Consider the following 72,089-nt stretch of genomic DNA (forward strand, 5'->3'; position numbering starts at 1 on the left):
TCCAAAGACAGTCTGAAACTCACTTCATAATTCGTACCCTCCTCTGATCAATGCAGCTAATGTAATTTCAAAATCTGTCCAATAAATAAAAATTATACTCCAGTCATACCTAACTATCCACAAGAACCTTCAAGTCAGAGAGTGTCTTATTTATCTTTTCATCCCCGGTATTTAGCACAGTACAAATACAGAAGCTCAATAACTGCTGAATGAGTGACTACATGGAAATCATTTATGTGTGTATATGTGCATGTGTGTATAGTAGATGTAGGACATACTACCAAATGTACATCCTGAGCACTTTTTCAGAATAATTAGCCATTTGAAGTCTATCCACAGCGGAACCTTCATTTCGCATAGGACTTGTGTGAGCATTTATTATAAACCTAAAAGATATTTTAGCGGAACCAAGAATTCTCATTAGTTATATCTGATACACTTAAAGAGAAAGAAACACTAATCATACTGCTTACTCCAGCGTGCGTCAGCGTTTCATGCCTGAATTTCACTCCCTACAAATTGTGTCCAAATATACAGACCTCGGCAGAGGAACTAATACCACCGTAGCCACTGTCTGTGAAGGATTATAACAATACCAACTACCCAGCAGATCAGCTTACAACTCAAGTTTCTCAAAAGTACGAGGACTTCACACTGGAAATTTTAATACTCTCAAGAAGATGAAATGAGTAATGTCAGTGCCAGGCCAGAAAGGCACACGCACACGACTTTTATAATGCTTGCATGCAGTATTTGCTTCATGGAATGCTGCCTCGTATGCTATATATGAATAGAGATGCGGCCCTCACCATGCCCATCTGGAGTGCAAAAGCCCTTTGTCTATAGCGTGGAGCAGGCTAGTTGTATAGATCTGGCTAGCTTTGCATTGGAAGACCTCCCAGGCAAGGCAAGTTGTTTCCCACCGCTCCCCCCCGCCCCGCCCCCAAGCATGGTGCCTTATACCAGTACCACTGGCTACTACATCACCGGATTTAAAGGAGGTGCCCAGCTTTATCCAAAGTTTTGCACACTCAGATGAGACCTCCAGTGTTGAGTGGGAGTGTCAGCCATTCCCACTTGCAGTCTGGCAGTCTAGAGAGCCCGCAGACCCCCTACCCACGAAGGATGGAACCATGAGCTGAAAACCACCCCTCCCCTGCTTTAACTTTTAACTCTACTTTTTTACTTATTTTATTTCTTTTAAATAAATTTATTTTTTTTTCTGAGAGAGAGAGGGCAAGAGAGCAAGCAGGGGAGGGGCAGAGAGAGAGAGGGAGAGAGAGAATCCCAAGCAGGCTCCACGCTGTCAGCACAGAGCCCAGTGCAGGGCTCAAACCCACGAACCATGAGGTCATGACTCGAGTTGAAATCAAGAGTTAAACACTTAACTGACTGAGCCACCCAGGAGCCCCTACTTTTATTTTTAACTTATCAATGCACTGATAAAATTGTATTTATTCAATTCAGTCTCCTAGTTCCTGCTTCCTTCTCTCCTACTTCTCTACCAAAAAAATAAACTGAATAGCTCATTATGTCATAGAAGGAAGATAACAGTTCCCACCTCTCACTTATGAACTAGAACATGTGAGTAGGATGTCCTGTTTTTAAGAGAATGTGGGCAGACAAGAGTCAAGATAATGCATAATCTATAGTCCCTGAGTAGGTAGCACAATCCTTTCATGCAACATTCAGGTTTGCAAAGAAAACATAGTTATTTTATGTGCTTTTATAATTGATTAAATCTTCCTAAGGTCATTGCTTGATGGTAATGATGGAGGTGTAAGGATGAGGTTGGGGGGGGGGTGTCCTTTAACCCAACAGAAACCATTAATTAGAAATACTTTATGTAAATTCGTGATTGTTTTGCTTCATAAGAACTCTTACCGTAATTATTTTTCTATTAAGATATTAAGATTCCATCTCTGCAAGTCTAACTTCCTTTTACTTACTCTTTTAAAGCCTTCATTTATTTCATTTCATAAAAATTGCTTCTTGCAGATGGATATAGACCATGAAAATGTTATATTGATTAAAATTGCAACGCTTTATCTACACCTTACTACAGAAAGGCTACTACTAAAACAAACAAACAAAAAATAAGCTATTCACATTTGTCTAGATTTGAGGGAGGAAAATAAAAGACACAAAATAAAATAAAATACATGAAACTCGTTTTCAAAACAGTGGCCATCAGGCAACAAAATACAATTATCCCCGAAAGATGGGAAAAAGTGAAGTGTGTCCTGTAACAGCCCCAGCTTACTGCCTGTAGTAATTTTCTAGGTCATGGAACAAGGAGGGAGACCCCAGGTAGAACACATTTGTCTCCCTGAGTTGAAGAAATTAAGCTGTGTGTCCAAGGAGACCGAGGTGGCTAGAGTTATAGGACACAACATCAGAGAAGAAAATACTATACAGAGAGAGAATATGGAGATCTGCAAACGGTTCCTCCTCCAGTCTTTAGCTGAGTACTAATCAGCATATGCATGTGAGGACACTATCCAAAGATAGGGAGAGAATTAACCAAAAGGATTAAAAGTAAATGTGCCTGGTACTCAGTGCTAGGAACACTGTCTGATCCCTCCATCCAGCTCTTTCAGCCAGACTGGAAAACCTCATAACTGACTGGGGATTTTGTAGAGTATTCAGGAGGGTTTGCCCTACTAGTGGAGAAAATTACTCCCATGCCAAATACTCTGGCCCCACCTAACAAACCTTAAAAGACCTGATAAAGTCAATCTGCTTAAAAGTAACTTAACCAAGTTCCAGAAAAAAACCTCAAGAATATTTACAGGCATAGAAAAATAGGGGTTCCTGGGTGGCTCAGTCAGTTAAGCTTCCCACTCTTGATTTCGGCTCAGGTCATGATCTCATGGTTGGTGAGATTGAGCCCCATGTTGGGCTCTGTGTTGATGGCAGAGAGCCAGCTTGGGATTCTCTATCTCCCTCTCTCTCTCTCTGTGCCTCCGCTGCTCATACCCTCCCTCTCTCTCTCTCTCTCTCTCTCTCTGAATAAACAAACATTAAAAAAAAATATCTGGCACTTAACAAGGTAAAATTCAGTGTCTAGTATACAATCAAACCTTACTAGATGTGAAAAAATCAGACAAATATGACACCTAGTGAAAAGGAAGGTTAATACAAAATGACTCAGAAATGACACAGGTGATAGAATTAGTAGGCAAGGACACTAAAACAGTTATTATAACATTTATTATGTAAACTAGTTCAGGGAGCTGGAATATGTGGTAGAAGAGATTCCAAAGATAAAAAGATGATTCAAATCAAAATTCTAGTGATGAACCTGTAATGTGAGAGATGAAAGATAAACTGGATGGGATTAACGGAAGATTGCACATTACAGAAGAAAAAATTAGTAAAATTGAAGACATAGCAATAGAAACCATCCAAAATAATAATGATAATAATAATAAGGAATGAATGAAAGAGAAGGAACAGAGCATCACTGAGCTGTGGGAAACCTTCAAGAGGCCTAATATATGTACCTGGAGTTCCGGAAGGAGTAGAAGGGGTAGAGACAGAAAAAATATTTGGCCCCAAATTTTCCAAACTCAATGAAAATGATAAACCCACAAATCCAAGCTCAAAAATCTCTAAGCACAAGCAATGTGAAGAAGCCTACACCAAAGCACAGGTAATCAAACGGCTGGACAGTTGTTTTAGAAATGTGCCTCTCCCCTAAGGAAACTGGCTTCCTACAGCCCATTTCACTGCACCTGGAAGTGGAAAGGTGTCCTTCTTATTCCCCATCATCACTCCTGGACCATTCTCACACTTCCCTTAAAATAGTCTCGCCTTTGGGGTGCCTGGGTGGCACAGTCAGTTAAGCATCCAACTTCAGCTCAAGTCATGATCTCACAGCTTGAGTTCAGGCCCCATGTCAGGCTCTGTGCTGACAGCTCAGAGCCTGGAGCCTGCTTCAATTCTGTGTCTCCCTCTCTCTCTGCCCCTACCCTGCTTGTGCTCTCTGTCTCTCATAAATGAATAAATGTTAAAAAAAAAAAAAAAAAAGAAATAGTCTCACCTTTGAATTTTACATCACCACAGAAATTATCCTCTACCCTTCATTAGTTGTCATCTACTGCCCATGGGTTAGTTACTCCTTGTCATTAATATTTTTAGCTCTTGATTCACTGTCCCTTTCTCCAAGATTGCTATTGTACCATTTCTTGCCAATGTCAGTATATAAATAAATGATCTTTCTAACACTTTGCTAAGTTCCTTGACCACCTCTGTATCATAAAGTATGTCCCCCACTGCTCCAGTGGTCTTGCCTAGAACCTTTCATTACAATAATTCACCCCTTTCATATCTCTATTTTGTGCATCCCATTTCTGGCCTTGCTTCACATTTCACCAAGAAAATTGAAGAAATCTGAATAGATCTTCCACAGATATCCCCCAAATACATCTACCTACCTAGCAGCATCAGAGCCATCTACTCTTCATTCACTAAAAGAAATGAATGAAGCCGTTCCTTATATATCCAAATCCATCTCCTTCTTTTCTTCAGAGACTTACTCTAGTGGTTCTTCTCTCTCTTTCCTGTACCATCGATGGTTCCCTCTCTGCTGGATCATTCCCTTCAACTTGTAAACATGCTATTATTGCACTTACTTGAAGAAACAAACAATAACAACCCTCCCCCCCACATACACATATACCTTCGCCTTTAAAAAATAAGCATTTTCTGTAATTGGAAGTAACTTCTTATTCTCATAATTAGTAATTGAAGGGAAAGAATTAAGCTTTTTGGAGAAAGTATACTTCATTCTCAGTTGATGAGAAAAGCTCTTAAAAAAAAAAGCTAGCTAAAAATGTAGGGGGAAATGATAAATTTGAAAATCACCATCTAAAGTCCTCCAACTAAATAATTGATTTAGGCACTAAATGAAATAGAGAAACAAAATGTCCACATAGTGCCAAACTATCACTACACAGATTGTTGGCAAATTGCAAAAGGGAAATTGTGCCTTTATAAATAGAAATAGCCACTGGACACAACCCTAACCAAATAATAAAAAATAGAAACGTAGAATCACTAGACAACCTGACATTAGTGCCTCCTGACGAAATGCAATACCAAGTGCACAGCATCACCCATGAAAGATTACTGACAAAAGCATTTAACCTAATCTAATCAAGCCTTTAAACTTGGCTGCAGGAAAATTTTATATACTTGACGGGTAATGTTGTCTACTCCATACTGCATTTCATTGGGAGATATATATATACACACATATGTATATATGTGTGTATGTGTGTATATATATATGTGTATGTGTATATATGTATGTACATATACACATATACATGTACATATACACATATATACATGTGTGTATATGTATGTATGTATATGTGTGTGTGTGTATACACACACACACACACACACACACACACACACACACACACTCTTAAAATTAACCAAAAAACTTTCAGAACCCCACCTTCCAGTTTGTTCACTGATCTTTTTTGTAGCAAAACTTGAAGCATCATGTATTAATTGCTGGCGTCAAGTCCTCCCTTCTAGTCCTCCCTTGAACTACTTATCGTCAGACTTTCACACCCCAACATGCCACCAAAACTATTCTTAACATGGTCACCAATGCCCTCCACGTTGCTAAAACCAAGAATCAATTCTCAGTCCACAGCACGCTTGACACAGCACTGATGTCTGACCACACCTTCTCCTTGATGTCCTTTCTTCTGTTGGGCTCAAACATCATAGCTATATTCCCCTCTCACTCATAGGTCATTAGTGGTCTCTTTTTCAGACTTCTTGTCTCTCCTGAACCTGTGATCTGCAATGCTTCAAGCCTCAGACTTTGGATCTTTTTTTATTGTATGCACACACTTCCTTGGTGTTATCATTCTGTCGCCTGGCTTTTTCTACCATCTCTACACGAGATGTCTCCCACGTGCCCTCTCTCTTAAAGGCAAAAATCATCTCTCTCAACTTAATCATAAACTCCAACAATACTGCCTACTTAATGTTATCCCTTTATGTGTCTAATATTCACCTCCGGCCTTACCTTGTCCACAAGTGAACTCTTCATCTTCCTTCTCAAAACCTGTATATTAGAAGGTGGAGGAGGGGTCAGCAATGTATCCTCCAGACTGAGAAGGCACTTTAAGACCAAAACACGAGGCAAGCCACTCCATACCATTTATACACAGCTTTATTCAGGGCAACTTACAGAGGGGGAATTGGGCAAACAATCCTGGGACAATGCAGCTATTCTCTGCCAAGCCCAGATCTTAATGGCCAGCTTTTATAGAGTGAGGGGCCTGATGGTGAGGTCACAGGGTAGTTATCTAAAATGAGGCCTTCTGGGCACCAGTCACCTCTACCAGTTACCTGAAGCGGGGCCTTTGGTGAGTCACTTTAGGGAAGATCAGAACAAACAGTTCTGCATTCTGCTCAGGGTACACGCTAACCTCCACAGGGCCTGGCGCGTGTTGTCGCAAGGGAAGTCATTGCACTGGCATGAATAAGATAAAGACAGAGACAGACAGCTCAAGATGGAGTCAGTGTTGTCAGCCCTCCTACGCCCATTTCATCTATGCATTTTCCCATCTTAGTGGATGGGGATTCCATCCCATTAGTTGTTTCAGCCCAAAAGCTTGGCTTCACCTTTACTCCTCTTTCTTTCACCCTATATCTGCTCAGTCCTGTTGGCTCTACTTTCAGAATGTATCCAACATACAACTATTTCTCACTTTTGTCCAAGCAACCACAGCCTCTGAATCACTGCAAGGAGTCGCTCACAAAATGTCTCCCTGCTTCCACTCTTGCCCAGACCTGCTCTATTACTCTCACGACAGATTTTAAAAGGATCACTCAGAGGCACCTGGGAGGCTCAGTTGGTTGATCCTTCGACTTCGGCTCAGGTCATGATCTCACCATTCCCAAGTTCGAGCCCCGCGTCGGGCTCTGTGCTGACAGCTCAGAGCCTGGAGCCTGCTTCAGATTGTGTGTCTCCCTCTCTCTCTGCCCTTCCCCTGCTTGTGCTTTATCTCTCTCTCAAAAATAAATAAACATTAAAAAAAATTTTTTAATAAAAAAAAAATGGATCACTCCACAGCTAAGTCTGGTCATAACAGAATTCTTATCTTTCCTACAAGACTCAACTAGATCTGATTCTCACTGCAGTAACTCTTTGACCTCAATTCCTAATATTCCTAATATTTCCCCCTACATCGCTCTGTGCAGGTACACGGGCCCTCTTACTGTTCCTTGGTACAGTCCAGAGAATGAGCTAAAACAATGACACCAATGATTCACAGGTTTTTATGTCTATGGCTTCCTTCTGTCGTATCTACAAATACCCTTTGCTCTTCACCATATTCTAACAGAATACTTCTGCCTTGAAATGCACCATGAATTGGTAGAGAGAATTTTCACGTTAAAGAACCGTCCATCAGGCATTCATTCTACAAAGCCTTCACTGGTCACTTTAGTTCAAATCTTTAGTGGGTACAGACAGATGAGACATGGTCCTTCCTTCTAAGTCAAGGGGAGAGAAACACAGAAGACCATTGTAACACAAACTGTTGGATACGGAGAGATTTAGAGGTATTATAAGAACACAGAGGAGGAGTACTTTAATTTGGCTAAGGAGGATCAGGTACGACTTTCCAAAGGCGATTTATCTGAGGAGTTTAAATCTTTTCACCATTGTAACAGAGTGACCTGAGACATGCGGCAGAAAATCCCTGACATCAATCTGCCCATCTATAAATCTGGAACGTTAAACCCCACCTCACATGTTTGTTTTGAGTGTCAATAAAAATGACATATGCTCGTTAAAGTGTCAGGGGAGTGTTCCCTATAGTAATTGTGCTTCTCTGGCCTCCTGCCCACCACTCTCCACACAGAAACAGGTACTTTAGAAAGTGTAGTAGTGTCTGTTCATACAGCTTCAAGCATCTGAAGAAATGAACTTATTAGCTCAGTACCCAAAATTCAATACCTTGAAAAACTTAAGTGCTTCTTATTTTTGTTCTAGCCATATGCATCTTTTTGATATTGTGTGGAGGGCAACGTTATCACGTTCATCTATACAACCCTAGTCAATATGCATTGATTTGTGTTCTAATATTCATGAAACAATGGCTGGGTTCAAAAGCAATCCTCTGTTTTGGGGTCTATTGTATGCCGCAAATGAACAGCTAATAGAGCCATAGTTACTGAAGGCTGCATCAGAAAGGATGCTAATGCAACAGCCTGATAGACTGTTAGGGAATTTGAAAGAAACGCAATTCACACAGAATTCTCTTGGCAATTAATTTTCCCCCTAATATTTTTCTGGAACTCAGTGTTGATAAACTGGGTAACACTGGGAGACAGAATGGAACTCATTGATAAGATTCCTGCACTTTATCATTGAACACAGCACCCACCTCTGGTTTCCCGCCATAAAGCGTCCAATGTTTTCTACCGCTTTTTAAGATAATTAGTAGGGAGAAATCTTTTAGGAAGAAAAAAAAAGCACTATGAATTGGGTGTTGTGGTGGTTTTTAAAAATGATCACAGGGACACCTGGGTGGTTCAGTCGGCTAAGCATTACCCTTCAGCTCAGGTCATGATCTCACGGTTCATGGGTTTGAGCCCCACGTCCGGCTCTGGGCTGGACAGCTCAGAGCCCAGGGAGTGCTTCTGATCTGTGTCTCCCTCTCTCTGCCCCTCTACTGTGCATGCGCGCGCTCTCTCTCTCTCTCTCTCTCTTGCTCCCCCTCTCAAAAATAAATAAACATTAAAAAAAAATTTTTTTAAACGATCACAAACTCTTCGATACTACTCCATCAAGAGATGAGATCTGTATCACCTCTCTTGAGCATCGGCAGACCTGTGACCGCTTGGATCAAACAGAGTAGAAGCGACATTCTGCGATTTCTGAGGGCACCTCGCAAAAGGCCACGCAACTCCACGTGGGTCTCAGAACTCTCACTTTCCTGATGCTCCCTCCTGGGACACTCCCATTCAGCACCCAGCCACCTGGCACTGAGAAGGGCAATCCACATGGAGAGGCCACGTGTATGTGCTCCTGTCAAGAGCTCCAGCTGAGCCCGGCCCTTACATCGTCCCGGCCCACATATCAGACACGCGAGTGAGAAGTGTCCAAATAACTCCAGCCCCCGTTCATTTGAGCCACCACTTAGCCACATGAGTGCTCCCAGCTGAGGCCCCCGTCTGTGTGCTGCAGAGACAAACCATATCCATCACGTATTTGCAATTTCTGACGCACCTTTGTTATTTTACAGTGCTGTGTTTTGGTATACTTTGTTTTGCTACAATAAATGACTGAAAACAGTGGTTCATAAATGCCATAAAGGGCAACAATTAAAATACCTAGCATGAAGGTAACCAAAAGAGGTAAGTGTGTTTTTTTGTGTTTTTTTTTTTTTTTTTTTTTTTTTTTTTTTCAGGCTGGAAGCTATACAGAGCTCATCTGAACAGACAAAAAGATTTCTGGAACTAGAAAGCTGGACTCAAACCTAAAACGTTTTTCAATGACATGCTAGGACAACTCATAGTGAGATTTTTTGGGGGGTTTGCTTTTCTGTTTTGTGGGCATTTGTTTGTTTGGTAAAATAGTTGAATCCTCTGTCAAAACACAAACCAACAGAGTTCGGGGGCAAGGGGAGGCAACACAGTATAGCCCTCATCTTATTTAGAAGAGAGGATCAGGGGGCGCCTGGGTGGCACAGTCGGTTAAGCGTCTGACTTCAGCCAGGTCACGATCTCGCGGTCCGTGAGTTCGAGCCCCGCGTCGGGCTCTGTGCTGACACCTCAGAGCCTGGAGCCTGTTTCCGATTGTGTGTCTCCCTCTCTCTCTGACCCTCCCCCGTTCATGCTCTGTCTCTCTCTGTCCCAAAAATAAATAAACGTTGAAAAAAAATTTAAAAAAAAAAGAAGAGAGGATCAGGGGCACCTGGGTGGCTCAGTTGGTTAAGTATCCAACTTTGGCTCAGGTCACGATCTCACAGTTCGTGGGTTCGAGCCTCACATCAGGCTCTGTGCTGACAGCTTAGAGCCTGGAGCCTGATTCAGATTCTGTGTCTCCCCCCTCTCTGTCCCTCCTCCACTCACACGTGCTCTCTCTCTCTCCTCAAAAATAAACATAAAAAAAAAAGAGGGGATTAAATTTAAAAGCCTCACCCCACTGCTTATCCAGCTGAGAAAAATTCTGACCCTAATACCCATTTATAAATATCTCTTATAATATTAAAAAAAAATTTTTTTTCTAGGGTCCATCTGGCTCTGCTTCTGCACAGAAAGGGTTAGCCTTCCATATTTGACCTCAAGGTCACAGGGTGGGTCTGGTAAAGAGAGGCAGACCGGGAAAGGGGTAGGGGCTGCAAAACAGAGGGACAAACCAACATATCTAAGGCCCTCCAAAACATCCAGAACCAAGTTGGGGGAGGGCGAGTGTTGGAGCCTGAGAAACCAGTGCAGTACCCCACTGTTGTCCCACTGTTGTCTCACTCCTGTCCCCAGTCCCTGATGCTCTGGAGTGACCTGTCCCTTCAGACACCGCTGTGATGTCCCAATATCAGGATTCATCCTTGCGACTCACCAACCACCCAATTTTTAAGGTCTCCTCTAAGAGGGAGCAGCCCGCTCCCCAAATAAGCATGAAGAAAGCTGGAGGTCCTTCCTAGGAGGAAGGTATTCCCAGGGAAGGCCACTTTTGGGGCCCCCGTTCAGCCCCTGACCAGGTAGTAAATGTGGTGCTACCTTGTCCTTAGAAAGCCTTGCCCTTAAAAACCTGGTCCACACTCGAGGCCTTGAGCTTGGACTGGACTTCCCTTGATTTCCTTCAGGCCAGAACCTGGATGTGACTGAAGACCTGTCTGCGGGTTTGGGTTTGGGTCTCCCCTGTTCTCAGCTCGTTGCAGCAGGCAATCAGTTCATTCCCACCACACACCTGGCCTTCACTAGGCAGGATGATTTTCTATCAGCCACACGGCAGGTAGATGGCCAGGGTCTTCTGGAAGCTCTGCTCCATGTCCGGACTCCACACACCTTCTGCATCTGGGTCCCCATCTACCTCAACCCACTTGCCGCCATCAGTGCCCTCCTCACTTCCTGTCCAGCCACTGCCATGTTCCAGGGATGCTGCAGGTTCCCCCATCTGGGCCTCTGGCCTGGGGCTGAGGAGCTGCAGGTGGGTGGGGCACTGCACAACCCAGAGTGTTTTAACTACATTCACTAACTTACCAGTCAAGTTAGAGAAAGAAAAAAAAAAAAGTCATGAGTTTCTATTTTACTGGCTCGTCAGTCTCATTCTCTGGTGATAGGCTTGTTTCTGCTAACTACAGCAACTCTAATGTTACAAAATTAGAAATAGGGGTGCCTGGGTGGCTCAGTTGGTTAAGCACCTGACTTTGGCTCAGGTCATGATTTCACCGTTTGTGGGTTCGAGCCCTGTGTCTGGCTCTGTGCTGACAGCTCAGAGTCTGGAGCCTGCTTCAGATTCTGTCTCTCTCTCTCTCTCTGCACCTCCCCTGCTTGCTCTCTGTCTCTCTCTCAAAAATAGACATTAAAAAATTAAAGAAAAAAAAGAAATAACATCATGGGCTTTTCTCAATGTTGTAGAGAAGAAGATGTAAATACAAAGTTGTGAAATTTCAGACCTTAACACATGTTAAAAGATCATGACTATAAAATATAAAACTAAATAATATTTGTAACTGTCAAAATCTCAGTCTTTTTTAATGTACAAAATATCTTTTAATTGTTAAGACTTCCCCATAACCCCAGTTTAACTCAATATTTTTTTCTAAAAGATTTTTCATTACTAATTAACTTTCAAAAAGCAGAAGGTATCTCCTTTTGCACCAAAGGTTGTAATTTTCCATAGCTTTGACTTTTGTTTAATATACCATAAAGAACATATTTCTGCTGAATTTTAAAATGCTACCATTCTGGGAGGTAAAGAACTAAGTGCTAAGTGAAATGTGAAACCATAGTCTTCCTTAGAAATGTATTTCTTTGAGAAAAAAAAATCAAAATGTGCCAAATGTAGCTCTACAAAGAAAGGAAGGACATTCTTACTGATGTCTACTCCAGGAATAACCTCCCTGGGGAGAATTTTGAAAGGATCTGAGCATTTTAAACATCCTGAACTAAATTAGTTAATTAAAAATGTGGGTGAGCAAAGTCCACTGAGGTTAAAGAGAGAAGAATAGTCAGCAATCATTTATCACAGTGTCCTATTCAAGGATTTCAAGATACCTGATTAACAGTGGCAATTCTCATTTAGATTCCTTATCTGATGGAGCAGAGTTGTTATTGATCTAACAGTTGACCTCACTGCAGGCTTAGGGTGTGACAATAATAATCTCTGCATACAGTGTGCCTGCAGTCATTGACCGTGAGAGTAATGATTAGATGAAACACATGATTAAATAGCTCATTCCAAAAAACTCGCATTCCATTTCTACTGATGTCCCAGCCTTTCCACATGTTTCCATGTCCTTCCTTCTTGACTTCCTCTTTTCCTCTTTTGAAATGATTTATTAAAGTTTTAAAAGAAAGGTTTAGTAGAGTTAAAATTGTTAGGCAGGAAAACTTTTCCTGTACCCTCTTAGATTCAGTGATTAGGGGCATGCAAATCTAACTAACAAAATACCCATCAACTGGAGAAAAAAAAATACAAACGTATTAATATTTTGCATGCATAGAGTTCACAGTAAAGAAGTGAAACTCAAGCAGTTGGACTGTGGGATTTATATACCATTTTAACAAAGGAAAGGGAGTTAGGCTTTGAGGAACAATAAATTGTATGAAAGTAACTAAGAAATGTATGAGGAAAACTAATGGAATGGAAGGGTTACCTTAGTAAGGTTCGTTTTTGCAGACTCATTTCAGTATGACTTCAGTAAAAGAGTTGTTCTCCCTAGTACAAGGGAGGGAGACACCTTCATAAAGAGAAATTTATGCCCTGCTTTTAGCAGATCAGGGGAAGGCAAAAAAACAAAAACAAAAACAAAAACAAAAACCAACCAAACAAACAAACAAAAAAACTCTTCCTGATTTGTGGATTCTCCGTTGCCTTCAGTTCAAAATAATCCTTATGCCAAAGTGGCACATTTTGGGGTGACAAATTCTGGACCTCTTCAAAATTCTTACTTTTATTTCAACATATCTTCATAATAGTGACTAAGAATGTCTCCCACATACACTGTACAAAGTGGTAATTTTACACAAGGGGGCAAAACTTGACCAAATACTAGATTTAAAATGCTATAATTTTCATAAAGAATGAAATAGAGACATAAAATCAATGCTTCCAGAATTTTTTCTACTAAAAATTCATGAAATGTCTGAAAGCAATGGGTTTGAGCTACAGCAACACAATGCTAACACATCTGGAGGAGAAGTGGAAAATACAAGCAATTATCCAGATACCTCGTCTACACAAAATTCAGCCATCCAGATGTTCGCTTTCCCCCCACCAAACATAGATGATTGACAGAATTTCTTTCATTTCTATTTGTGTCTATGAATATCCTTCATCTACTCTTATTTTAACAATGGGCCACATCCTCTGTAGTGGGATTGTTTTCTCACTGTTTCCTCTACCCAACTCCTTTTTTCTTTCAATGTATATGTATATTTAAGTACAAAACAGTAAATTGCCTGTATCTTCTTATTTTAGAGTAAAGTAACTATAGAACAATGGCTGGGTGGTTCGAATTTTCTTTGCAGCATCTAGCACACCAGGTGCACTCAATAAACATTAAGCCATCAAATAAATCAGAATTCCAAAATGTGGTCTGCATTGAAGAATACATTATAGTCAGCTGCTTATGCAGCAGGGTGAATTTCAGAAAAAGACCCAATTGATTGGCTTTTCTCAAACATTAATGTGCATACAAATCTCCTGGGGATGTTGTTAAAATGCAGATTATGAGGGGCGCCTGGGTGGCGCAGTCGGTTAAGCGTCCGACTTCAGCCAGGTCACGATCTCGCGGTCCGTGAGTTCGAGCCCCGCGTCGGACTCTGGGCTGATGGCTCAGAGCCTGGAGCCTGTTTCTGATTCTGTGTCTCCATCTTTCTCTGCCCCTCCCCCGTTCATGCTCTGTCTCTCTCTGTCCCAAAAAAATAAATAAACGTTAAAAAAAAAAAATGCAGATTATGACTCAATAGGTCTGAGGTGGGGCCTAAGACACTGCATTTCTACCAAATTCCCAGGTCACACTAAAGTTGTGGGTCCTTAGCTGAGTAGCTAGCAGATTGATGATTCGCTAGGGGGAAAAGACCAAATCTGCCCCTTCACCCTTTCTAAAGAATATCTTTTTTATTTTTTTATTTTATTAATTTTTCAACGTTTATTTATTATTTAGAGACACAGACAGACACAGCATGAGCATGGGAGGTGCAGAGAGATGAGGAGACACAGAATCCGAAGCAGGCTCCAGGCTCTGAGCTGTCAGCACAGAGCCCGGGGGGGGGGGGCTCAAACTCACGCACCAGGAGATCATGACCCAAGCCAAAGTCAGACGCTCAACCCACTGAGCCACTCAGGCAACCCTAAAGAATATCTTTTTAAAACAATATTCCAAATATATTTAATTATCAAAGGAATTAAAAAAATAATAAAATCACTTCTTTGAGTCTAAAAATTTTTGAATAAATATAAACCATCAAGACATATTTTTAAAAAGCCTTTTAAAATAGAATCTGTAATCTAAAGTTAAAAGGGCTGCTTACCTAGGGAAAAAAAGTGGTTTGCAAACTGCCAAGATCAGAGTTAACAAGAGGAAAGAGAAAAAAACAAAACAAAACAAAAAACAGAACAAAACAAAACCGGTTTAAAGCTAGATGTATAAACACAAACCAGTAGTTACCTTAGTATAGGTCTTGAAACAAAAAAGTCAGTCTTTTAGTACTACCTGAAACAAGAAAAATAAAATTATAATTAAGTTACATCTTCAAGCATAGAATCCGAAACATCATGATTTCAACAGGTTAATACATTGGATGATCTGTTTTGAGAAAATCTTTGTGAATCAGAATTACATCAAGTGCTTTCTTAAAGTGTTTACCATTCGATCTAAATCATCAAGTAGTATTTGAAAGAGAAAAAAGAAGTCATTAATTCAATCAACATTTAACTCACTTTGGAAACATTACTAAGCGGTCTCCTGGGTTGTGGTCTGATCTGACATGATTCTAGCGGGGATTGTGTAGTCTAATTGGGAGAAAATACACATACACAAATAACTAGAGTATGAATTCAAAGTAATTGCCGTGAGAAATATGCAAATAATGGGTTTCAGAAATGCAAAAGAAGCATAAACAGAACTGCAATTGGACAATAACTCCTTCCCAGAGTGTCTTGAAATGAAATATCTGCATAGAGCACTTAATTTTCTGAAAAGACTCCCAGATCCAATTATTTAATGATCGTGAGAATTCTCATTTTGCATATCCTCTTCCAATTCAGACTAAAATGGATCCTCATTTGATGAAAATACCCAGACAACACACAAACAGCACTAACAATTCTCCAATGAATAACCTGCAATACTCAGTCCCAGCTTTCCAAATGTGTCTGCAACCAGGAGTGCTGGTAAATGTTTGACGATCAACTCTGGTAGGGAGGAGAAGCTATGATTTGTAGTGTTTACTGATTTCTTGGTGTAAACACTCTCACCATGGCTGATTTCAGGCCACTAAGGTGAGGTCATTGAAACCCGCACACAGTCAACCACACAAATATCTGTTGACATTTAGTGGTGAAGAAGCACACAAGCTCTGGAGAAAAACTGCCTGGGTGTAAATTCCTGGTTCTGCCGTGAAAACTTGGGTCAGTTTTTCAACCTGTCGGGGCTTCATTTTTTCTTTTGTAAAGAGCAAATACTGATAAAATCTGATTCTTGTAAGGAATAAATAAATTAATATGTGAATAAATTATCATGTGAATATTTCCCACTAAGTGCTAATTATTGCTGTTAACCATAAAAATTCTACCAAAAATTAATCTCCTAGTAACTGTCTAATCACAGTCTACTCACAAGAACTTTCAACAAAGTAGCATTTTCAACATCTTTTTACAAATAACCCTACCAATCATCTCCTCATAGGCACTGTTGAGACTCTGAATCTTAAAATAAGATGGTCTGCATAAGTATGAAAATTCTGGTTCTCTGGACCACTATATGAATATTTTGAGAGATTTAGTGAATATATTCATCCAGTATTGGGTCTAGGAAACCTTCACTTAAACAAGTTTTGGTGAAGATATGGAGAAAAAGGGACCCTCTTGTACTGTTGATGGGAATGCAAACTGGTGCAGCCACTCTAGAAAACAGTATGGAGATTCCTCAAAAAGTTAAAAATAGGACTACCCTATGATCCAATAATCCCACTCCTGAGAATTTTCCCCCAAAATACAAAAACACTAATTCAAAGGGATACATACACCCCTATGTTTATAGCAGCATTATTTACGATAGCCAAATTATGGAAGCAGCCCAGATATTGATCAATAGATAAATGGATAAAGAGGTGATGTGTGTGTGTGTGTGTGTGTGTGTGCGTGTGTGTGTGTAATGATATAATGGGAAAAAACATATATATGTAATAGAATATTATTCAGCCATAAAAAAGAATGAAGTCTTGCCAATTGTAATAACATGGATGGAGCCAGAGGGTATAAAATGCTAAGCAAAATAAGTGTCAGAGACGGATAAATACTATACGATTTCACTCACATGTGGAATTTAAGAAACAAAACAAACAAAGAAAAATGAGGAGACAGACAAACCAAGAAACAGAGACTTAACTATAGAGAACAAACTAATGGTTACCAGAAGAGGTGGGTGGGGGGATGGGGGAAATAGGTGATAAGGCTTAAGGAGTGCACTTGTAATGAGTACTGGGTGATGTATGGAAGTGTTGATTGAATCACTATATTGTACACCTGGAACTAATATAACGCTGTAGGTTAACTATACTGGAATTAAGAATAATAATAATTTGTGGGCTTGTGGGTGGAGCTAAGTGCAGCCATGTTGTCGGCCACTGCGGTGGGGTTTGGAGCTGCTGGGAGTGCCCAAGGCACGCCAGGCCAGGCCAGGCCAAGCCCAAAGGGGCTCCAGTGAAGCGCAGCCAGAAAGCAAAGGCAACACAAGCCCAGAAACACGCAGAACTCAGCCAAGGGAAAGGTGCCCAAGTTGGCATTTGCTGAGTTCCAGAAGCAAGAGGGTCAAGACTACCTCGGAGTAAACCTGAAGTTTATAACCAGTGCGAAAAGCACGGTGGCTGAGTCAGTCACTCAGCAGATTGTGGGCCAGAACTAGGGCTGCAAGGCCTGTGACCAGCCTGTGGCCAAGATGAAGAAGAAGGTAGCTGAGGAAGACTTCTAGGAGTTCCAGCAGGAATGCTTCAGCAGCTAGGCTCTGGAGAAGACACAATGGGAAAGGTACCCAGGTCCCGTCTCCCCCTCTGACTTCACAGCCTCTGCTGGCCCCAGAACCCTGCCAAATGGCTGCCCTAGCACAAGGAAGCCTTGGGGCTAGAGGGGGTAGAACGTGTGCTGGAATGGCGCTGGTGGTCTGGAAGCTCTGGGGAGGATGTGCACTCAGACCAGAGTGAACATCTGCAGGCGTGGGAGGAGCCATATGCCTTCCAGAAAACATTTCTTACTGTTTTGTTTGTTTTGGCCCCCCGTAGAGCCTCTGGGCTGTCTGCTCTGGAGAGGCCAGTTACTAGGCCCTCGGGGCCACATTTCTAGGAGTAGGAGGAGGGCTGCTGGGTGGGCTTCCAAGTTCTAATGAATGTGGACCCAAGAGCAAGAAAGTTAATAATAACAATTTTTAAAAAGAAAGAAAGAAACCTTCACTTGACACAATGCTAACAGATTATACCACTCATTTAGGATTTAAATTTTGTATCTTATCTTGGCCTCTAATTACATGGCATCATAGTAAAATATTAAAACTAGAATGTGACTGGGGCACCTAGGTGGCTCAGTTGGTCAAGTGTCCGACTTCGGCTCAGGTCATGATCCCATGGTTTGTGGGTTCGATCTCATGGTTTGTGCTAACAGCTCAGAGCCTGGAGCCTGTTTCAGATTCTGTGTCTCCCTCTCTCTCTGCCCCTCCCCCACTCTCACTCTGTCTCTCTCTCTCTCTCTCTCTCTCTCTCTCTCTAAGAATAAATAAACATTAAAAAAAAGTTAAAAAAAAAACTAGAATGTGACCTTGAATTGCAGTTCCTTGTGTACAATCTTAATTCCCACGGTTCAGGCTATAAACTACTTTGAGGCAGGTTCTATCCGTCACTGTTTCTACATTGCCTCTTCCAGGGCTTGGCACAGCGTAGTTGATAAATATTTGCTGAATTAAGATGATTTAATACTCTTTCCCAAAATAAGTCCCATTGTCCTATTCCCAGAACAAGCAAAATAAGGGTTCCGAAGCCAAAATCCTAGAAACTACAACCCCTCTCTTTTGAAGAATTGTGAGACACATTAGCATATTAAAGAATCTGCAAAGTTTTGCAGTTAAAACACCTGCTTAAAATTATTTGACCTAAAATTTTCTATTCCAGGAATTCCTATTAATAGGGAAATTGTGATGTTATTATCCACATCTGGACATCTTTGAGAGTGAAATGGGGCATGATTAATAATGATGCCAGGAAACAGGCACAAACTGGGCCTATATGAAGTAAATCGGACAGTCATTCTAGCTGTGAATGGAAATGTGGAAGTTCCCACATCTTCTGTTATATGGATATATAGATCAAAGCTTAGAAAACAATGGTTGGCCTAAATCCCTTATTTTACTGATGAGAAACATGAGGCCACAGAGAAGTTCAGTTACTTCCCATTGGCAAATCCCTGGGAACCCAGTTACAAAGCAGAGCTGTGAATAAATCCAGCCTGTTGGAATGCCATTTCCCAATCAGTTTCTGATTTGTTCGATCCTGAAATTAAAACAGTTAATGATTTGGCTGTGTATTTTCACAAAGAAGAAAAGAAACTAGATTTACATGCTTCTCTCAGAGTATCATTTTGTCACGTAGGAAGGAACAATTTTATGTAGATGCAAATGTCAGTCAGATGTCAGCTGGAGACCCCTCGTCTCTTTGGAGATCTAGGAATAATTGTCTTAAGCTCTGAACAATCCCATGACCTAACAGAAGACCAAAGTTCTGCTCCAGTTTCTGGAACTTCCCATGGCCTATTGCTCATGGCCACCTCTGCCTTCTGGGTTCATGGCTCCTCTGTGACATACTGCATTAACCTACTCATAAAACTAGGTTCAGTTGCCCCAAAACAGAGTATACCCTCACAAATTCTTTTTTTTTTTTTTTTAATTTTTTTTTTTCAACGTTTATTTATTTTTGGGACAGAGAGAGACAGAGCATGAACGGGGGAGGGGCAGAGAGAGAGGGAGACACAGAATCGGAAACAGGCTCCAGGCTCTGAGCCATCAGCCCAGAGCCCGACGCGGGGCTCGAACTCAAGGACCGCGAGATCGTGACCTGGCTGAAGTCGGACGCTTAACCGACTGCGCCACCCAGGCGCCCCTACCCTCACAAATTCTTAAAAGATTTTGAAAACTTTCATAAGAGGAACAAGGAAGAAGGAAGGATTTAGTTCTCGGCAAAGCACATGAGAATGACAATTAAGCTATAGCATTTTATGTCTCTGTAAGCCCTGGAGACATAAGCTATAGCATTTAAAAAAATATTTATTGGCTCTCCATGCTATGAATTTTCACTGGCCTTCATGTTCTTATCTTCTAGTTATTCACTCTTACTCCTCCCTTCTCTTTCTTTTTTTCTATCCTCCTCTGCTCTGCTGAGTGTTTGACCACAAAATTCTTTCCCTTATGCTCATAAAAAAATTACTTTCCTTTTGCCCTACTATATCTTGGTATCACCTAATGTCCTTAACAGTGATATGATTCAAGTTTGGGGACTGTATTTGGGGGGGGGTCCTCTATTCCAATCATTCTTCCAATGAAGACAGAGCATGTTTTATAATGGAAACCAGGTGAAAATAATATTCTGTCTCATTAAGCAATTATATAGCTCAATAAGAAGGTAATTGCATTTACTCTAAAAGAAATGATAGTAACTTGGACTAGGGTGGAAGGCAGTGAAAACAGAAAGAAATGGACAAATATAAGCGAACTTTCAGAGTAAGAAGTCACAGGTATTGGTGGTTGATTGGATAGGTGAGGATGAAGAGGAACAATCAAGTATAACCCCTAGTTCTCTGGCTTGCGTAGCTGGAGAGTAGGGGGTCTGCACTGGGCATGGAAACAGCTTAAGACTCTCTCTCTTTCTCTCTCTCTCTCTCCCCCTCCCTCTCCCCGTGTGCCTCTCCCTCGCTCATGCACACTCTCTCTCTAAAATTAAAAAAAAATGTTAATAAAAAAATTAAGAAACAGACATGGAGAATTTAAGTGGTCTAGCAAATGTCACAGAGATAAGTAATGGGGTTAGATTCAAAATCAGACAACCTGTCACATTCTAAAATGAAATATTAGAGAGGCTTAGAAGGGAATCTACAGATGAGAAGAAAGCATAAGACAGAGTTATGAGGAACACATGATTCCATTATCCTGTTAAGAAATCCTTTTAAATGTAAGCAATCGTCTTTCCCTGCCTTTGCCAAACAGGGCTGGCCAACACCAGCACCTGTTCACAGCACACTGCTCATATCTGACTTAAAGCGCCTGTTCATGTGCCACCATCACACATTTGCTGGTCTTACACAGATGTAAGCCCTACCACTGCAGGAAACTTACTCATCCCCTCACTCATCCAGTGCCCTCAGCAGCCCTTCTATAAACTTTTGCTGAATTAAATAGACAGGAAAGGATTAGGAAAGCAGAGAAGAGAGCCAGACAAAAAGGAGTGGAGAAGGATTAAGGAGGCAGCAGCAAGAGAAACCTTCTTGCCTGGTCTCCTCGCCTGAGCAGGGAAAAACTAGTCATAGAATAGGATGAGAAGTAAAATCCCTTTCCAGATCATTCTGCCACCCAGTAGCTTTTAGAAATCAGGATGGTCTTCAGAGAGGAGGTGATGATGCAGCCAAGTCTGGAAGGAAGAAAAAGAGTTTCCCCTAGCCAATGCAAAGGTGAGCAAAGATGGTGGGTATTACAAGGCACATTTGGGAGCCCCTCTCTATCTCTTGATAAGGGCAATAATAAGGTTAAAGAACTCAACAGGGCCTGTGATGAAGAACCTTCAGGCCATTCACAGGAATTTAGGCTTTGGCTTAGACAGTAAGGGGATCTCACACTCAAAGCCCATGAGCACCAAGACAGATTGAGGGGACCTCCCAGTCAGATTGGGGAGCATTTGCCTTGTCTGTAGAAACAGCCTCCACTCAGCTTCTGCTTTCTGGTGCCATGCTGGAAAGCAGACCCACTGTGCCCAGATGTTCAATTCCCCAAGAGGAACCAGAAATCTACATTTTTGTGCAAAATAACCCCAGTTTCAAGTACTGACAACCTCCTCACAGACAAAGGAAAATCACTGAATGTTTTTTTAAAAAAAATTTTTTTAGATTTATTCATTTTTGAAAGACAGAGAGAAACAGAGCACAAGCAGGGGTGGAGCGGAGAGAGAGCGGGACACAGAATCTGAAGCAGGCTCCAGGCTCTGAGCTGTCAGCACAGAGCCCGACACGAGGCTCGAGCTCACGAACCGTGAGATCATGACCTGAGCCGAAGTCAGACACCCAACCGACTGAGCCACCCAGGAGCCCCTGAATGGTTTTTTTTTTAATGTTTATTTATTTTTAAGAGAGAGACAGAGTGTGAGCAGGGCAGGGGCAGAGAGAGAGGGAGACACAGAATCCAAAGTAGGCTCCAGACTCTGAGCTGTCAGCGCAGAGCCCCATGCGGGGCTTGAACTCACAGACTGTGAAAACATGACCTGAGCCAAAGTTGGATGTTTAACCGACTGAGCCACCCAGCCACCCCATCACTGAATGTTTTTAAGCAGAGAAGTATTGTATCACATTTTCATTTTAGAAAGATTACTTATGCTTCCATAAGGAGGATATCAGTAGGAATGAGTGCTACTGAAGTTGGACTGGTGAGCCTCAAGAAGTCTAAGCCAGTGATGAAGTGGGAAAAAAGAGTTTTTGATTACGAAATATTTAGGCAGTAGAAAATTAGACTTTTCAACTCAATGGAAGCAGTGGATAGCAATGAGATGGAGAAGCTGAGGACTTTTTCTGCCTAAAACTGCATGATGCTGAATGGAAAAGCTGAGTCCACTCAGACATGTTAATTACAATATTCCTATGAAATATCCAAAAGGTAATGAGTAATGCTATTCAAAATAAAATTATGAAAATCATGTAGCAACTTGAAAAAGTGATCATGCATTGCCAAATGAGGAAATGACTACAAATATATATCTATGCCATGATTACAAAAATATCCAGTGGCATACAAATTATATATGCATACAAAATGCTGAATGTAATTGTGAAAAATGAAAATGGTTTAATTTGTTGAAATGACAGAATGTTAGTTTTTTTTCTTTTCATTTATTTTCTTGTGATCTTGTAATAATTGTTTTACAGTAAAAATAACAAAAAGATGGCCAATAGTTCCCGTGGGAATTAAGAGAAGTTTGCCATAAACTAAAGAATGTAGGGAAGGCTTGTTGGAGGAGGTGAGATTTCAACAAAGCCCTGAAAGAGTGGAAAGTAATTATTGCCTGAAGACAAATGTTTCCCTTGCTTCCCCATGGACGACTGTACCACTTCCAGGAACAACAACCAAAAAAATCCCCACAATTCTACTATCTATCATGGCAAAGGATAAACAAAGATAATTGCAACCTCGAAACTAATCCAATTTGCATCTAAAAATCCACTTTGAAATTTCAAAAGATGAACCCATGTTTTGTTTGTTTGTTTGCTGTAAAGATGATGTTATAGAATGACATTTTCAAGGACCTAGAAGTCAAAAAACCTGGATGCAGCACAAATTCATCCGTTAATTAGCTATTACCCCACAGTAAGCCACTCTTTTCCATCTAGGCCTCCATTTTCTTTTGTAAAATGGGGCAGTAGAATTAGTTGATCTCTTACGTTTCTATCCAATAACAAAACATAGTATGTTTCTCTGCTAAGAGTACAGTATTCAGATTCTTCACATAAAGCTTAGTTAGGCTTATAAAATTATCGACACACCCTGTTTTGTGTTATCCTTTTTCTTTTCTTTTCTTTTCTTTTTTCATTTAAGACAGGGAATACTTCATTCAAACCCATCAGAGAAATGAATAGCTTGGATCTGTAACAAAGTGTTGTGTTTTAAAGCATTGATCAATAACTGTATACGAGAGTATACACTGCCACATACAAATTAACTGATCAGAGCACAACTTTTCAATGTTCAAAGCAGAATAAACTTCCCTGTAAAACTGGTCCCTTTGTGATATTTTTAACTTTAGTACTCCTCTCCTTCTTCTTCACCCTCTCCTTCAACAGAATCCACACTAACTTCCTCATAATCCTTCTCAAGGGCAACCATGTCCTCAGAAAACTCTACTTCCTCCATGCCCTCACGCACATACCAGTAAACAAAGGCATGCTTGGCATACATCAGGTCAAACTTGTGGTCCAGAAGAGCCCAGGCCTCAGCAATGGCTGTGGTGTTGCTCAGCATGCACACATCTTGTTGTACCTTGGTGGCCAGGTCTCCACCAGGTACCACAGGGGAAGGCTGGTAATCAAGCCATCTTTGAAGCCAGTGGGGCACCAATTCACAAACTGGATGATACTCTTGGTCCTGATGGTGGCAATGGCAGCATTTACATCTTTGGGAGCCACATCACCATGGTACAACAGGCAATAAGCCATGTGTTTACCATGGCGAAGGTCACATTTCACCATCTGGTTGGCTGGCTCAGAGCATGCATTGGTGATCTCTGCAACAGAAAGCTGTTCATAGTGGGCTTTCTCAGTAGAAATGACAGGGGCATATGTGGCCAGAGGGAAGTAGATGTGGGAATAGGGCCCCAGGGTGATCTGGAATTCTGTCAGATCAACATTCAGGGCTCCATTAAATCTGAGGGAAGCAGTGATGGAGGACACAATCCGACCTATCAACCTATTTAGGTTAGTGTAGGTTGGGTGTTCAATATCGAGGCTCCTACAACAGATGTCATAGATGGCCTCATTGTCTATCATGAAGGTACAATCAGACTGCTGCAGGGTGGTGTGGGTAGTGAGGATGGAGTTGTAGGGCTCAGCTACAGCTGTGGAAACCTGGGGGGGGGGGGGGCAGAAAAATGGAGAACTCCAGCTTTGACTTCTTGCCAAAATCCACAGAGAGAAGTTCCATCAGCAGGGAGGTGAACCCAGAAATAGTTCCCCCTCCAAATCTGCGGAAAACTAAGCAGCTCTTGAAGACCTGCTTACTGGCCAGCCAGTTTCTGAATTCAATCCAAGACAAGGTCAATGATCATCTTGCCAATGGTGTAGTGCCCTTGGTCATAGTTATTGGCAGCATCTTCCTTGCCTGTGATGAGCTGCTCGGGGTGGAAGAGCTGGTGGTAGGTGCCAGTGTGAACTTCATCAGTGACGGTGGATTCCAGCTCTACAAACACTGTCCTGGGCACATGCTTGCCAGAACCTGTCTCACTGAAGAAGGTGTTGAAGGAGTCATCTCCTCCCCCAGTGGTCTTGTCACTTGGCACCTACCCATCAGGCTGAATGCCATGTTCCAGGCAATAGAGCTCCCAGCCGACACTGCCAATCTGAGCACCAGCCTGGCCAACACGGACGGAGATGCGTTCACACACAGTTGTTGCTTTGCAGCTGCCAAGCAGATGGCAGAGAGGAAAAGGAGAGGTTGTTGCTTCCAACAGCGTGACTCTTAAGTAGCCAATGTAAGAGAACCTGTCCGCTTTGTTGTTGATTATAGGGTATATTCTTAAGATCATCCATGCCCTTCTAACAAATGGGTTTATCACTCAGAAGCAGCCATGCAAAAAAAGAAAAAAAATAGCGGAATGATCTGTTAAAGGTTCAGCTAGGGTGCCTGCTTAGGAATAATACACCGAAGGCTTGAGACTCTGACCTCCAGGATGCAGTGTAGATGCTACTCCAATACTTGACATGTGGTACTATGTCTCCAATAACTTGAATACAAAAGTACAAGAACAAAGAGGAATATGAGTGTCCCCTCTTATCATCACACTCTGTAGCCCACTTGTGGCATTTGTGCTTTCAGTTCCATAACCCTAGGTTCCTAGGTTCTAATTCCCAAAAGAGGAACACTTGCCAGGGGATGCAAGGTGGTTCCACTGAACCAGAAGCTGTACCTACCACTTGGATAGCCTGAATTCTCCACGGAAGTGATCACAGAAAGGAGTTAATGTACTGGCTGAGACAATCAACCTTGATTACCATGAGATCTTAGGGTTGCTTCTACACAGTATGTAAAAATACAGACATTCACTAAGACATCTCTTAGTATGTGTTTTGTACAGAAATTGTTTATGTGACTTGTCATGCGTTTTTTTCCCAGAGCCACATATACACAATCAAGGGGGGCGCTTAGTTGACTTGTACTCCATATCTGGCCTGGGGGTCAGAACTGGCCCTTCTGTTCCTGACGCCAAGTGGGATTACCATGCCTCACCAACTTGAGCCAGACCAGGCTGGCCCCGTGGAATGGATTAGGCGGGGAAGAGGAATATGCAGATGCCCAGACTTTTAGAACTGTGAGATATAATAAAAGAAACCAAAAATCCAGCTCACTCAGGACTGCACATAGGCAAACTTAATGACTAACCATAAATCACAATCCGGATTGTCCCCTCAATCGGGACTCCAACCGGGCTGTTCAATGCGGGGCTTCCCCAGTCAGAAGTTTGGATGTTGTTAAGTACTTGATTTGATGTATTAAGCCTTCTTTGTTCTTCTCTGTACTTCTCTCCCTCTATATGTTTACTATATAATTGTTTAATTCCTTATATTCCCTTTCCCTTATAATCAATAAATTCTTCCTCCACAAAACCAGAAGCGTGGTTATCGTGAATACTTACTATTATTCAGAACAGTATCTCTACACCCACTACTAACTGTCATTGGCCAATTAGAACAACTATTATCCAGTAACACAGGACAACAAAGGACTTAAAATCCTCAGTCTGGGGTCTGGGTCACCCCACTAGGCAAGCATACCAGTGAGAGTACTTGCACAAGGTGAGGAACTCTATTCGGGATGGTGGAGGAGAAAAATGAGAAGTATTACAGCCTCAGGACCCAGTGAAGAAGCAGTAATAGCTTTTCACTGACCTTCCTGCCTTATCTCTTCTATCACAACCAACATACTCAGAATTTTTGTTACTTGAGACCAACCAGCCACACTGGAGTCCCCATATTCTCTTGCCTCTTTCTAACTGAGATTCAGATGGAATGCCACACCAAAGAGCATTTGTTCTGGCTTCTAAGAAGCTGCTGAAGATGCTGGACGGTGCACACCAGTAGTGCTGAAGGGCAAACTGTGGTGCAAACCTTGACCAGGAAGAGCAAAGAGATGGAAAAGAACCAGGTAGATAAGTTCTCTTTCCTTTTCTCCCTCCGATGGAACGTTCTCAGTAGTGATTTCACCATGCAGCCTGGCCAAGTGGGTTGACCTGCTAAGTGACTTGCTATCTCTTTCAACTTCCTGTGAAGTAATAGCCTGTATGTTACCTCGCCCTGCTTACCATCCTTCCCTGCCTCACTTCCTTTTCTCTCACTCTTGCTGCCCTGGACTCGTATCTCTCATAAAAAACATCAACACCTAGTCCTTGCCTCAGATTCTATTTTCCAGAGAACCTACGTTAGATAAGTACATTATTCAGACTCCTTTGAAGTCAGATATGCCCGTGCAACTGAATTCTAACCCAGGGAATACAAGGAGAAATTATGTATCCCACTTCCAAAGTTGACAAAAATTTGCTCTTTTCTATACAAACTAGAAAGGAGAAAGAAAAAGAAAACCTGGGAACATTTCAAAGCCTCTCCATGGCAGAGCCTTGGTTAGCCTGTGTCCCTAAATGACAGTAGAGGAGTGCTATGTGCTCACTTGTGAACATTCCCATTACTATTACATTAACAAAAAATAAGCTTCTATTATGTTTGAAACATATTTGAGGTCTACTGGTCACTGCAATCAGCATACCCTGGTTAACAGACTTAAACCAGCAACTATTGAAGTTATTAAACCAGCAACTACAAATAGTGAAGATGAAGAGTCTAAAAAAGATATGATGCAAAAACTAGGAGTCATATTTTCTTTTTTTTTCTTTTTTTGCTGCCAGTTTTCCTGAAACCATATCTTGTTTGTAAATTTGTATAAATGAAGTAAAGCAACAAAGTCACGATTCATTTCTCCAAATTTTACAGTTAACAGGTCTTCTTTACAAGCCATTCCCCCCCAGTCACCCTTCAACCCATCTTCTCACACCTTCAGAAAAAAAAAAAAGCCAAATGATCTGAACTGGCAGGTGTTCATCCATGCAAACATCTTCGTGCAGGTTTTACCAACAAAGGCTACAGTCCTAGGAATGCAAGAGAAACTATGCTAGATGCAATCATTTAAACTAACAGACTTCTTCCTTTCTATCCCTACATGTTACCAACAAATGAGAGCAATTTTTCTCTAAAAAGTAGAAAAATCCCCATGCGAGGAGCACCTCATTTCTGATATTATGAGTAAATGGTGAGTAAATCTGAGTAAATGGTGCCCTCTGATCTTAAAAACTCAGGAGGACAGCGTGGCCCATAACCATGACTCCCATTTGCAATCGCTGCTTAATCTCTTACACAAACCACTCAAATGTCTCCACCCACTTCATTCTCTTTCTCTCTCTTGGTACCCACATCATCCCTCCCTAAAGATAAGCTTGTGGTAGAGTGGAAATGGGAGAGTTCTTGCTTTTCTCTCCCTGCTCTGTATTCAGTAAGAAAGCACAGATGCTGGGTCAGTCATGTGCTAATAAAGGATGGCAGCTGCATACCAGAGAAGCTGTGAAGGAGAGATACAATCCAAACCAAAGACCGGGGAGGAGATGAGTCAGGAGCACAGGATGAAGTCAACATCTGTGGCTTCTGCTGGAGGGAAAGGAATAGTTCATAGATCTTGCTAGATCTCAGCCTCGCTAACATGACATCTTAAATGGAGGAAAAACTGTACATTATCTTTGTTCATTCAACATACACTCACAGGGAAATTACTATGCTTAGAACTTGCAGAACACCAGGGGCAATCACCAGTGCAATGTACAAGATAATTAGATATGTGCTCTGATGGAGCTTGTGGGCTAGTCTAGAAACTCCATACTATACTCTCAACAAGGGATTCATTCCCACCGGCTTTCTTAAGAAAAATAAATTGCAAAAGTGATTATTATCATTATCCTAAACATCACTTATAAAACTTCTAAAAGCATCCTCTCATGGGTAAGATCTAAATCTCAAGACCCCGGCTTCTGAACTAAAAATCAAAACAGAAGTTCTGATAAATTGAAATTCCCTACTATCTCTCCACGTTCTTTCCTCCTCTAAGGTCTTTAAATGCACTCTCTGATTTTTAAAAATGAACCTTTTTGTCATATCAGGGAGAGGTGACACGAAACAGTGCTAGATTAGTGTGCAGATTGAATACATCTTTTTGCTAATTCAAATATCAGGTACGGGCTGAACAAAGGCAAATGCCAGGAAACTTCATTCTTCATAGATGGTGTTTTGCAAATGGAAGACTGCTCGCACACAAGAATGGGTACAATGGCCGGTTCCTCCCTCAGAAAGACAAAGCTGGGGCATAATGGGGCCCAGTATGTACAGCCTGACAGACAAGTGGGATGAGGGGAAAGGAAGGGAATAAGTCCTGGCACGTGTTTAAAGCAACCCTGGATGTGAAAATGGCTCGGTGGTTATATTATTTTTGATATCTTTATCAGTTAGAGACACATCATGACATACTGATGTCTGAAGCAATATGAGTCTAGAGTTTGCTTTAAAATATGTCATTAAAAAGGACCACAAAACATGGATATTTGTTAAAACTAGGTCATGGGCACATGGGTAAAATCTGTCTATTTTGTGTGTTTGAAAATTTTCATTATAAAATATCTTTTGAAGAGCTACCCACTGGGTCAGAAAGTTGTATACAGCTGAGGTACCAAGCTGTGAGCCTCTAACTGTAGCAGCTGTTACAGCACCGATAAATAGAAAATTCATGAACCTTTATTGCTGATCGTCACCGAGACATTGCTGCATAGTGTGAGGAGGTTCCTCATATTTGGGGAGGAGAGTCCTGATGCGGTAAAAAAATTGGATCACAGTCGCTCTTTGTTGTGGCACCTCAGAGGCGGCAGGCTGCTTTGGGAAGAAGCTGAACAACTCTTTTCCAGCTACTGGCTACCAGAAACTCATCAATGTGGATGATGAATGCAAACCCCGTAGCTTTTGTAAGAAGCGAATGGCCACAGAAGTTGCTGCTGATGCTGTGGGTGAAGAACGGAAGGGTTACACGGTCTGACTTAGTGGTGGCAACGACAAACCAGGCTTCTCCATGAGGCAGAGCGTCTTGACCCACGGCCGTGTCCACCTGCTGCTGAGTAAGGGGCATTCCTCATACAGACGAAGGAGGACTGGAGAAAGAAAGCACAAATCTGCCTGGGGTTGCACTGTGAATGCCAATCTCAATGTTCTCAACTTGGTCCTTGCACAAAAGGTGAGAAGGACATTCCTGGACCACTGATACTACGGGGCCTCATCACCTGGGGCCTAAAGAGCCCCTAAAGAGCTCACCTAAAAAAGCTAGCAGAAGCCACAAACTTTTCAGTCCCTCTAAAGAAGACGATGTCCACCAGTATGTTGTGAGAAAGCCCCTAAATAAAGAAGGTAAGAAACCTACCACCAAAGTGCCCAAGATTCAGCATCTTGTTACTCCGTGTGTAATCTACCTAAATGGCGCATTTCTCTGAAGAAACAGCATATGAAGTAAAATAAGGAAGACACTACAGAATATGCTAAATTTCTGGCCAAGAGAATAAAGAAGGCCAAAGAAAAATGCCAGGGACAGATTGCCAAGAGACAGGGGCTGTCCTCCCTGAGAGCTTCTACCTTTCAGTCTGAGTCCAGTCAAAAACGAGACTTTTCAAGGTGCCTGGGTGGCTCAGCCGGTTGAGAGTCCGACTTCAGCTCAGGTCATGATCTCATGGTTCATGAGTTTGAGCCCCAAATAGGGCTCTTTGCTGTTAGCACAGACCCTGGTTCAGATCCTTTCTCTCCTTCTCTCTCTGCCTCTGCCTCTCTCTTTCTCTCTCAAAAATAAATAAACATTTTCTAAAAACTTAAAAAAAACCCAAAATTTTCTAAGAGTAACAAATAAGATCAGACATAAAAAAAAAAAGATCACGGTCTTTGTTCTCTACACAAACACATCCCAGATGCCACCTGTCTCCTTCTCCATATGGTTGAGAACCAACTCATGTTTACCTAATTCTACTATTTCCATATATTTCATCCCGATCCAAAAACATGCGCATGGCTGCCTCTACTATGATATATTTCCCGTGCCCATTACTTAACCTAACAGTAATTATTTTTCCATATCATGAATCTCTCCCAATCAGTAATAATGACGCTCCCACCAGCTATTGTTTATTTTTTCCTAAAAAAATGAACCCACATCTGTATTGAATGAACCCTTCTCTCCAGCCAGTGTTCCCTCACTTCCCAACCCCCACAAGGACCCAGCCCGGGGCTGGGCTGACTTCAGGCAAATAGTCTTCAGCTTCACTTATAGAGCTACTAACTAAATACTGGGATTTAAGCATGAACAGTTCATTCATTGATCCAATAGACAATTGTTAAGCACTTATTATGTGCCATGTGTTACAGCTACAAAAATAAATCAATGAGATATTAACCTCGAAGAAGGTGAAAATCTAGCATGTGCGATAAATGCAAAAACAATTGCAATAGGTTGTAGGAAAAAATGCAGTTAGATACGTATGCTAGGTAGAGCGGCAACCTCAGTGAATATACTCACTTCAACTTTTTGGAATTAGGAGGTACGGCTATGAGGACTGGGCTTCCAAAGATGAAAAAAATTCCTGATTTTGCCTCTGGAAGGTAGAGCAGTGGTTTGTCAGGCATGTGTAAGAAAGCTTAGACATGAATTATAAAAATTCCATGAAGCTAGAACTAATAAAGGGAAGTCATAAGAGATAAGGTTGGAGGAAAAGAATATGAAGCTTCTTAATGCTATAAACCTTGTGATATAGTCCACAGAAAATAAAAAGTCACTGAAAGCTTTTAAGCAGGGCTGTCAAACAATAATACTTGCATTTTAGAAAAAACTTCCCTGTGGTAGAGTAGGGGACGGCTCTGAAGGCTCAGGGCAAGGCCACAGGATGGTTGTAGCTGTCCAGAGGACAGAAGACATACACCTGAATAAAGGCAATGACAGAGAAAGAGGACTCAGATGGCCCATAAATGTATTTACCGGCCTTGTATAAACCTTTATTTCTCCCCCAAAAGAGTCTATTTCCTCTAATAAGTCACCCTGAGAGACTATTGGGGAAAATCGGGGAGCAAGAATATTTGCCTGCTGTGCCCTATTATTCATTCCCTACAGATTTTCTCTCTTTCTCTCCCTCCCCATAAAGCCCTCAGCAAGTCCCAGTTCCTCCAAGCCATTTCTTGGCTCCTTTCTTCCTACTTTTTAAATTTGATTTTTAAGTAATCTCTACACCTAACACGGGGCATGAACTCACGACCCCAAGATCAAGAGTCGCGTGCTCTACCAACTGAGTCAGCCAGGTGCCTCTCTTTCTAATTCTGAGCTCTGATCTGTACACTCTTCAGCTGTTTGGTTTATACTGTAAAGGCTCCTTGTTCTAGAATTGTGGCTACGTGGACCAAAGGCATCTGCCTGAGTGGACAAGAATATGACAATGACACGTAGCCACCGCAATACACCGAAGTCGAGACTGATTTTGACAAGAACAAAAGCTTTCTGCCTGCTGCCCCATCTTATGGGATTTTTAGGGTTTGGAGAAATAGCCATTGTCTGTCTTAAAAATCCTGAATGCCCATGTGAGACTGAATGCCATTTAGATAAATGAGCCATTTATAGTGATGGTTCCTGTAACAGAATTATTCAGTTGGTTGCTCCGGAATTTGTTCCTTTTATTTTTAAAGTTCAGTGGAAGTTAGTTTTGTCAAAGTACTCTGCAAACGTTGTTGAGAAATTAAGTTCCAGGGGGTAAGATCCTAGACAAGTGTCAGCTGGCACAGCAAAGGTGTCAGGAACGTTATATGTTTAATTAAGTGTTCACTGATCAATAACATAGGTATACTTTATCCCAAGATAAACACTGATATATACATATCATTGAGAGAGTTCATTTTTTGAGAGAAACAAGCCAGGTAATTCTTCAAGGCAGACAATTCCAGGACCATGACCTACACGTTACTTGGTGACATGCTAAGCGGGATTCCTGCTACCATTTCTGCGTGGTCAACATCCGTTTTGGCCACTGCATCCTTTTCTTTCTGGGGCCTTGACCACTTCTCCTCTCCCTGCCTCTGTTCCCCAAACTCCAAGAGCTAAGACCCTGTTTGCAGCTTTCCGAAGCATCCCGCTTCGGCATTTTCCCCTGGTCAGCCCCCTTTCCAAACTATCTCCTCCTCCAAACGAGCCCACTAACTATTTCATCTCCTCAGCTAGGTGTTAGAGGAGAGGCAATGAAAATGCCTGGTTAAAACCAATTCACACTGGTGGTAGGAGTCTTAACTTGCATTGCAGTTTTCAGCAGAACCTGTTATTCCAAATGAATCTCTGATTGGTGGGATGCACGAGGGAATTATTTTTGAGGTGTGGGGAGCTAGAGTTCTTCCTCGCTGATTCATACTGACCAGAGCCTCTATATCCAATTTTCCTCCCTCATAGAGACTCCTACAGAGTCTACATAAACACATGCTGCAGCCCCAGCCCTCCAGATTACACCTAAAAAAACCTCAGCAGGAAACGTGGTTTGGCTTCCCAGTCCTTACAGTCTGTAGTTGAGTTTCCTCCCCCGGAGTCACGGGCGCACATTTGGACTTTTTCTACATAGGCTTCTGTGGCTCCTAGCAAAGATAAAAGTTATACTGATTATCTCTTGCACTGTTGTCTTCTCCAAATAGCAAAATATCTAGCTTGAAAGTTAATATAAACAGTGACCACAATGCAGACCCTCCTAAGAGAGGAAGTTAATATGGAAATCAAATAAAGAAGTAAGGTGCATCTTTATAACACTGCATTTTTAAAAAAAAATTTTTTTTTCAACGTTTTTTATTTATTTTTGGGACAGAGAGAGACAGAGCATGAACGGGGGAGGGGCAGAGAGAGAGGGAGACACAGAATCGGAAACAGGCTCCAGGCTCCGAGCCATCAGCCCAGGGCCTGACGCGGGGCTCGAACTCACGGACCGCGAGATCGTGACCTGGCTGAAGTCGGACGCTTAACCGACTGCGCCACCCAGGCGCCCCTATAACACTGCATTTTAACATCAGCTCATTATGCACAGACAAACCTTCCCTTTATATATCCCAAACATTACCCATAAAATAGGGAACAAGTAGGAAGCCCCCGTGAGCACACACACTTCTCACTAATGCCCTTACGGTCAATTCTGCAGCCAGCTCAGATCGCTGTCTCTTCATTGCACACCACATGAAATGTGGCCTGCATTCAGGGGCCACATTTTAAGAAAAAACATGGTTCTTTTAATACTGAACACACTTGGCTTTGACCATAAACAGTGGAATTTCCTCCAACTAAACACCTAGACAAAGGGAGTCCACCGATCATTTGGCTTTCTTTCAAAGAGCTCAAATTCTATCTTCACAGTATCTCCAAGCTAAGGTATAAATAAACTAAACAGACTCTCTCGTGTGCACTATGACAGAACTCAGCTTCCCGACTAGATGTGCTAAGTCCCAAACCAGAGCTTCATCCCTGCTACAAAACCTAAAAAGCAAGCCTAAAATTCACAACAGGCCCCTAGAAAATCAAACCTTGGATATAAGGCCAAGTTCCACTACCTTATCATTCAACAAATCCATGATGAGTTTCCTCTCTGTGCCAGGTATTAGCTAGGCTCAGGTGATACAAAGATGAACGATAAAAGAGAGTCCCTTCCTTTTTTAGCGGGGCTCACGGTTTAATGACATAAGCAGGCAGTTACAATATAGTGTAACTGTTGTGACAGGCCACAGGTCAAGGGCACACAGGGCGGAAGCATCTACACCACTTAAGAGCCAGGGCAGGTGAACATCAGAAAAATTTCTTAGTGAAGAAGGCATCTAAGATGAGGGATTTTATTTTTATTTATGGGTTTTTTTTTTATTTTGTACTTTCATATGGTTTCAGGCTTACAAAAAAAGTTGCATGAATGGCACAAAGGATTCTCATACACCCTTTCTCCAGATGTGCTAAATGTTCTAACAAATATGGTCTCTCATATATGATACATATATATGATATATATATATATATATATATATATCATATATATGTGTGTATATATATGTATATATACATACATACATTTTTAAAGTCATTTAAGAGCAATTTACAGAAATTATGCCCCCTTTACTCTTAGATACTCCAGTGTGTATTTCCTAAAAGCAAGGACATTCTCTTCCATAGTTTACAATTAGCAAAATTGTGAAATTAATACTATCTCATACTACTGTCTTAACTACAGACCTTATTCAAATTTCACCAATTGCCCCAACATATACTTTATAGCAAAATAAGTTCCCAGCTCATGCACTGCATTCAGTTGTCCATTTAGGACCCTACAGTCTGGAACTGTTCCTTTGTCTTTCCTGACCTTGTCATTTTTGAAGCACACAATCTAGTTATTTGGTAGAACGTCCCTCAATTTGGTTTTGTCTGATATTTTCTCATTATTAGATTTAGCATAAGCATTTTTGGCAGAAAATGCCACGGAGCTGGTTTTGTGTTTTTGTGATGAGTTTTGGAAAATGAAGAGAAGTCAGCATGCATAACCTATTGCTACACGAATTTGCTTTTACATTCAGACTTGGGAGGAAGGGAGAGCAAAGGGAAAGGCTATACTATTATTAGCTAATATCGATCAAGTACTTAAGAGCCAGGCATTGTTCCAACTGCATTACATAAGTCAGCTCAATCATCCTCAGGACGAATGCTCTTTTCCCATATTTCAGATAAGAAAGACTGAGGTACATAGAGATGACAAAGCTGACAAAGGCAGCCACCGGGTTTCAAATCCAGACATACTGACTCTACTGCCTATACTGTCAGCAGAAGAGATTCAGTGACGGCAAAAAATCTTTCAAAAAGAAAGGCTTGCACTGAGTTCAGAACCAGCTGGCTTCCAGAACGGCGCGCAATACCTGGTCCAAGCAACTTCCGTAGAGATTGTGGCTTATGGCTGTGGCGCTCCCGCCCCCTGCTGGCTGCAGTCGCATATTGCATGCTCTTCGTTGCTTTCTGCTCAATTGGCAGGAGCACCTCTGTGCAGAACAATGATCACTGAAATTTCTGCAGAACAGAATTATGCCTGACCTATGAACATGCATCAGGAAGAATTTGGCACCCCTTCCATTCTTCTTCTCTGAGCCTCTCAGCCCCCTGCCACATTCTAAACGTTGCTCAGCAGAATAAATCCTAAGCCCTGTTCTCACCAACTTCTTTCATGAAACTTCCCCAGAGAATTTTTTTTTTAAACCATGACAAATTTGGAATCCACTGAAGCAGTAAGGAAGCTAAAAGTTAAATTAATCAGAATACAATCCCCAGACAAGACAATCATTGCAGCCGAGGAAACCTGTAGGGAGGGTGTTTGTCCTTGGAAAATATTTGAAAAGGATCCAGTGCAGCTGAAGCAAATCATCTCACAGTGGGCTCTGAAGAGCCACATAGGATCAAATCACTAGGCAAATAAGATGATGGAGAGGAAAAATTCCCCTGAATGAATCATAAGCAGCCTCTATTTTCAATCTAATTCCCCTGCTCTTCAGAGGTAAAAGCTTGTCCCTCTCAGATTCAAAAGCCCCTGGGGCTTTCACAAAATTCCATTGTTTTCTATAGTAAGGGGAAGAAGCAGAACTAAAAGCCAGAAGACAATTCAATGGCAGTCTTTAAAGGAGAGCACACTGATGGATTCCATATATATCTGAAATAGGCCTGGCAATTAAAAAAAAAAAAAAAAAAAAGAATATGTATTTAAATTCCCCAAATACATCCTATTGGAAAATTTGCTCATTCTGCCTTGATGGCAAAGACAGATAAGTCCATGGCCATTATTAAACCACTTCTAAGCTCCTTGCTAGAGAATACTGACACCAGGAGGTCCCGTGTGAGTATTAAGTTGATAACTTCTAGACACCTGTGTATCTGTCAGATTTGGAGGGACACAAATATATTTGCATACTGATATTACCAAACAGAGGGCTGAAACCTTTGCCCCCAGGTCAAATCAACTCAGTTAGACAAATGCCTCCTGGGGGTGGGGGGTGATTGGGCTAAGCAAGCCTGTTACTTCAAGGTCTTCTTATTTATTTTAACAAAGCATCGAGGGTTCCTTGAAGAATTACTCAGAACTCTCCACTTTCAGTCTATCTGGAAACTTGTGCCTCCATATCAGTTATCTCTTGCCACAATAGTGCTGCATAACAACCTCTACACCTCAATAGCATCCAGGATTAAGCATTTATTGCTCTCGTGTCTGGGGTTGTCAACCAGAATGGCCTTGCTGATGGTATTGCCTAGACTCTCTCATATGTCTGGGGCCGATGAGACATGTCCACACCACCCATCAGGCTGGGCCAGTATTGTTCTCATGGCAGTGTGCTCAGCAAGTGAACATATGAGAAACACGATGCCTTTTGAGACCCAGGCTCAGATATAGCATGCTGTCACTTCTACATTCCATGGGCCAAAGCAACTCATAGGATATGTCCACATTCAAAGGAAGTAGACTCTTTGTATTGGAGGAAATGCAGCCTTAGGGCAAAAGGTGTAGATACAGGGACAGGTTAAAGACTTGGAGGCACGACGGGAATCATGGCACAGAAAATAAAACTGGCTGGGAACTCTCCACATTCCCAGCATGCTCTTTCTTCACATATACTCTTCTCAATGGATGGACTACAACCAGTGCTCTCTAGATTGTCCTGGTAAGATTGAATAAAAAGGAAATTCTTCAACCTTGAGGATAACTTTTCTACATGTGAGATCTGGAACACCCCAGCTACCTGAAGGTATTGTATCAGAGCCTTTAGATCTGACATAAATTACCACTTAAGACCATCAATTTCTCATTGATAACTGGTCCCAACTTCATTCTAGAGCAGTCTCAGATCTAAGAAAAAGCAGAAAAATGTCACTGATGTTGTCTCCCACTATGTCACAACCTTTGGTCAAAAAATATACATCTAAAGGGGCGTCTGGGAGCGCCTGGGTGGCATTAAGCGTCCAACTTCCCTGACTCAGGTCATAATCTCACAGTTTGTGAGTTGGAGCCTTGCATCAGGCTCTGTGCTGACAGCTCAGAGCCTGGAGCCTGCTTCGGATTCTGTCTCCTTCTCTCTCTGCCCCTCCCCCACTTGTGCTCTGTCTCTCTCTGTCTATCAAAAATAAAGTAAAGGAGTGTCTGGGTGGCTCAGTCAGTTAAGTGTCCAACTTTGGCTCAGAGCCTGGAGCTTGCTTCGGATTCTGTGTCTCCCTCTCTCTCTGCCCCTCCCCCACTCATGCTCTGTCTCTCTCAAAAATATATAAACATTATAAATATTGAAATATGAATTACATATAACATGAAATATTACATATAACATGAAATATTATATATAATATGAAATAGTGTTTTTTTCTACCATGAAAAAAAATGTATTACGTTGCTGGTAGTCCTGCAATCTTTGCCATCAGAAAATCCTAATAATTAACCAAGAATGAAAATGATACAAGCAGTAGTCATAATAGGATCTTTTATTTCATGAGGAGCCCACCTAACCTGAAAAGAATAAAGGACATAATGAGTGTTTAGTCTGGATTAAGGGTATTGAGTAAGGAAGTGGGCAGTCAGAAAAAAGTAGGCTGCACTCCAGTGTTTATAGCAGCACTATCAACAATAGCCAAAGTATGGAAAGAGCCCAAATGTTCATTGATGGGTGAAAGGAGAAAGAAGATGTACACACACACACACACACACACACACACACACACACACACACACACACACAATGGAGTATCACTCAGCAATCAAAAAGAACGAAATCTTGCCATTTGCAAGTATGTGGATGGAACTGGAGGGTTTTATGCTAAGTGAAATTAGTCAGAGAAAGACAAATATCATATGACTTCATATGAGGACTTTAAGATACAAAACAGATGAACGTAAGGGAAAGGAAACAAAAATAATATAAAAACAGGGAGGGTGACAAAAACGTAAGAGACTTTTAAATATGGAGAACAAACAGAGGGTTACTGGAGGGGTGGTGGGAGGGGGGATGGGTTAAATGGGTAAGGGGCATTAAGGAATCGACTCCTGAAATCATTGTTGCACTATACGCTAACTAACTTGGATATAAATTTAAAAAATAAATTAAATTTTAAAAATGTATACATATCTATAAACATCTAAAAATTTTTTAATTCCACATATGTGTGATATAATAAGATCTTAAAAATTAGGGTACATAGATTTCTTGATCAATTGCAGTCTTTCTGGGTGAAAAATCAAAACACATACACTATCTGAAAATTTTTTTACTTGAAGAAAGGAACTAAGAACTCTTTTTGTGTGTGAGTGTGGGAGGAGGGCTTTCAGCTTTTGACTTTTGAATGGCCTTGATGAATTCTCTTATTTGAATATGTTCATATAATGACTCCTCAGTTCTCAAATGACTAGGTTTTTAACCAAATCATTTTTCCTTCCTTCTCCATTTCTTATTCATCTTTTTTCATTCCATAACTGTTCTACTACCTGTCTAGAAATAATATATAAATGGAAAATATATGACCCCTCTCCCCTCAGTTTGCATATCTGCAAATATAATTTAACAGGAGAATCTAATATTTTCATTAATTATCTTTCCTTTACTATGTTCCAAGTGATTTTGCAAGTAACAAGGGTAAAAACTTACTCATGTTTTTTTCCTTTTTTTTTTTTCTTTTCTAGTTTAAGTCAAGATTAGAGTAACAACATGACGAACCATGCTATGCTTCTCTTGGTATTTCCATCTTGCTGAATTGATGGTACATCAGGCAGCCCAATTTTTCCCAAAGGATAGGTTCACATTCAAAATATTAAATCCTTAACAGAGACAAATGAGGAAGCCATTTGAGATCCCTCCATTACTTCTCAATTTCAGTGAATCTCTTAATTTAGCCCTTTGAGCAATAATCTGTTCATTTCACTGTCATGCAAGTTCTATTTTACTCCACCTGACAGTCTGCCTACCTTTTTGTATATTGGAACATAAAAAACAATTTCAAGGAATAAAACCATCTCCCATAACATATCTCTGCTAATGCCAACCATATTGATTGCTTGACCTTTACTAAGTCTACTGACTAGATGGCATATAATGTTTGAGGATTAAAGATGCTGACTTATTTCTTTTCTAAGTCAAATTTAAACTCTGACTGCCCAGAATCAAATCCTGCACACTGTCTCAACCTGTCCCTGCTTCGCATCACTCTCTCTGACATTTGGACACCACTTATTGATTGAATTTTTAGCAGGTGTCATTCAAGGGCACCCAGCTTGAGCTGGGCCAGCATTAGAATGGCAGACTCCCAAGGGCCTAAAAATGACCCAGTCTGACCCAAATGTGTATCATCTTTCTGCAGAAATAAATGGATTCATTGAGGTTATCAGTTTAATAATTCTGATCCAATTATGATTACCATAATTAACAAACAGTCTTAGCAACAGAGGCATTCAGACTTAAGGGATTTTCCTTTTCAAGAAAGGAAATATGATAAGAATGATTTAGCTTTCTCATTTCCAAGTATTTGGGGTGTGAAATCCATGGACTAAAATTTACTTTTATCTAACAGATGCGTTGCTAAATAGGGATGCAGAAGCATCATTCAAGACCATAAACCTCCACTGTCACCACACACACACACACACACACACACACACACACACACACACACAGATTAGATAATGCCCTGGTCAAAAAAAACCATCTTTGCCAAATCTGATCATGATACTTAAAAACTAGCCTTGGATGCATATCAATTGGGTTTTGTTTAACTTGTGTAATTTAACAGAATAATTTTCCATCTTTCAAAAAGAATTTCTAAGCACTATAAAAGTGGCAAATATTTTATCCTTTTTTAAATATGAAACTTATTGTCAAATTGGTTTCCATACAACACCCAGTGCTCATCCCAACAGGTGCCCTCCTCAATGCCCATCACCCACTTTCCCCTTCCTCCCATCCCCCATCAACCCTCAGTTTGTTCTCAGTATTTAAGAGTCTCTCATGGTTTGCCTCCCTCCCTGTCTGTAACTTCCCCCCCTTCCCCTCCCCCATGGTCTTCTGTTAAGTTTCTCAGGATCCACATAAGAGTGAAAACATATGGTATCTGTCTTTCTCTGTATGACTTATTTCACTTAGCACAACACTCTCCAGTTCTATCCACGTTGCTACAAAAGGCCAGATTTCATTCTTTCTCATAAATGGCAAATATTTTAAAAGTCAAGCACATTGTTCACTTTTAACAGCATATTTGGAAGTCATTCATGACCTCACAGATCAAAGACAACCCTTCCAGTTTCTATTAATAAACAAGACATTACTACTAGGCTTACTATGCACAACCAGACAAGATTATGAACACCTTCAGTTAGTAGAAAGAATCAATGAAGCACCACTGTTGACTCAATATGAAATTCAGACTAGAACATATACACCTTAACATCTTGTGTGGTTTAGCTTTGAGTACACAGGCACTATAAGACACTGGTCCCAGGGGTGCCTGGGTGGCTCAGTCGGTTAAGCATCCGACTTTGGCTCAGGTCATGAGCTCATGGTTCATGGGTTCAAGCCCTGTGTCAGGGTCTGTGCTGACAGCTCAGAGCCTGGAGCCTGCTTTGGATTCTGTGTCTCCCTCTCTCTGCCCCCTCCTCCACTCACACTCAGTCTCTCTCTTTCTCTCAAAAATAAATAAACATTAAAAAAAAAAGACACTTTTTCTTTCACGATCCATTTTTCCCCATTGACATGGAAAAGATGTCTTAAGTTAAATTGTATATTGTATAGTTCTACCTTATCCCTAAAACAGAGTTAAGGTGACCAAGTTATTGGCCACTTTTAGTATGCTATTAATATTGTGTTCTTGGAAAGCCAGTCTCATTGTAAAATGAAATTTAAACATCAAGAACAGAATCAGCATTTTTTTGCCATCAAGGAAGAATTTCTCCCATAAAATTGGTACCTTGGGACTAATTCACTTTGTCTCTCAAAAGTTAATTGTGTGTATCTCTTTGCAACTAACTCCATGTTCAGTGGTATGTTGAAAGCTTAAAATTAGTCACAGTAGGGGTATCTACACCACAGAAACGGGCAAACTACTCATAGGTTTACAAGTTTAGTATTAGAGAAATAAAGGTGTTCTATATCTGTATTGTCCAATATAGTAGCTCCTAGCCATATGTAGCTATTGAACAACTGCAATGTGGCTATCATGACTGAGCTACTACATTTTTAATTTGATTTCATTTTAATTTAAATAGCCGTATGTGGCTAGTGGCTACCATTTTGAACAGCTCAGTTCCACAGTGAAAAAAACAAGTGATGGCCTCTACCAAAAGTAATAGAGACTGAGGTAGCTAAGGCTTGGGAAGAAACCGAAGTACCTAAAAGGGGGGGTCAGTTCAGGTCTTAGGAAAATGAAATGCAAAGCGCTTCCAGGTTGTGTCATTACTTTTTGGCTCTGCTATCCACCCATGTATTCATTCTCAGGCCTGGAGCAATCAGTTGTGGGGACAGATGAAAACTACTTCTTCATTAAGGTGACTGAGTAAAGAAAAGTGGCACCAATGCCCTAAAATAATGGTTCCCCAATTTCAGCATGCATCAGGATCACCTGGAAGACTCACTGAACCATAGATTTTTGGGTCCTGCCCTCAATTTCTGATCCAGTGAGTCTAGGCTGGGGACCAAGAATTATCTTCCTAACAAATTCCCAGGTACTACTGATACTGATGATCTGAAGACCACACTTTGAGAACGACTAGCCTCAAACTAATTTATAGCATCTCCAAACCCTGCTTCTTCAATCATAGTCCACATGCTTTTCACTCCAGCTGAAATCCTATTAGCTGTGTTTTCTAAGACACTAAAGCAAATCTCATTCGTCTCCATTGGTTAATTCTGTTCTTAAGGTCTGGCGTTAAAACTACCAGAAACCTGACAAGCTCTCCTACTTCACCTCTTCTGGGGTCTCTGGAGCTCTGTTGTTCCCACTATGCCAGATGCTACTTTCAAATGTACAGTGTAAAGAGTTTCTGCTCCAAGCCCCAGCTGTTTACAAAAGCTACAGACACCACTTAATCTCTCTCTCTCGCTCTCCCCCATAATACCTTCCAATAGAATACACTAAACACAAGCACAAAAACCAAAAACAACCTCTAGTATATACCTACACCTTGCAAACTCCTTGACAATATAGATTTCAGCAGGAGCTAAACGATTTTATTTCCCAGAAGGAGGTGGTAAAAAGGGACTCTTCCCCAAATGGAAACACACCTATTTGAGTAGATTGGAGACCCAGGAATTTGGATCGTGAGAGTAAATGGCGTCTCAGTTTTAATTCTAGTTTAACAAAGAAAGCAATATGAGGCCTGTACTTTCTCCTATTCTTGTTTTATCCCCCCTCATCCAGAGAAAGAAGATGATGGTATTCAGGAGACCATTTTAGAAACTGGTCCTGAGACAGCTAGGATAAAGAAAGGTTGATAAAGACCAAGTTATCCATCAAGACAGAAATGAATGATAGCTAAAAACACAATGTTGGTGATATAAAGAGAAATTACAAAGGAGGAGAAATATACAAGTATCAACTTCTGAGCCCCCACCCCCAACCTGTTGCCCCAACTACTCAGAGTTTGTTTTTTTTTTTTTTTTTTTTTTTTTTCTGATAAGGATGTTGCCTCACTTTCTACAACAGAATTCTGTTGTGTCTAATCAGCACACGGTTAGGAAATCAAGGAACATTTTAAAAGTGAGAGCAGAGGCACCAAACTCTGTTCTTTCTGTGACGTGTGGCTATTTTTATCTCCAGGCTAAACCACTTCTAGACTGGGAAAAAAATCCTCAGCTTTTCACTATAAACAAGAGATTAGATCTAAACTCAAAGTATAGTACTGAATAAATAAAAACAGGCACTCCCTATTATTTCTCTTTGCATATAGATTATTTACACTATGAATGCTTTTTGCATACTTTTAAATCCATCTAAATTGGCCTTAACTGGTATTCTAAGGGACAGAAACACTAGATGTTTCTTCAAACCATAAATTAATTTTAAGGTTAGCCTGAACAAAATATCTTGAGACAGTAAACCAAACTGTTCCCCTCACACACAAAAAAATTCTAATACATACTTAAGTCAGTTTACAAACCCCACTATCTCCTCTGCACAGAAAATCAAAAGTTGACTTATTTGTCTAGGACTATTATTCATATTCTACAGCCTCAAAAAGGGTAAAAATTGAGGTTAATGACATGCCTACAAAATAGCAATGATCTATGATTTCCCCATATATATATATATATATATATATATATATATATATACACACACACACACACATATATATATACATATATACACACACACACACACACACACACGCCATATCAAGAAGCTACTAATCTTTCTCTCCTTTTTCACTCACATACATTTTCTCACACCGTCTACATTCACTGGGTCCTGAAGTCACTTCTTTCTCCATTTCACACTTTCCTCGCCTTTAAATGATATATACTTTAAAACACCAAGAGGAAAGTTTGACATTCACATTAACTGACTTTAATTCTCCACTGGGGCTAAGATGTTTCTATTCAAGAAATATTATACACTCTGACCCCTAAGATAAGATGTCCTTTAAAAGAAGAACTCGAGGGGCGCCTGGGTGGTGCAGTCGGTTGAGCGTCCGACTTCAGCCAGGTCACGATCTCACGGTCCGTGAGTTCGAGCCCCGCGTCAGGCTCTGGGCTGATGGCTCAGAGCCTGGAGCCTGTTTCCGATTCTGTGTCTCCCTCTCTCTCTGCCCCTCCCCTGTTCATGCTCTGTCTCTCTCTGTCCCAAAAATAAATAAATGTTGAAAAAAATAAAAAATAAAAAAAAAATAAAAGAAGAACTCCAAATGGATGGTACATATAACACAGAAGCAGTTTGGTAGCCGAACTTGAAAAGATGCCTGTTTCTAGTATTGTCTTAGTAACAGAGCAAAAGTCTCTTACTTGTAGGCTACATTTCCTAGCAATTGATAAGTTAATTACAAAGAGGAAATTGATCTTTGTTTAGCTTTTCCATTTCAGAGCTTCCTATTAATAATGAGCCCTATCTGTTAATATGTGCTTACCATATGCCAGACATTGTTGAGTATTATGCACCTATAATCTCAGCATTTTATATTAGCTCATTTAATTATCATAACAATCTATCATGAAAATCATTTCAAAATGACAAACACTGAGTTTCAAAAACAACTGAGAATTGTTCTGGCTCACATAGCTGGTAATGGCAAAGCTGACTCCAACCTCTGAAGTTTCGAAGCTTATGCATTAAACTCTATGCACAGAAGCCTACCTTGAAAACTGTACTCCCAGCAAAAGAACTCAAAAGAAGAAGATGGCAGAAGTTTCTCAAAGTTTAATGAGATCCAAATGTCAACTAACGCTTCCCATTAGAACTACTCATTACAATTATCAGCTCTTGCTGGCTTACAAATAGGTTAAAGAGGAAATTAGCTGAAGTAGATTTTAATCACTTAAATGGCTTTTTTTTTCCCCCTTCAACAGGTGATTTGTTTCACCAAAAGCAAATCCTGCCAAGAAAATTAGATAAATAAGCAACCTGTAATTGAACGGTTCTTATCTAGTCTTCCCTGAGAGTTAGCAGAATTGGATTCACGGTTTCTGTCCCTTTAGGTAAGGAAAAAGTTAATATTTCAACTAATGTCTTACAGCACAGAAAAGCAGCTAACAGTGACATTCCTCTTTTTTTTTCTATCTGTACCATGTTTAGCTATTTGGAACTTAAGTAGTAATACCAAAAGTGGGCTGCTCAAATACACGGACCTCGACTCTGCAAGTTATTCCATGATTTTAAACAATCAACGTGACAGGGTTCTTCAGGTGCATACATATCCTTCATCTATTTACTCATGGCTTATAGAGTTTTCATCAACCTAACACTTGTTCAATAGTTACAAAGGATTATTATTATTTTGACAGTGTTTGAGCTAGGGAGAGGGGCAGAAGGAGAGAGAAAAAAATCTTAAGTAGGCTCTACACTCATAACCATTATAAACAGATGAAAGAGTAAATAAAACGCAGCATACATAAAATGGAATGTTACTTAACTATAAAATGAAATTCTAATACATACTACAGTGGAGGATTACATGGATGTACTATGTGGATGAACCTTGAAAACATGCTAAATAAAATAAGCTCAATACAGGGGCGCCTGGGTGGCGCAGTAGGTTAAGCGTCCGACTTCAGCCAGGTCACGATCTCGCGGTCTGTGAGTTCGAGCCCGGCGTCGGGCTCTGGGCTGATGGCTCAGAGCCTGGAGCCTGTTTCCGATTCTGTGTCTCCCTCTCTCTCTGCCCCTCCCCCATTCATGCTCTGTCTCTCTCTGTCTCAAAAATAAATAAACGTTGAAAAAAAAATTAAAAAAATAAGCTCAATACATAATATGCTTCCACTGATAGGAAGTACTTAGAATAGCAAATTCAAAGAGACAGAAATAGAGTAGACGTTACAAGGGATAGGGGTGCAGGGGAAAGGGGAGTTAGTGTTTAATAGATACAGACATTTTTGGGGTGATGAGAAAGTTATGAAAATGGATAGAGTGATGGCTGCACAACACAGAATGTAATGCTGCTGAATTGTACGCTTAAAAATTGTTAAAATGGTAAAAAAAAAAAATAGGTGTGTTAATAAATTCAGCTTATAATTAAATATGTTCAAATAAAGATATATCGAAGGGAGAAAAACACCTAAAAAAAATAGTTATAAAGGAAACAACTTTCTTCTCAGAGAAATTCAGATTATGGGTTTCTTTTGCATTTAGAAGAAAAGGTTAAAAAAAAGATTTGGGTGAGGGGGCAAAATTTCCAATAATCTTATTTTAGAGGAATCTGTAATTACAATCACGAGTTCTGACATGAAAACTCCTAGAGTAAGAAGAGAAACCTACCAAAACTTCTGTACCATTTCACTCCTGTTCGTCTGCTTATCTAATTTAACCAATAATTATTTAATGCTTCCTGGGGGCTGGCCGCCATGTTAGGCACTGGGGATACATACAGCAGTGTATAAAACAAACATGATTCCTACTTTTTAGGGACCTTACAGAGCTGGTAGGGGAGTCAGGCATCAAGACTCCCCTAGTCTTAAAGATACACAAATGTAAGTATACTCTAGAAATCTGTAAATGTAAGTATACTGCATAAATCTATAAAACTGTGTCTCCCAGAGAAAATTCCATGGCACACTATCTGTCCAGAGTTCTCCAGCTTTCCCTAATTGGGGTCAATTCCATTCTCTCCTCAGAATTTTCACTATCTTGGAAGGTCACAGAAAGTCAGTCAAAAATTATACCTCTTACTGCAAGGGCTAGCAAAGGTGAAGAGCTTGCCAGATTGAAGCGATTCTTACCCCTCCCGGAGGACATTAGTGAGCATAATCCCAGCTCGTCCACTATACGTGAGACTCAAGCCAGTCATCATCCAAAATCCCCTCTTCACACTTAATGCAGCACTGTGTGAAGAGCAGGAAGCAGCAGTGACCACAGAAAGATGCCATGTTTGGTGGTAGGAATCCCTCACTGCAAGTGACTGAAAACCCAAATCAGATTTATTGAAATTATTAAGGGAATTTACAGGTTCAAGGCACTGAAAAGTCCAGAGGTCAAATGGCCTTACATGCAATTTCATTAAGTCTCAATTTTATCTTTCTGGGATTCGTTAGGTTCTCCTCTGTTCTGTATCCACTTGACCTTCAAGATGGCTTTTCTTACAGACCTAACAGCATTGCTAGCAGAAAGTGGAGCTACAGTTGTTTTCTCCAACACATCCAGGGTTGAGATGAGTTTTCCACAAAAAAAATTGAACAAAAACTCTAAACTTTACTCTGATTGGACCATTCCTAAACAATGACTGTAGCCAGAGAATATCATCCACAGACTGCCTTCTGTCCGGGTCGTAATTGCCACCTTGACCAATCTTTGTGGCAAGGAAACACAAATAACTGTGAATGGCTTTACCTATTCCACAGCCCAATACAGGAGACGTGCATCATGGTGGCCACAAAATGGGATGAGGTGGAATGGATGCCAGAGAGACACCTAGAATAACTGTTTCATAGAGGTTTCTTTGTCTATCTTTAGTAACAGTTTTCTTCCCCACAGGAACAATGTCCAGCAGGCAAAGCCTAGACTAGTTGACTCACAACCCATAAAAGGAGTGCAACAGTGTTTCCAGATTCTTTTCCCAGCTAAATCAACAATAATGTAGAAACTCACATGCTGCTCTCATACAGTTTTATCAGCTACAGTGGAAGAACCTGGGTAACATCCCAGCTAATCTCTCAGCAGCAGCTGGGGAAAGCATCAAAAAATTACTTTTTCAATTGTCCAAGTATTGTCTCCACTTAATCTGCAGATATCCAACCGTTAACACTAAGGGACTTCACTCAAACAAAGCAACTGCTACAGCACCCTGGGCACACTACCCCACGTGACCACTCTCTCGAAATGTTAATTAAAAATTCCATGTTCAGAGTAGACTTTGTTAGGAAATGTCCTTAAGCCCAGCAGAGCAGCCTGATTTCTCCGCTAATTGCTCTAATTCCCAAATGCTAGGAGATGCCTTTTGGTGGAACCTATTCTAGGCGAAATGTAGGTTTTCCAACTCTTCCTAAATGAACTTATCTGTTCAATTTGATTCCCCATAGGAAACAATGGCTTTAACCATTAGCACATGGGTCTCAATAGGCAACATGCTTTTCCTTCTCCATTTTATCTTGTAGCTTCTGAGCATAACACGGTGAGTAAGAGCATGTGCTCTGTGGTCTGAGTCTTATGTGAGACAAGTCTCCACTAGCTATGTAACCTAGATTATACCAACTTCTCTATCTATTAAAGGATAACTTAAAAAAAAAGGTATGATCATGACTCTCATACAAATGAACAGAAAATGAACATGTGCCAAAGATTTTATGTAATGCATTAATTAATGAGGAAACCAGTAAGATGTTACAACCAGTTCAAAGGATAATTCAAAGAACTACACCTACACTCTCTGTAAGTAGGTAACAGTGAGAAACATTAATGAAATCTCTACTGGAAAAGACAGAGTTTGCATCTACCTGCAACTTACAGAGAGATACAAAACAGCTCAAAGACAAGGAACCATCAGAATCTAGTAACCCAAAAAGGTATGCTATAGCTTTTTATTAAAACATAAAATTTCTCTCCATGTGTCAAAGAGGGTTGATAACAACACAGACCTCATTGTGTGGCCTTTGGAGAAGGAAGCAGCCCAAGATACAAAACATGTCAGACTCTCAATCTTAACATAATGCAAAGTCCAATAATGCTAAATTGATGGAAATGCTCATTGTTGCCATTATTATTGTTGCTATGGCAGCCAAAGTATCTTTCTTATACCTGGCTTGTTTTTTTTAAAACATTTTTATACAAAGATCTTCTTTACCCATTGCCTTGCTATTCAAGACAAACTCTATTAATAATTTATTTTATCAATGCTTATAAGGAAAAAAATGCAGAAACCCAAATGCCTAATAATAGAATAAACAGCCAAATTGTGGTCCATCCACCCAATGATACATGGATGGTAGCCAATGACAGCCTAAAACTGGTGTCTATGGAGAGTTTTAATGATGTAGAAATATATCAGAATACATTAACTTTAAAAAGAAAAGTTGCATAGCCAAATAAATAGGATGGATGGATTGGTGGGTGGGTGGGTGGATGAGTTTATGTATGAAAAATAACAGAAACAACACCTATTATATCTTTAAGACATTCTGCATCCTCTCCTTTTACTCAGTAATATGTCTGAGCATCTCCTCATTTCCACAAATAGTCCTTGAGAACATATACTCTTAAAGTTATAGCCTAAGATATATTCCCTCTATGTTATTTTTCTATTAACCTCTGACTCTCTCATTAAGAATTATGTGGAAATGGATGGAACATTAAATTGGCACGCTCATGCAGCAAGGCTGCGGATAAATCTTCATTTGAAACAAAGAAGAGTCCAAACCATAAATGCCATGGTCAAAAGGGGACCAGATGAGAGAACTAAGACAGAATATTGGAAATATGAGGGACACTTTCATATGACAGTCTGGGGTTTGAATGAGCCAATTTGAAGGGTTTGAGGTCCTCCTCCCGCTGCAAAGGTGAACTAGAAAATTCGAGTGGCCCCTCTTCCATTCCTACTCTTTAAGCAATAACACTACTATAGTTCACTAATACCCATATTTTCTCATACCCCTTTGGTCTCATACCCCGGGCTGTCCTTCTGTTTAGGACACCCTCCCCACCCCATCCATCTAGCAAACTCTTCTTCATCAAGTGTCAGTTCAAAGCACCTTACGCACAAATCTTTCCCTAATTCCCCGAAGGACCATAAGGGCTCCTTGTCATGATACCTCTTCAGCTTTGTAAGGACCTTCAGTACAGCCGTTCTTTTACTGTAACATAATCCTTTGCATGCTGACCTTCCCTAGTATATAGTGAATTCCCTGAAGGTAAGGTTTTCACCTCTTTATCCCCCATACTTAACATATTGTAGGTACTAAATAATTATTCCATGGATAAATAAATGGAAAAATGAATGACACTTTGTGATGAAATAAAGTGAAATTTAATTGATTATCTAGGATCAAAAACAAAGTTTTTCGGGTCAGCAGCTTGGGCTGCCTAATTCCTTAGAATTACTAATATTCCCATTTTAAAGATAAAGAAACTGAGGTCGATGATTAGATAACTTACTCAAGAAAGTAAATTTCAGAAAAGAAATACATATGGTCCTTATTTTTTGAAAAGATAAATGTAAATTCAAACTGTTTTTTGCCTATCAGACTGGCAAAAAAAAGTTTATATTGGACTTTTTTTTAATATGGTGTAATAGGTACTTTTGTGTACTGCTGGTAGATAAATTGTAACCACCACCAATTTGGCACTATACCTACACCTGTATGAAATGATAGAAAAACAAGACTATTCACTGCTGCATAGTTTATAACAGCAAGAGGGTAGAAAAATCCTTTTTTTCTGTTCACAGGCTACATATATTATGGTACATCTAGAGCAGTGATTTTTAAAGTTTATTTTTTTTAATTTATTCTGAGAGGGGAGAGGGACAGAGAGAGAGAGGGAGAGAGAAAACCCCAAGCCAACTCCACACTGTCAGCACGGATGTCAACGTGGGGCTCGAACTCCTGAACTATGAGATCATGACTTGAGCCGAAATCAAGAGACAGATGCTTAACATACTGAGCCGCCTGTGAACCCCTAGAACAGTGATTTTTTTTTGAGAGACAGAGCATGAGCTAGGAGGGGGAAGAGTGGGGTGGGGGGGACCCTAAGCAGGCTCCATGCTGATGTGGGGCTTGATCCCACAACCCTGGGATCATGATCTGAGCTAAAATCAAGAGTTAGATGCTCAACTGACTGAGCCACGCAGGTGCCCCAGAACAGTGATTTTTAAAGCATGTCCCTAGACAACAACATCAGCATCTCCTGGGAATTTACCAGGAATGCAAATTATCAGATCCCACCGCAGACCTCTTGCACCAGACTTGGGGATATAGCTCAGTAATCTGTATTTTAACAAGCCTTGTACGTCATTCCGATGCATGTCAAAATGTGAAAAATACTGATCTAAACAGTGAGGCAGCATGCAGCCGGAAGGCGCTCTCTATATCCTGCTAAAGCAAGGTCACCAATATCTTTTGTTAGGCGGTGAAAACAGGCTGTAAAAGGCTGTCTATAACCTGTTACCTTTTGTGCAATAGGTGGAGGGAAGAAATCAAATTCTAATTGGCTTTTATAAATTTTTTGAAACTCTGAAAATCTGGATATGTCAGAAATTAAGAAGAGTGATTACCTATGGCTGAGGGGTCTTGGCAGATGGAGGGCAAGGAACAAGAGGGAACCTTATAACTATGAACGTTTTTACACTTTGTAATTTTTTTTTAACCACATGCACGTATTAACTCTAAGATAGATAGATGATAGATGGATAGATAGATATAAACTTTTTTAAAGCATGTATATATATCTCTGAGTAGCAGCTAGAAAGCATTACCACCTTGGCTAATTGCTTGCTACTGAATCTTTCCCTCAAGACCCTACAGAACTGTGAACGGTTGTATTTTTTTCTCAAGAGTTGCTGATGACTCATGCTAACATCTAGTAGCTAACACACAGACACACGTACGCTCCGATGTGCACACAGACACGAACACACACACATTAGGAAGGACTGGCTGGCTTAATTACCTTGTCATCAATTAATTTTCGAACTGTTCTTCCAACTTTAAGGGTATTTCCTGCCCATGTGCAGAATTTGCCCAAGTGCAAAAAGGGCACAATCATTTACAAACTGCCTGCTTAAAAAGGAGGTAAATTATTTAGACAAATCTAAACTGAAGAGTCATTTAACAGTGCAAATACCAGGTCACATTGATGGATGATAAGTAAATTAGATAAAGCAGTGCACCTGCTCTATGTTTTGTGGCCCTATAATCTGAGCAAAGTCTAACAGTTTGCATCGTTTCAAATGTGCACTAGCTGTTGAAAACAAGAAGTGTTTCGTGGTGTTATACTCTAGATGTCTGTGTGCAAGTACTGCTGTTGTTCATTTGATGTGTGGCCCTCAATCATTACTAAGGGATTCAGTCATCCTTTCTATAAAGAAAAAAAATTAACATATTCCTCATCTATCCCATTGGGATGCGATATGAATTAATTGAGGATTGTTCTAACTTAGTAATATTTTTAGTTCTTCAATTCCAGACATTATGCAAAAAGCAAATAGCCTTGTCATAAATGTCTTCCTATTTTGTCCTATTTTCAACGTAGTGACACTCGGACAAAGTTAAATCCCAAGATCCCTTCCTGCTGCCAAACTCCAAAATGGAATCAACAGCAGTGACCTCACCTAAGTCTCCAGAAGGACTGGAAAATTACAACACCAGGTGGCTCTTGCTGGCTTATGTCCTCGGGAGACCTTTATAGGCCCTGTGCTGTGGAACACGAGGCCTACACTTGGCAAATTTACTGTGCTGTTTGCTTTGATCTGAATTTGCCTCCAATAAGTACCTTTGAAGCCCACATATTTCCTGAGACTACTACCCTGCAGATGCCCAAAATGAGCCATGAGCACTATTAAACTGTGTCTTGACCCGCTGTGGAAGCTCAAATGAACCATCAGTAATAGCATATAAGAGAACCAAGAGAGACCATAGCCAGTGATGGGTACAATTGCTATCAGGGTACTTCTTATCTATTTCAGAGACAGGCTGTAAAGATCTTGGAAAATGTTTGCCGAGTGCTTTAGGTCCTAGAAAAAAAATATTAGTGGAATCCTTTGAGACAAAAAAAAGGGAAAAGAGGGGCTTTTTTTTTAAAGCAGAAAGAGCAAAGGGGATAATAGAAATTCAATTCAACAAATATTTGTTGAGTGCCTACCAAGTACTAGGCTCTGGGCTCAGTACCAAGATGAATGAGGCGCTTATAGGACAGCGCTCTGGAGGAGGAACGGGAAGACAAGTTTAATAACAAGAAGGTAGATTAAAATAAATTTCATGAGAAAGATGTTCCTGTTCTATTATCTGTTTTTTTATTCATTTGTTTTCGTTCCCAGCAACTGGCACTGTGCTTCACACAGAGGAAGTACTCAGTAATACCAAAGACATGAATGAACAAATAATTGGGTATGTAACACTGGGGGGCGTGGGGGGAGGGAGTGTTTCTGTCCTCTTACCTCTTAATCTGCCTCCTTTTCTGCACATGCCCCTGCCTATGACATTCAAACGGCAGTCATCACTTAAATGGTGCATTTTAGAAACACCATTTGTAGAATTTGAAGTTAATTAGTGGCAAATATCGCAACCAGCTGGCTGCCATTAATACAGGCACAACTGAAGCCTATACTGAAATAATACTGCTGTAGACTGAATGTTTGTGTCCCCTCCCCCCACCCCAAAATTCATCACTGACACCTATGCCCCAATGTGATGGTATTAGGAAGTGTGGTCTTCAAGAAATGATTAAGTCATGGGGCGCCTGGGTGGCTCAGTCGGTTAAGCGGCCGACTTCGGCTCAGGTCATGATCTCACGGTCCGTGAGTTCGAGCCCCGCGTCGGGCTCTGTGCTGCCAGCTCAGAGCCTGGAGCCTGTTTCAGATTCTGTGTCTCCCTCTCTCTGACCCTCCCCTGTTCATGCTCTGTCTCTCCCTGTCTCAAAAATAAATAAAGTGTTAAAAAAAATTAAAAAAAAATTAAAAGAAATGATTAAGTCATGAGGGTGGCACCCTGATGAATGGGATCAGTGCCCACATAAAAGAGACCCCAGAGAGCTCCCTCACTGTTCCATCATATAAAGACACAGCCAGAGGACGGCCATCCATTAACTAGGAAGCAGGCAGTCACCAGACACTATATCTGCAGGTGCCTTGACCTTGGAGTTCCCAGCCTCTGAAACCATGAGAAAAAAATGTCTGTTGCTTAAACTACTCAGTCTGTGGTATTTTCAGGACAGCAGCCCGAACTGACTAGGACAAGTATAGAATGCATGTTAGGAGGAAGGAGACCAGCTCATCCCCTGCTGCCCATGTCTTTCCCCTATTTAACAATGAAAGTCCTGCTTTCTGATGAACTCACTTCCAGGAAAACTAGGATGGTTGCTCGCCATTATGAGGGACTTCCTATGGACTTTTCCCTAAGTATTTTCTCTACCATTTAGTGCTGGCAAATTGAAAATGTTAGACTGTAACTTCCTGGACTGTCAGTGATTTCCCTTCTACAAAAACTTGAAGCTCTTCTCCCCTCTCCCTTCCCTGCCAAATAGTCACTCTTTTAAAAGTTATCTGGCTCCTACTGCCCACCTCCCAAGACTCCCTAATTAGGTGTATCAAAAACGTTTGAGAGCTGAAATATGAATAGAATTAACTAATCTTGTCCTCTCTTTACAACTGCAGAAATTGGGATCCCAGAGAGGTAGTTGGCCAAAGTCTCAGCTTTCTGCTTGGCAGAGCAAGGCAAGTGCTCCAGGCTTCTGATTCCCAGATTAGTGCTATTTCTTTCAAATGTAGCTTTTTAAAAAAGTATATTTTATGTGCAAAAAGCCCAAACTTATAAATGTTTTCTTTCCCCTTTTACTGGACTTGACAATTCCTTATAAAGTCTTTCACAATGCTTTTAAGATCAATGTATAATTTGATCAACAGGGATCTAGGTTTAAACACAGCATTTGGCTACTGAAAAAGCTGAAATAACATAAGCTCTTCTATTCGTGATTGCAAAAGTCCTTTAGGTTTCCCACCAAAGTAGGGATGTTAAAAAGTACTTTTCTATTGCACTGATTACCGAACTCTTTCCTCCACTTGCCAGAGTCCATTACTGCCCACTGGGTTCCATGACTTAATAAGGTGAAAGAGTAACACACACAACGTTTATCAGTTTAACAATGTCACCTAAACTGTACAAAAACCTGCCAGGCAGCATAGAGGATGAATTCCCCCTGAAGAGTTTGGTTTAAAAAAAAAAAAAAAAGTTGCCCTCTGAGAGCTGCACAAAATCAATAAAATGCATTGTGATGGAGATATGCAAAGTTGATTTATAAAGTCAACTGAATCCCAGACATACATAAGACAAGTTTGAAGATACCTGCCAATGGCTGGGTCATTCATAATGACAAGGCAGAGAAGCTAATAACCCTATTATAGAAAAGGATACATAAAGCTACCCTTTCCCTGGTGCTTCAAAATTCAAACCATGAAACCCCCTACCTTTATTTGAATCCTATTCCCACATAACGTTCTGACGTTGACTGTACTTCCAAAATAGTTGGCCTACAAAGACAATATGCCCTAACCAAGGAATACTACTGTCCATCCCTGGTGATCTTCACCTTTCTCACTCAAATTAATAAATTCATGAGGCGCCTGGGTGGCTGAGTTGGTTGAGCGTCCAACTCATGACCTGGTATCAGCTCAGGTCATGATCTAACAGTTTTGTGAGTTCGAGCCCTGCAGTGTGGAGCCTGCTTGGGATTCTCCCTCTCTCTCTCTGCCCCTCCTGTGCTCATTCTGTCTCTGTCTCTCTCAAAATTAATAAAGATAGATAGATAGATAGATTGACAGATACATACATACATACATACATACATAAATTTTCCTGCTGGTTTGTACATCAGTCTTCATTAATTTGGTTAACAAATCTTGCCTTGGAAGAAGACACCATTATCAGGACAGGGAAAACCCTAGTCTCCATGGATTTTAGAGACTTCCTCCTGAAATCCCCTGGCTGCCAGCCAGTTCACTTCTCCTAATGGTACACTGGGCTTGGCTCCATAACCTCCACACAGCATATGCCCTCATAATATTATCTTCATCTTCTATATGAGAAAACTAAAGCTGGGAGTTAAATGCTGGGAACTAGTATAAGTGCGAGCTTGAAAGCAGACCTTTGACTCCAATTCCAGTATAGTTTCCTCTTCTGATTTTGTGGTAGACACGCCTAGTGTCCCAGAGCATATTGTCTTCAACATGTTGAATTTCAGTCTCAGCTGAAACCTACGTAAACATAGACTACCCTCAGGGTGACGGTGCCCCAAGTCAAGACATGTCAGTCATCTCTGCTTTCTGCCAAAACGCCTTTTCTGATGCCACAGAAGCTTGCTCAGCCCATGTGCAAGTACAGTCCAGAGCTTGCTCTCGGACACAGCCCTCAACCCAAGGGGAAACGAGAAGGTTGGATAAATATCTCTGAATCCTACCCTATGGGAGGATATCTTTAAGAGGTATGCTTTTCAGAAGCTCCCAGGGAAATCAAGTCTTTGTTTCCTACAATAACCTTGATAACACCCCCTTCTACTGGATCTTTCTCTTTCTAACTCTCCCATTTCCTGTCTATTGCTTTCTGGGATCATTTCCCAAACAAAGGGGAATAAATTGAGGGGAATCCAAACTGTGACAGATACATTCATCCACAGAGTAAACCAAGATAGACTTCCTTTTGTCCTGAAACCCAGAAAGTACCTCTCTCATTGCTGCTCTGGGACTCCCTGTAGAAAATCACACCCTCTGGGTTTCACAAGGGCCACAGAAACAAGTCTGGGGGCAGGTTTTATGGCCCATATTCTGACCCAGTAAGTCAGTAAATCTGAACTCCAGATCAGAGAGACCCTTCTGGGTTCTATAAAAGGCCCTAGAAGCCAAGAGAAGATATTACACTCTCCTAGAATCCAGAAGAACTCAACAGACTTTCCATATTGTGGGCTTTTGCAATTACCAATAGTCAAAGTAGTCCAATGATCTACTGTTCTATAATAAACTATCCAAAATTTAGTGGCTTAAAACAATGTCAACATTTATTTTGCTCACAGCAATACAGTTTTATAAATTCTATCTGTAATACAGCTTTATAAATTCTATCTTGACCCAGTTTGAAGGCCCTAGCTAGAGGCTGGTCAGTTCTTTTCTTGAGCAGCTGATGAAATCCACACTCCAAGCACCTCCTTCATCTGGGTCTCACACTCCGGGCCACTCTGAGCCTGGCATAATCACCCTAGGGCCAGGTACCAGACAAGCAGGGATAGCCCCATGCCCCATAACCTGCTGGTGTTATTCAAATCAGCCAATCTTCAGCCTGCTTGTCCTGCCTTGCCCTTTTCTTCCCACAGAAATCCCAAGAAAGCCACATTCTCACTGTTCTCTCTTCCCTCTAACTTGTGATGAAACCTGGTGCTTCCCCGAGGGACTCGGCACAACATGCCATGTCCCCCCCCCCCCCCCCCCCCCCCCCAGGGAACTGCAGGTTTAACAAGCATGTAAAATTCTCTCTGGCCTCTTTCTCTTGATCTGCCTCTGACCTCACCTCACCATGCCTCACCAAAGGTAAAATGGCTAAAACACTCAAAAATCCTGCAATTTTGGCAGGGATCAATGGCGACATCTCATCTCTGTTCCATGCAGCACCACCTGGGGGGCTCAAAGACTAGGTGATAGACCCATCTGAAGACTTGCTTACTCACTCACCTATCTGTTAGTTGATGCTGGCTTTCAGCTGGGTCCTTAGCTGGAGACGTGCCTGGAATATTTACATGTGGTCTCGCCGTGTGACTGCTAAATGAGGGAGAGTTAAATGCTTTAGGAAAGTCACTCAATAGGTATAATTCTGGACTTGAGCACAGACTGGGTTCCAAGGGTGAGCATCCCAAGGGAATATCAAGTGAAAGCTGTACCAGCCTTTCTAACCTAGCCTCACAAATTATGCAGATCCTTTCTACTGCATTGTACCAATTAAAGTGAGTCATTCAGGCTCACTTAGTGATGAGAGAAGTTTCAAAGAATTTGTGGCCAGAATGTCTATCCCTTACTAAATCTGCTATCATTGACCCTGCCATATCATGTTGTCTTAAAGATCTCGTCCTTGGATTCTCCAAGGTCCTAGAAACGGGTCCTTAGATTTTTTTAAACCATGAGAGTCTGAGACCTATTGCAGTCTTTAAAAAGTATGCAGTTCAGCTTCCCATAAATCTACCTAGTATACAGCCACTCAGATCATGTTTAACCACTTTAAATGGCAACAGGGGAAGTCAACACTTCTCAAGCTGCCCATTTACACTGTAAACAGCTCTGCTAGAACATTTTCCCTTACCCAAATCTACCTTTGCTTGAAAATTCCAAGTCCTGGTTTCATTTGTAGCTGTAGGATTATCCAAAATAAATCTAATCCCTGTTGTACGTGATAGTCTTTAGATACAAATTGTCTAAATAATTTGTGGTATTTAGAAGACAAATTATCACATCTCCTTAAACCTTCACTTTTTCAACTTTAACATCTTCAGTTTCCTGAGCTATTTCCCATAGAATAGGGGCTTCTAAGATCTTTCCTTAGCCTTATATTTTAAACTGAGGGCAATAATTTAAATTTATCCTAATTCAATTTCATGTTTAAAAGTCTCTGTTCAATTTTCCTACCTGGTCTAATCTTTTCAAATTTTAATTGTCTGAATCTCAAGTTTGTCTTATTTGAAAATTCTCTCTATATTACATATAACTATGTATGTGTGTGTGTGTGTGTGTGTGTGTGTGTGTGTGTATATATATAAAACTTTATATATATGCACACAAAGAGATAATACATATGTTCTGTCAATTCATTAATTAAAATGCTAAAGAAAACGTCAATGTACACCAACAGTGAAAACAGATTTATTCATCAACTCTCGACTAGTTATGCTTGGATGCAAAGATACTGAAAGATAGTTTGTTAAATATCTTTTAATATAAAATATACTATGGCTTATAATAGTATTCTGATCCTCCAGCTTGCTTTTTCTATTTTTTAAAGGAAATACATTTTATTACTCTATTTAACAAATATTTCATAAATGCCCAAAATGCACTTGTTGCCATCCCAGGCACTTGCACACAACAATGACAAAATAGACAAGTTTTTTTTGCTTTCTATAGAGGAAGACAGATAAACAAGTAGTCAAATGAATAAGATCATGGCAAAAAGTGATAAATGCTGGAGTAGTGAGTAAATGAAGCTATTTTAGTGTGAGTAATCGGGGAAAGCATCTTGGAAGGGATAACATGTTTAAATAAGACCTTAATAAAATAATCAACCCTGTAAGTATACAGGCTGTATACTTTGTAAGTAATACAACCAAAAAAAAAAAAAAAAATAGTGCATGCAAAGAAGCTATGGCCACACCTGAGAAACAAAGGGACAATGTGGTTGTGGGTAATGTGTGAGGCAGAAAGTGATACAAAACAAGACAGGACAGGTAGGCAGAGGTTATATTTAGGACCCCCAAGGCCATTATAAGTTTTTTTTTCCACACACAAGTGAATGGCCAGTTGCTGGAGTTAGAGAAGTCCCCAAGACTGGCCTCACTTCTGACACCAATTAAAAGCTCAGTGGTCCCTGAGACCACCATCAGGTTTCATAATTCACTTTATGGACCCACCAACTCACTGAAAGCTATTATACTCAGACTACAGTTTATTACAAATGGACTGCACTAAACTCTCTTGGCAATCATGTGTAACAATACACGTGGGTTATCACCAATGAGAGAAACTCACCTGAGCCTTGGTGTCCAGAGTTTTTATTGGGCTTTGTCACATAGACATGAATGACTTCCCATGTGCTGACCTTTAGTCTCATGCCACTCTGAAGGTTGAACTGATACCACACGGTCCTAAATTCCCACCACAAATCAACTTGCTGGACTATGGGAAAAGGCAAAGATAGAAAAAATAAATATTAAAAAGTTGGGGCAAAAGACCAGACAGCCTAGGACCAGGTTGCCTTGCCTATACCAAGGCTAGCTCCCAATGATCACTGTACTCTAAAATGACCTAAACCACTCCTTTGTCAATTTACACTAAAATTTTGTCATTAATTGATGGCAAAGATAGCTATCTATCAATAGCTATATCTTATAACCTCTGTAGCTTTTTTTTGTGAAAGTATACATGTTTTCCCAATCATACAGTGATTTAGACAAAATTTCTACAAATGCAAAGTGAGGAATGAAACAATTTTTGAGAATGTGATATATATCAGACACTGCTACCCATGTCTATTAAGGTCATTTCATCTAGTTATAAGCAGATATTTTTTTTCAAATGTTCTGGGGTATAATTCATCTAGGTCTGAAGTCTCAATTATATCCAAAGGGCCATCTCTGAGGATCAAAATGTATCTTTCTGGTGGTAATTTCAGAATATACAGACATTCATTAATTTCATTTATTCAACAAATATTTATCAATTGCCTACTATCTGCCTGCAAGATGCCCTGTACTCACCAATGAGGACAGCAGGCACTGGGACCCACCCCACTGGAGTGGACAGCCCACTGCTATACAATGCAATAAGAAACTCACAAACTGTATCATCAAACAAACCTAGATTTGAATCAAGACAACTACTTAGGAGCTCTATGACTATGAGCAAATTACTGAATTTCTCTGGACCATAATTTTTGACTCTGCTAAATGAAACTAACACCATTCATCTCCAAGGGTTGTTGTGAGGCATAAATGAGAGAAAGAATTCATGGTAAGTGCCTGACCTTTAGTGGACTGTTAGTTCTCTTCTGACCCTTATGTGATTTGATCTAAAGGCTGCATGCCTGTCCTCAATAACCTTCTCTTTTTTAAAGCCAAGATAGAGTGCAAGATTCTAGATATGACATTTAAAGTAATGGGATTATGCATTTCCTGAAATAAAAAATATCAATTGTTATAGTCAATTAAAAGATTCCAAGCCCACAGTCCTAGTCTCATTTTTCTTCATGACTTTTGGAAATGCACATTGTGGTAGCCAGTCTCCACAATGGCCCCAATGACCTCCATCTCCTGGTTTTCATACCTTTTCATCTATAATAGGCCTGGCCTGCATAACCAGAGAATATTGTGAAAGTGACAGTGTGTGACTTCCAAAGTTAGGCCATAAACACTGTGAATTCTACCCTGCCCTTTCTTGGATTGCTCCCTCTGAGGGGAGCTGGCTGCCATGTTGTGGGGGTACTCTATTAGCTCTATGCAGAGGTCTGCACAGCAAGAATAGAGGTCTCCTACCAAGAGCCAGCGCTAACTTGACACTCTATGGAAGCCAACCTACAGCCCCAGAACAGCATTCAGTCCGCCCAACATCTTGACTGCAACCTCATGGGAGACCCTGAGTCAGAACCACCTAGCGAAGCCACTCCTTGTGTAATAGAAGGAAGGTTACTGTTTTAAGCTGCTGAGGGCCATCTCAGAGGATGCTTTCAGGGTAATTTGTAATTCAGCAATGGATAACTAATACATTTGTATTAGGCCACTTGAATAGCCAAGAACAGATAACCAAGTGTTTTCAGAGGCTCAAACATGATGTAAAGACATGTCTCCTTTGTTTTCCAACACACATCAAGAGTTTATTTTCAGATGGTTTTGTTGTTGTTATTTTTGACTTTTTGGCTTTGGTTTATGTGTTACTAGCACAAAAGTACTGGTATAATAAAAGGTGGTCACTCTGATCATGAAAAACTAGGACCTAAAAATGTTAGAAGTGTTTCTAAGGAACGTGCCCTAATCTTGTAAATGTAATTTATTATCTCACCAGCATACCGGGTGGAAATGCAGTTCTTAGTTTTAGAGAGTCAGAAGAAGGCAATGTGGACTCCTCTTGAAATATGGATATAAAACAGCCCATCTACAAACTCTGCTTCCTTCCTGCAGGCATAGCTCTGTGCATCTGGCGGCTGAGTCTTCATACGCCATTATATTATCTGACTAACTTATAGGTACAAAAAATAAACAAGGCACAGAGTTGATCTTTAGGAAAGATGAAGATTAAAAGATGAAATGAAAAAAACCTGAGGACAGGGATGGAATATCGTGAAATAAATGAACACAATTTTCTATAAAAATGTATCTCCTTAGCTAGATTTAATTTATATTAAGTTCTAAGAGATTAAATAAATTAAAGTCATAATTCTCAAATTCGTCTGTTATTCTCTGCTTTTTCACACTTCCCTTTCAAATCCTCTACCCTGCATATTCCATATACCCACATCCATGCTCACAGTCACATACTTCCCCACAAACACACCTCTTTCTTCTTTACAATAACTGTAAATTTCCATCACTCAACAAAGGAAGGGCGAAAAATCTAAATTATTTGGTCACAGTCAGCATGCTAAAGGAAAAATAAGCCTAAAGTTAAATTTAAGCAAAAATCTGCATCCCCAAATGCAGAGACTTCAAGTAGACCTTATTTTTAGCTCCAATAAAAGAATCCACATCCCTTTGGTTCTTTTTAAACTGGTTTCCATGTTTACAGAAGTAGGCTTCTTAGTTCTGCACATCCCAGGAGGGTTAGCTAATCCTGTACCTGCTATTTACACAGTCACATTCCCATCACTGTGCCAGAGCCCTGAGCCGCCCAAGAGAATTTTCCTACAGGCCCTTCAAAACTGGAGGCTGGCCCAGCAAATCTTAGAACCTCACTCACAGAGAAGGTATTCTGAAGTTGCTACAAAGTACTTATTTCAATAAAAATTACAACCCAAAATTTAGTTTGGAAAACTCCCTTTCAGTACAAGAACTAAATAGCATAAAAACTTTCACTACCAAAGATTTTCATTCTGACTCATAGGCATCCTCCCTAAATTCCATTCTACTATTTAATCAAAGACTTTTTTTAAACATTCAATTCCATTTCTTAATCTCAGCTTCCATCCAAAACCAAGAATTATTTTAACAAAGTACTCTAATTGCCACTTCGTTTCTCTTATTTACCTTAAGGTAATATTTAGATTAAATTATTTGGAACATGGGGATTTAAATGTCATACTCTAACATTTCAGAATCTTTTCTTAAATTTTTCATTGTAATAATTCAAAATCTTAATCTCCTTTTAATCATCAGCTCATTCACTGAAGTCTCTTATTAAAAGCCTTTATTCCCAAATTATTGTAACTAATATACAAACAACTGGATAGGATTGAGATGAAATGCAAAAGAAGGAAGGAAGGAAGGAAGGAAGGAAGGAAGGAAGGAAGGAAGGAAGGAAGGAAGGAAAGAAAGAAAGAAAGAAAGAAAGAAAGAAAGAAAGAAAGAAAGAAAGAAAGAAAGAAAGAAAGAAGAGAAAAAGAAGGACAATGAAACAAAGGGATCACTTAGAAGATGATGGAGTAGGAAGATTCTGTGTTTACCACCTCCCATGAACACACCAAGGTAACAACTCTTGTGTATTCCAACTCACTCTGAAAACAAGCTAAAGACTAGCAGAAGAGATCAGCAATAGCTGAACACATAAAGAGTAGGTCATATCAAAAGGGTAGAAGGGGTAGAGGCCTGGTCAGGAACCAAACCCCCAGGGGGGCTGCCCACAATCAGGAAGGATATCACAAGGATGGAACAGTGAGGGGATCAAGCCCCACACCAGGCATCTCTGTCCCTGGAAAACCTATAATGGCTGGCTTTGAAAATCAGTGCGGCTGAATTCATGGAGCTTTAAAAATCAGCAGGGCTTAACTCAGGGAGAGCCAGAGATCTATAGGAAAATGAATATGTGCTTTTAAAGAGCCAGCACACTATATCACTCAGTCTGAGACCCAAACCAGAAGGAACAGTTTGAGAAATACCTAGATAACATGTGAAAAGATTTATAGACTAAGTTTAGGACACATGCCAGAGGGTCAGAGATCTGTGGAACTCCCTCTGGGAACAGAAGTGGTAGTGGGCACCATTTTTCTTGCCCTCCTTCAGCCTACCTAGTCAGATGCTTATGGGTACCAGTTCTGAAAACTCTCCATCAACCTTGTTAGCACCACTTGCCCTATCCAGCATTCCCCTGTGGATCCACCTGCCTGGCAGGCACCCCTCCAAAGTGGCTCCCATACCACCATACCCAGTGGGCGGGCCCTGACAGGACCAATGCCCCTCTGGAGTAAATACTTCCTTGGGGACGGAGGGAGCTAGCCCCACCCACCAGTGCATCCACAGTAGCTATAGTCCAACCTCTCAGCAAGCCACACTGGAGAAAAGCTCTGTCCACCAGCGCAACTGCAGCAGTCATGGCAATTCATTGCAGCCACCTAGACTGAGAACCAGCCCTGCCCACCAGCATCCATCCCTGCAGTAGGTACAACTGTGCCTCTCAGCCAGCCTCTAGTGGGCAAGTCCTGCCCATCAGTGCACTCACAGCAGTTGTGGCCAATGATTGCTGAGAACCAGGTCAAGGACAGCCCCAACACCCAAAGTACCAGCAGCAGTTGCAGCCCAGGCAGAACAAGAGGGCACATACAGTCCACATAACAGACACTCCAGGAGTGCCTGGTTCTGGTGACTAAGGGGGATAGTACTACAGGGCACCACAGGACATGGTCTACATAAGACACTATTTTTAAGAGTAGGAGATATAGCTGACCTGCCTAATACATAGAAACAAACACAGAGAGTGAGACAAAATGTAAAGACAATGGAATGTGTTCCAAATGAAAGAATAAGACAAACTCCAGAGAGAGACATAAACAAAACAGAGATGAGCAATTACCTGATAAAGAGTTCAAAGTAATGTTCATAAAGACACAAAACAGGCTTGAGAGAATAGGGGATAAATTCAGTGAGAACTTCCACAAGCAGACAGAAATATAAAAAAGAACCAGTCAGAGCTGAAGAATATACTAACTGAAATGAAAAATTCACTAAAGGGAATCAACAGCAATTAGAGGATGCAAAACAACAGATCAGTGATTTGGAAGAGAGAACAGTGGAAGAAACCAAACTGAAGAGCAAAGAAAAAAGAATACAAAAAAAAAAAAAATGAGGATAAGTTCAGGGACCTCTAGAGCTACATCAAGCATACTAACATTCCCATTAGAGAAGTCCCAGAAGGAGAAGAGAAAGAAAAAAAGGCAGAAAACTTATTTGAAGAAATAATAGTTAAAACCTCTCAAACTCAGAGAAGGAGACAGAGGTCCAGGTCCAGAAAGCACAAAAAGCCCCACACAAGATGAACCCAACCAAGGAGGTCCACACGAAGACATACAACTATTAAATTAGCAAAGTGTAAAGAAAAAGAGAGAATCTTAAAAGCAGCAAGAGCACAGCAAACGGTTAAGTACAAGAGAAAGTCCATAAGGCTATCAGTTGATTTTTCAGCAGAAACTTTGCAGGCCAGAAAGGAGGGCCATGATATATTAAAAGTGGTGAAAGGAAGACACGTACAGCCAAGAATGCTCTACTTGGCAAGATTATTATTCAGAATTGAAAGAGAGAGAAAGAGTTTCCCAGAGAAATTAAAGTTAAAGGAATTCAACACCACGAAAGCAGCCTTACAAGAAACGTAAGAAAGCACATGTTCAAGTGGAAAGAGAAGACCATTACTAGAAGTAAGGAAGAAATTTCATGAGGAAAAGCAAAGACATAGTAAAGTTAGGAGATCGATCACTTACAGTGATAAAAAAAAATTATGTGCCAATAATTTGGACCACCTAGAAAAAGTGGATAAATCCCTAGAAACATACAATCTTCCAAAACATAAAACACATCCAAATTGGTAGGAAAGAAGTAAAACTGCCACTATCTGCAAATGATATGATACAACATACAGAAGACTCTAAAGAATCCAGCAAAAAATTGTTAGAATTAATAAATGAATTTAGTAAGATTGAAGGATACAAAATTAACATACAGGAATCTGTTGCTTTCCATATAGTAAAAACAAAGTAGTGGATAGAGAAATTAAGAAAACAATCCCATTCACAATTGCACCAAAAGAATCAAATACCTAAAGATTAATTTAACCAATGAGGTCGAAGTGTTGTGCTCTGAAAACCTATTAAAATTGATATAAGAGATATTGAAGACAATACAAACAAGAAAGATCTACATGCTCATAGGTTGAAAGAATTAATATTGCTAAAATTTCCATGCTACCCAAGGCAATCTACAGATTCGATGCATTGCCTATCAAAATCCAATAGTATTTTTCACAGAACTAAAACAAATAATCTTAAAATTTATATGGGACCACAAAAGACCCCGAATAGCCAAAGCACTCTCCAGAAAGAAAAACAAAATTGGAGTTCTCACAATGCCAGATTTCAAGATATACTGCAAATCTACAGTAATAAAAACAGAATGGTACTGGCACTAAAACAAATGCACAGATCAATATAACTGAATAGGAAGCCGAAAAATAAACCCACCCTTATATGGCCAATTAATCTATGACAAAGGAAGCAAGCATACACAATGCCAGGCGGGGAATATCTCTTCAACAAAAGCTGGACAGCTACATGCAAAAGAACAAAATACTACTTTCTTGCAGCACACACAAAAACAAACTTGAAATGGATTAAAGACCTAAATGTGAGACCTAAAATAATAAAACCCCTAAAAGAAAACACAGGCAGTAACCTCTTGGACATCAGCCTTAGCAACATTTTTCTAGGCGTGTCTCCTCAGGCAAGGGAAACAAAAGAAAAAATAAACTATTGAGACCACACCAAAATAAAAAGCTTTTTGCACACTGAAGGAAACCATCAACAAAATAACAAACAGGCAATCTTCTTCTATGGGAGGATATATTTGCAAATGATATGTGATGAAGGGTTAATATCCAATATATATAAAGAACTTACACAACTTGACACACACAAAAAGAATAATCTGATTAAAAATGGGCAGAGGACCTGAAGAGACATTTTTCCAAAGATAGCCAGCAGACACATCAAAAGATGCTCAACATCATTAATCATCAGGGAAATGTAAATTAAAACCACAATGAGATATCACCTCTATTCCAATGGCTAGTATAAAAAAAAACAATAAATAACAAGTGTTGGTGAGGATGTAGGGAAAAAGGAACACTTATGCACCATTGGTAGGAATGTAACTTGGTGCAGCCACTATTTTGGAAAAAAGTATTTACCTGAAAAAAATGAAAACGCTAAATCAAAAAAATATACGAACCCCTATATTTATTGCAGCATTATTTACAACAGCCAAACTATGGAAGCAACTCAAGTGTCCATCAAGAGATGAACTGATGAAGAAGATGTGGTATATATATGATGGAATATATTACTCGGCCATAAAAAAGGATGAGATCTTGCCATTTGCAGCAACATGGATGGACCTAGAGGGTATTATGCTAAGTGAAATAAGTCAGGCAGAGAAAGACAAATACCATATGATTTCACTTACGTGTGGAATCTAAAACACAAAACGAATGAACAAAATTAAAAATATAAAGAAACAATGGGGTACCACTTGAATGGCCAAAATGTGGAACACTGACAACACCTAATGTTTGCAAAGTTGTAGAGCATTAAGAACTCTCATTCATTGCTGGTGGTGAAGCAAAATGATACCACTACATTCAAAGATGGTTTGAAGCAGTTTCTTACAAAATTAAGCATCTGATCCAGCAATCTCACTCCTTGGTGTTTACACAAAGGAGCTGAAAACTTATATCCACAGTAAAACCTGCACTGTGGATGTTTATAGCAGCTTATTCATGATTCCTGAAATGTAAAAGCAATCAGGATGTCGTTCAGTAGATGAGTGGATAAGCTGTGGTCCACCACACAATGGAATATTATTCAGTGCTAAAAAGACCAAGCCAGAAAAGACATGAAGCAACCTAAAATACATATCATTAAGTGAAAGAAACCAATATGAAATATTACATCCTATATGATCCCACCTGTATGATATTCTGGAAAAGGCAAAACTATGGAGACAATAAAAAGATCAGTAGTTGATGGTGAGCAGGGGTGCAGGGTGCCAAGCATGGCATGGGGAGGGATGAATAGGCAAAGAACAGGGGATTGTTAGCAATGAAAGTACCGGGTACAATGCCATAATGATGGATACATGCCATTATACATTTGTCTAGACCCATAGAATGCACGCCACCAGGAGTTAGCCATAATGTAAAGCATGGACTCTGAGTGACCATAATGCGTCAATGTGAACTTGTCGACTGTAACAAATGTACCACTCTGTGAGGGATATTGATAATGGGGGAGACTGCATATATGGGGGCAGAGGGTACATGAAAATCTCTGGACCTTCTTCTTAATTTTGCTGTGAATCCAAAACCACTCTAAAAAATATAAAGTCTTACAAAATTTTAAAGAAAGAAGAAGAAATGAAATTGTGTTAGGGCAATTCAAACATCAAGTCCAAATATATAGATGGTATACATACTTAGCAAAGTGACTAGGGCTACGTTTAAGACATGTTTTACTGCTCCATCCTGTCAATTATGTAGTTTAAATATTAAAATATTTGGGTGGGAGAAAGAGGCAAAGTGTGAGTCTGTTTTAGAATCTGCAGATCTTTGTTGGAGGAAGAGGTGAGGTGTCATACAACACTGGAGATAATCAAATTTTTGATCTTCGACTGGAGTTTCATTTATTAAGGATATTGCCAGTTTTACTTTTTATGTCTATTTTTGACAAACCATAAGATAGGTATTCTACAAGATTACTAGTTTCCGCCACCACTCCAAATCATAGATTTGAAACGACTGGATCCGTGCCCCATCCTGCCCACGTACAGAATAAAACTCTTCCATATAGTACTGTTTTCTAAGGTATACATGTTTAGATCTTTCTAAATCAGGATAAAATGAGTTGGGGAAAACCGTCTTTTTCCACTTGCTATGAAGTCTTGTTACAATAAAATAAAAAAAAATGGAGCTATGATAAAATAGAAGACATTGTGATGAGGAATCACTGAAGTCCCTGGACTTTCTATTATAAATGTGGTTCTCTTTCAGGATGAGCTTTGCTTCTTCCTTTTTTTTTTTTTTAAATCAAAGCAGAACCAACAAAGGAAGACCTACAAATTCTGAAACAGAATCACAGAGAACTAGGCCATGTTAATAGCAAAGCAGTGTAATTGGGTGCATCTAAAAGATGCCATTGTTCATATTTTCCACAGTTTGCTAAAATAACTGTGTGTGAATAGAGTGGCCATTCTTAGAGCCCCGTGCCATTCATAACGCCACTTGGGCATAAGAGCAATCAAATGTGTCAAAATAATTTCTCTCTGACCTGGGGTTCAGATGCTAGAATTGCCAAATCCACAAGGAACTTCCTGCAGGTTTTAGCAGTAAGAGAATTCATCTCCACTGCCAATAACTAAGGAATAGCCAACAAAATTCCCTAAGCAATGCTTCACACACTGTACTGCGTATCACAATCATCTGTAGGACTTGAAACGTACAGATTTCTGGGTCACATCCTCTGAGCTTCACATTCAGTAAACCTGGGAAGGATTTGGGGAACACTTTTCCAGGTAACGCTGATGCTGTTGATCTGAAGACCACACTTTGAGAACAATAATCCCAGAGAAGTGGCAAAGGAACAGCAGGCCCTACACAGCCTTTGAGGTCACACCTATATAGAATAGAGGTTCCCAACTTTGAATGCAAAATAGAATCAGCTGGGAGACTTTTAAAAATACTAATGCTCAGGCCACAACCCCAGACCACTTAAAACTAGGGGAGAAGCAGCCCAGACAGCAGTCTTTTTTAAAGGTCCCCAAGTGATTCCATACGCAGCCATGGTTAAAAACCAGTGAAGACCCCATATAATTGGTTCTCAAACTTGGCTGCACATTGGAATCACCAGGGAGAAAATTTTAAATACTGATGCTTGGCTCCTACTCTCAGATATTCTGGACATCAGGGTTTTAAAAGTTCCCAGGTGAGGGGTGCCTGGGTGTCTCAGTCATTTAAGCATTCAACTCTTGATTTTGGCTCAGGTCATGACCTCACAATTCATGGAGTAGAGCCCTGCACTGGGCTCCATGCTGACAGTGCAGAGCCTGCTTGGGATTCTCTCTCTCCCTCTCCCTCTCTCTCTCTGTCCTTCCCCCACTTGAACTCTCTCTCTTTCTCTCAAAACAAATAAATAAATGTCTCTTTAAAAATTCCCAGGTGATTCTAATGTGCAACAAACCGTGAGAACCAATGAAACTTACCTAAGTCAAATTTTCACATTATAAAAAAAAAGAAGAAGAAATTGACCCTAAGTCATAAAGCCACCATAATGAAATTAGACTTATGGATGTATTTTTTCCCGAAATTCAAGCATTTTAATAATAATTTTTTATTAAGCCACTACAAATGACTTAAAAAATAGAGAAGACTATGAATATGTTTGTAAAAGCAAGTTAGAATTATGATTTTCTTTTATGTATAATTCATATGTAGAGAATTCACCTTTTTAAAATGTACAGTTCTATGACTTTTGACAAATGCAGCCATAGTCAAGGTATAAAACAATTCTATCCCACTGAAATGTTCTCTTATGCTCCAAAAGCTCTTTTGAATTGCCAGTAGATGAGGATATTCTGCCTCACCGCCTCCTCTATTTCATCTCCAATATGTTCCATGATTCTTTCTCTGTCTTAGCAACGGGAGCTCAGTTTCTCTGAGGACACAGAAGTAGATGTGGGGTATATACTAATATAAGTTAGTATATATCTACCTAATATTAAAATGGAATTGTATCATCAAAACTAAAGGCAACCAATGGAATGGGAGAAGGTATTTGCAAATGATGTATATCAGATAAAGGGTTAGTATCCAAAATCTATAAAGAACTTATCAAACTCAACACCCAAAAAAACAGATAATCCAGTGAAGAAATGGGCAAAAGACATGAACAGTTTTCGAAAGAAGACATCCAGATGGCTAACAGACACATGAAAAGATGCTCAACATCATTCATCACCAGGAAAATACAAATCAAAACCACAATGAGTTGCCACCTCACACCTGTCAGAATGGCTAAAATTAACAACTCAGGAAACAACAGGTGTTGATGAGGCTGCAGGGAACGAGGATCACTTTTGCACTGCTGGTGGGAATGAAAACTGGGGCAGCCACTCTGGAAAACACTGTGGAGTTTCCTCAAAAAATTAAAAATAGAACTACCCTACAACCCAGCCATTGCACTACTAGGTATTTATCCAAAGGATTAAAAATGCTCCATCAAAGGGGCACATGCACCACAATATTTATAGCAGAACTATCAACAATAGCCAGATTATGGAAAGAGCCCAAATGTCCATCAACTGACAAATGGATAAAGAAGATGTTATATATTGGGGTGCCTGGGTGGCTCAGTTGGTTAAGCATCTGACTTCGGCTCATGTCCTGATTTCACAGCGTGTGGGTTTGAGCCCCACATCGGGCTCTGTGCTGACAACTCAGAGCCTGAAGCCTGCTTTCTATTCTGTGTCTCCTTCTCTCTATGCCCCTCCCCTGCTCGCACTCTGCCTCTCTCCCTCCCAAAAATAAACATTAAAAAAAATTTTTGTTAAAGATGACATATATATATAGTATATAACGGAATATTACTCAGTAACCATAAAGAATGAAATCTTGCCATTTGCAACAGCATGGATGGAACTAGGGTGTATTATGTTAAGCAAAATAAGTCAGAGAAAGATAAATATATGATTTCACTCATATGTGGAATTTAAGAAACACAACAGATGAACATAGGGGAAGGGAAGGAAAAATAAGATAAAAAGAGGGAGGCAAACCATAAGAGACTCTTAAATACAGAGAACAAACTGAGGGTTGCTGGAGGGGTGGGGGGTGGGGGAATGGGCTAAATGGGTGATGGGCATTAAGGAAGGCACTTGTCGGGATGTGCACTGGGTGTTACATGTAAGTGACAAATCACTAAATTCTACTCCTGAAATCATTATTACACTATATGTTAACTAACTTGGATTTAAATAAAATTTAAGAATTTAATTTAAAAAAATGGAATTGTATTGGGCACCTGGGTGGATCAGTCGGTGAAGTATCCAACTCTTGATTTTGCCTCAGGTCATGATCCCAGGGTTGTGGGATTAAGCTCCACTAAGCATGGAGCCTGCTTAAGATTCTCTCTCTCTCTCTCTCTCTCTCTCTCTCTCTCTCTCTGCCTCTCCCCCCACTCACGCTCTATCTCTCTCTCTAAAATTAAA

The 72,089-nt window shown here is 40.4% G+C and overlaps 2 pseudogenes across 1 annotated transcript; one reads left to right on the forward strand and one right to left on the reverse strand.

Moving 5' to 3' along the window:
- Positions 1-23,468: 23,468 nt before the first annotated feature.
- On the reverse strand, positions 23,469-59,815 carry LOC112850041 (tubulin alpha-1A chain-like; annotated as a pseudogene). Its single transcript, XR_015239937.1, has 4 exons — positions 59,674-59,815; positions 33,086-33,160; positions 31,146-31,476; positions 23,469-24,815 (listed from the first exon to the last, which is right to left on the reverse strand). The product of XR_015239937.1 is annotated as a tubulin alpha-1A chain-like (transcript).
- Positions 26,253-30,209, forward strand: LOC147577132 (small ribosomal subunit protein eS6 pseudogene; annotated as a pseudogene).
- Positions 59,816-72,089: the final 12,274 nt, after the last annotated feature.

This window comes from Puma concolor, chromosome C2 (assembly GCF_028749965.1).
Source record: "Puma concolor isolate L17-30 chromosome C2, mPumCon1.1.hap2, whole genome shotgun sequence".
Lineage (NCBI taxonomy): Eukaryota > Metazoa > Chordata > Mammalia > Carnivora > Felidae > Puma > Puma concolor.